General features: G+C 38.7%; 1 protein-coding gene and 1 long non-coding RNA gene across 2 annotated transcripts; both read left to right on the top strand.

Moving 5' to 3' along the window:
• The first annotated feature begins 28,526 nt into the window (after positions 1-28,526).
• Positions 28,527-34,325, top strand: LOC129719686 (uncharacterized). The gene is made up of 3 exons (XM_055671076.1): positions 28,527-28,724; positions 30,775-31,363; positions 32,447-34,325. The coding sequence occupies exons 1-3, from the start codon at positions 28,527-28,529 to the stop codon at positions 32,791-32,793; spliced, it is 1,134 nt and encodes a 377-aa protein (XP_055527051.1). The 3' UTR covers positions 32,794-34,325.
• Positions 34,326-54,739: 20,414 nt separating this feature from the next.
• LOC129725747 (uncharacterized) lies at positions 54,740-55,241 on the top strand. The gene is made up of 2 exons (XR_008728164.1): positions 54,740-54,865; positions 54,922-55,241. It is a non-coding gene; the product is annotated as an uncharacterized LOC129725747 (long non-coding RNA).
• The last annotated feature ends 16,848 nt before the right edge of the window (positions 55,242-72,089 follow it).

Below are 72,089 nucleotides of genomic sequence, written 5' to 3'. Positions count from 1 at the left end.
AGATTTGAAAATATGAAACTTTGCTGAACAAATAAAATTTTCATTTTATTGTTATAAAGTATATTCTATGGAAATTACTTAAAAATTAGTATTTAGTTACAATAATAATACTATTTTTTAAGTAATTTAACCTAAATACTAATTTTTAAGTTAAAAGAGCAAGTGGAATCATAATTTCAATACTTTTTCTTAAAGTTTAACTCATATACTACGAACTGCTGTAGGTTTCATCTGTCCCAATCCACCCATATTAGAAGACGGTGAGCACATGTTACAGTAGGTTTTAATATATAACATTGGTTGACAAAAACGAAGAAAAAAATGCTGTTCTTAAGCTCTAAGTAGCTGCTCAAGATTAGGTCCTTTTGACCATTCCTGTGAAATTTAGTGCCTCTAACCAGGGTAGAAAAGCTTCAACTTACGTGGAAGTGTCGCACAGTAATTGCTTGTAGGGCGTAAAATTCGTAGGCAACCCAACGAATTTACTTCAGTGTCGTCCAATCGACGATTTTTTGGGATGCCAGTTTTTCTTTGAGTACCTACATCTAAATTTTTTGGACAGCAGTAGAAAAAAAAAATCTAAAATTCTAGTTGTCACCCGTTTCATTTCAACAAAGTGGAAGTCGCTGAGATTAAGTAAAATATCAACGAGCATCGAATTTGAATAAAACAAGTTAATGGGTTCGTTTTTTTTGCCTCCAATTTTTTACTAGAATCATATTATTATTTAATCTATGAATAAGAAAAAATAATTATAAAGTAGTATGGTGTAAAAACATGTATATTACTCTAGAAGCTATTAGGTATCTTCCAGAAGATATTACATTATGCTCAACATAGTGTGTCAGTTTGAATTTAAGCTTCCATTAGTACTCAAGTAGGTACCTTAGTCAAACAGTTTTCAATGGTCTTTCAGCTGTAAAGTAGCACTTTAATAAATAAATTAAAATACATTCAATCTAATGGTTATCGAGTAGCTATACTAAGAAGACTCTGTTTTAGTGGCAAGCTTCACGCTTACAAAAAAATGTTTTGTTCGGTGTCCATCGCACACCAACTTGACCGCCGAGGCCGTCGAGAAAAAGAGACGTTGTTCACCTGAATGATCTCGAATCAACGAGCCATCAACCAAAAGTATTTAGGTTATTAAAAACGCACTAGAGCGTTCACATCTTTTCCTCTTTGATGGGTTGGAAAACAAAAGATGGCACACCCTGAACTGCAACGACGACGAACGGTGAGCGGCCGTGCGGGTCCCTACTGCTGTTATGCTTGTGTCCGCTGCCACTGTGTCGAATGGAATGCTCGTGGAAAACAATAAACTGCTACCTCTATTGACTGGTTTGTTGAACAGAAGATCTCGTGCGTTTGAAAAGGTGAGATGTTTAGTACTGGCTGTGTATACCGCACCAAAACGCGTAGGACCGGGCCAAACACCCATAAGAAGTTCGCTTTAACGACTCTCTCCCTCCGAAAGTAGCTTTAAATGTGCACTCAGAAAATTGGTACTCTTTCATGTGCTGCGATCTCAACAGTTTCTTATGTTTTTCGTTACGATTTCGTTTTGTGCTTAGGGGAACTTTTTGATTTCCAAGAATTGATTGCCAGTTTAGATGGAAAAATTCGTTGCCTAGTCTCCCCTACTGTCAATGTATGAATTCTGTTTCAATATTGCAGTCCTTTGGGTGATGCTCATGGAGTTATTTGCTTTGATCGATTCACAAATCTGTATACCGTGCAAGCAAGAATAGTTCCACTTTAGACAGTTAACCAAATGTTTTTTGTGTCGATCTGCGCCAAGAAGCAAAACACAAAATGAGGAGGGGGTGGGGGGGGGTCTACGAGGAGCCAATTAAACCAAAAACTCATAAAACCACACTCACGCGGGACTCTTCATTGGTCCGGCACACGAAGTAAGTGCCGGCAGTGAAATCGTGCTAAATAGCAGGAATGATGGACGAATAAAACCTTCAGTTATGACCCGTTTCTTTTCGCTTTTATCGGGTTTTGGTACTAAATTGTTGGTTTCATTTCATTCGACAAATTATTTCGCATCGGCATTGATGCAATCGTCCGGCAGGTCAGCGCTGTAAAAGTGTTAAACCGACGGAGGTCAGGCCGCAATTAGTTTATTGTTCGACTACATTATGAGTGGACTCGTGCTCGCTTTGAAACAGTCCCTTCGGTTGGTTTGAATGATTTATTCTGAATTTTTGCGCAACTCTTCAACCTTTATTATATTTTCAAATATAAATAATGATTTACATTAGAAATATTTTTTTCTCAGAAACATTTTTATTCTGTGATAAAATCAATATAACAGCAATTCAATTCACTAAATTCAATTTTATAAATCAATATGATCAAAGTGTTTGATCATACTACACCGATACATTGATTAAAAAATCGGACCAACTTGGGTGTAAGTCTCCTCAATTCAATCAGTAGCAGCATCAAAGAGGTAGGTACTTTCCCTCCCAAACGGGTGCCCGTAATCAGCCGGATATTTTTCATTACTCTGAAGCACCTGTCAAGGACGTAACAAATATTGAAACGATCACATTTCAGAATGGTATTGCTTTTCTTCCAACAATGGCATCACGAGAGCGCTCTCACTCGACCGGGTCGTTTGTTCTTCCTCGCTTCCGTGCTTTATCCCTGTGCTCTTATTCTGCTGCATCGGCAATAATATCAAAGCCATCTCACCTCTTTGTGTTACCGTATATCGATGCAAATGTATTGCAGTTCCGTATGCATCTCAACTACCTCTGCGCATTAATCCCTTCCCCCTTGCATCCTCGCATGTGTCCACCAGCCGCACGGTCGGCCATTGTGCATTGTTATGTGGTAAAATTACTTTTGTTTGGTTTTAAACCCTTGCCCCAACATCGACGGCAATAAGAGAACAAGGACTGCAAGCAAGTACAGTACGTACTTCGAAAGCCGGTGTTTTGAAAAAGGACTACCATGTTAGTGGTGATGGGTCCTTTTTGCCGCACTCGAGTCACCACTCAAGCACAAACAGAGACCGCACATACACAGAATAACGCACCCGGGAAACACTCGCAAGGGAAGATTACTCAAATGCATTTCGTCACCAGTAAAGCCGCCTTCGAACGCGAAAGAGTGCACACGAGGTAGCACCCGGCAAGCCCAGGAATAGATGGAACGTTTGCCCCATTTCCGCTGCCAAACCACCACCTTTCACTGTTGCAGGGAACGGCGCCGACATACGGTTGCCAACAAGTGCTTGAGAGACGGAAGAGAGCACGGAGAAACAGGTTGCATTTTCCCGAAGTAGCTCGGAAAAACCATTTTACACGCTTTTCTCTGTTTTGGATGCTTGTTTGCTTATGAAACAGTGTTGAAGTAGCTTCTCAAATCCTGCACTGGGAATGTCCCAGCCGAGGACGATAGTGTTTCCGCATCTAGTAGATAGAAGCTTCAGAATGGCCACTTATTTTTTTCTGTTTTTTATAAGGAATAAGATTTTAAAATCGAACTTTTCCTGAACAATTTGTTATGTGTATTTGAACCGTAAATTAGATGATGACGCAAACAAGAAGAAAAAGTTAACGAGTCAACCTAAGCTAGAGATCTACCTGATGCTTGCAGTTAGTGTGGAACAACTGGAGTGGGAGGAGGATGTGACAAGACAGACAGCAGGTTGGTTAGTCGACTAGTTTGTTACGTAGACGAACGGATGGATGGATGCCCGACTAGCTAGCTGGAGCTAGCTGGATGGATGGATAGATGAGTACAGCAGCATCGTCAACGTGTACAAAGCGCATTCCTACGAAGAGCAAAAAGGGTTTAATGTGTCGTCAACTTGTGTGTGGGAATGTTTCTCGCCGGAACGATGAGACTCTTATCTAATTGTAAACTAGTACAAACCTGGAAAGCACTGGAAGATTAGGAACATTTGAATTACGTGTTTTGCAGCCGGAGCTTGTAAGCAATTTGAAGTAACTGGACATTTTCGGATGATGTTACGAAATGAATTGCCTACAGCAGGCACTCCAGATACTGAACCCATCTTGTTGTGAGGTCTCAGCAGAAAAATAATTTCACAATCATCCATATTAACAGTGAAGTGTTACAGTCTCGCACTTTTGTAAAATGGATTTTTATATTAAATTAATTATTGTTAATCGTAGAAATCCATATTTAAATTGGGATATTCTAGGCAAAAAGGTAATTTTTATAAGTAAACACTCTCATTAAAACGGCTCTCAAGTCGCTTGCGTTTCAACAACGTTGATGTGTCAAAAAAGAGAATGCAGGTTTAACCAGTTGTTCGAATTGTTAAACGAAATGGGAAAAAATTGTCCAAATAAAAATAACTGCGTGTATTGGCAAATGGATGACTTTTTAAACTACATACTTTATTGGTTTCGATGAGCGACTTTTATCTGATGTTTTTCCGTAAAAATACCTCACAACAGCAACTTTTCACTTGTAGCAATGGAAAGTGATTGTGAAACAATTACTGTATACATACATAGTACCAAGCTCATCAACCGAGTATTTAAATTTGAATTCATTTTTTCGTCAATATGACAACTGTTATGAAAAAAAATGTTATTGATGCTCATATCAAATCTTCTGAAAAACACAAATCGATGCATAAACCATAACAAGCCAGCCGATTCTAGCTATGCCAAAGATGTTTAAACTCTTTTAAAAGAAAACAGATGCGACAGAAATTTAAAATGGCAGTCAAAGTTTATCGGATATCAATTTCGCGGGAGCCCATAAAAAAGTGTGAAAAATAATAGTCGAAAAAAAATTTTAAAAATAGTCAAGATTATCGGTCATTATAAGAACTTTTTAATGAATTTCATAACTCATAGGCTTTTGAACATGTCTGGAGGTCGGAAGTTATGTTTTGGTGACTGGAACATGATGTTTGACGTTTTTTTTAAATCCAAGTTGGCGACTTGACAAACTGCTTAAAACTATGAATGTATAAATCTGTTCGCAAACCCTCAGATCCCTTAATGGTATAGGACGACACTAAGAAACCAAGAATCGGTGCTTAAAAAAAACAATAGGGGTCTTTGGGGAATTTGAATACGAGCTCGATATGAATGCTGATATTGTTCTCTTTTGACATCTGACAAGCAAAAGCTAAGTATCTTTTTGCCATGGATTGTTGATTGATTTGATTCTAATGAGTGGTGTAAACATTGTGTATTCCAATATGACAGTATGACAGTTATCTCAAAAGTTTCGTGCAATAATTAACAACAAATTTAAGAATATAATTTGGCTAATAACTTTTGCGGTAAAAAAATAGACAAAAATCGCCGACTGACTAAACTATTCATGCATCATCAATCATAGTAACCCATGAGTTAGCAAAAAAAAAAAAAATTGACAGCTTTATCAGTCAAACTCTAATTGTGATGGCGAAAAAAGTGAAGCTACTCCGTTCAGAAGTGTGCACGTTCAAAGAACGGTACCACGCCGCGTCAAAAGCGGCCATCGTGCAGCACTTTGTGGACGCCGGGTATGCCCGTTCCGGCATCTACAACATCTTGACACTATTGGACAACGATCAGAACGTCGAAAGAAAGCCCGGTTCCAGACGGCCAACGACTCTGAGCTTCAAAGGATGCTGAAGAGGAAGACCGAGGAAAAAGTGGCTAAATCGCTGCGTACACTTGGCCGGGAGGTTGGTGCATGCGGTAAAACAGTAAAAAAGTATCTGGAGAACATGGACATACATGTCAGGAAGCGGCAGTCCCGTTTTCTGGTCTCGGAGCTGCAGGCAATGACGCACGGATGGCAACAATTAGCAGAGCACTAAGTATTTTACCTCCCCCACGAAGGAAGTGAGCACCGAGGTGAAGTTTATTTCACAGACCAAGTTCCTCAAGAAGGTGCGGCTGTGGCTGACATTTAGTGAGAAAGGGATGTCAAAGTTGCTCTTCTTTAGCTCCAGGCTGGCCGTGATCGGGGAAATTTATATTACGAAGTGCCTGCCAGAAGTTGCGTCGTTCATCAAGAAATACCATAAGAACGAAGACACGGTGTTATGGCCAGATTTGGCGTCGGCCCATTATTCGAAGCGATCGTTGGTGAAGGTGGAGCGACTGAATATCGATGTGGTACCGAAGTTGGCGAATCCGCCCAACATCCCCCGGCTGCGTCCCATCGAGAATTTCTGGGCAAACTTGAAGCGCAAGATCTATTCCAACAATTTTGTCGCGAAAACGGAGGTGGAATTAATAGAAAAAAAACTAAGAAAGAGCTTAAAAACATGATGACACGCATGTTTCCGTCCGCTATGGCGAATGTTCCGGTTAACTGCCGAATGGCCACTCGCGAGGGCGTAGATTTTTTTGCAAATTAGACAATATAATTACCATTAATGGAAAATTAATCCAAATCAATTACCTGTCTTAGTTTTTTTTTCATCACCATCTGAAAAAAGTCCATTTTTTACTGCAAACGTTATGTATATCTGCATTTTTGAATTCTTCAGGCTATGAAGGTATGGAGTTTAACCAATTTTTCTATTCAATGGACAACACTGGCCTCGACAAGTAAAAGATAATCACCGTGCCCTGCGCGTCAGCGTCGGTTGGAGGGAATAGAGCGGTCGTTCGTAACGCTTTGGTGTAGACGCGTCTTCGATCCAGGTGAGTTTTGCTCATCTAAGGGGTTTCGGAGTGTGGTAACTTCGCGTTTATGCATGACTCACAGTGACCGTTCAACCGGACACTATTTGCGCCTTTTATTTCGTAGATTTCGTTCAATCGATAAAACCCGCGTCTGCCGAAGTGCATTCACTTTCTCAAAGGTATCCGGGCTTGGTAACAGTCAGCGCAACACTGTTGGATTCCGTCACTTACCACGGTGACCAAATAACACGAACTTTACATTCCACCGCCGTCATGGAGATGCAGAGATAAACGCGGTCTCGGTATTTGAGAACCTGGATGCTTCTGGTGGTAGATTGCGCCGCTCACATAGGTTCGGCCTGTTTGACAAGAATGGTACTCATCGTTCGTCTTCGTAATAAGTTTACTACGCACTTACAACATTGTTCGATTCCGTCACTCACCATGGTTACCGAAACCATTCTTTTCCATCGCAGTCGTGGAGATGCAGCGATAAACTTGGTCTTCAACAACAACGATTGTTACACCTCCTTCCTCCACTTTATTCCTCGCTTTAACGACCGTAAGAACGTAGCCGGCCTCGTTATGAATCTATACAAAACGGAAGCTACTGAGTAGTAATACATTGAAAAAACCCAAGTAACCATATACCTGTTTCCTTGTACAACTTCATTGGCACAGACCCACGAAATGAACGGCCGTCGAGTTGAGCTCTGATCAAGTTCGAAAAAAATTGATTGAATTCTCCTAAATATTAATATTTTCAGAACCGATCTGACGTTTTGAAACCTAGAATAAATACTCGATACCATTTTTAAATCCAACATGGCGTCTGCAGTTTCTAAAAATCTACGAACACCAATTAAATACATTTCAAAATTCAGCTTCACTACTTCTGGTTTCAAAAAATCTATGTAAAATCAGTCATATGTTTCTTAATATGGCCTAGTTTGGCGAATTCTAAATTGAGGGGAAATACTTAAATTTATATAACCGGAACTTTCATGACACCAAAAAAAAGTAAATTGAAGCTTAAGAATGTTCAAATAGTCCATAACATTGATATTCATTAAACCGGGATTATGCCAAAAACTGAAAATGGGTGCCCAAGAAAATGTTAAATAGGGTATATGTTCCATTATTCATCTCATTAAGCCGACGTTTACGAAGAATGCACGAATTAAACACCAGATTTAGACGAAATTATTGAACAAATGAACAAATTATGATTACATGCTCTAACGGAATCGACCAGCAATGGAAATTTTGTGAACTAAGCTAGATGTATCCTGAATTTCGTGAAACAAATCATTTCTCACAACGCTCCCATACTCATCTCAAAACTTGAATCACGCTAAATTAATCATCTCACGATGCTCCCATATTCATGACACTGTTAAGCATTTTGGGAACGAACGTAGCCGCAGACCGTCGTAGTAAGTTACCTAGGTATCCGCTGTAGTTGTTAACGCGCAGAACTGGTAACCTGCCAGTTACCACTGGAGTGCTGTAGATTTATGTCACTTTTGTCGGAATAATTCAACATTTTCGGAATGATTTTTTCATATTAACAGGAACTGATTTAGCAACTTTTAACTATATTCAACGCAGTGAAAACAAATGAAAATACATACAGTTGAAATTTAAAATTTTTGAAAATTCATCTCATATATTTCTACCATTTGTTTTTGGAAATTTGAGGTGAACATTTTAAAAGTTAAGCGGTAGTAAGTGATTTTGTTTAGTAATAAATATAAAGTGTAGTCCGCAAATAATGAAAAAAAACTTTGGTTGGCTGCTGAACGTATCCTGTTGTAGCCGTATAGAGCAATGCGTGGATTGTGTTTTCTGATGTATGTGATTGAAACAAATAAGTATTCGTGTGCAGATGCCCGACTGTGATTTCAAATATAGAGCTTTTAAGTAAGTTTTTGAGGATTCTACTTCATGAGAAATCTAAATTAAACAAAGAAAAATCATTCTATGGATTAGTAGATTGTTTTAGTTAAAAGTTTTATTTTCTAGTTTTCAATTGAGTTTTCATGTTGTTCAAGGTGCAGATGTTTAAGGTGATATATAAGCTGAGATGAATAATGGAACAGCTCCCCTACAGTAAGGTCTTTATTTTAAGCGGTTTCATTTAACACGTTTTTTACGATGATTTTTCACACTGAAAATATATTTTAGTTTGTTCCATGAAAACGTTTGTTTTATATACAAAACCTTTTGTTGTTTTCTGCAACGAAACCAATGCGTAATAAATATGAAGATACTCTCTTCAGAACTGTCCGTATTGTTACTAATTTCTATTCGTATACGTGACGTTTGGTTTTCAAAATAAATGCACATAAATCGTACAAAGAACGCTGCATAATGTAAATGGTACGAAAAATTAGTAAGCTTACGCAATAACGTATACATTCTACGAAATCAAAAATAAAAATGAGCTTGAGCGATCACCACCGGTTGGCCACAACACGATTCTAGTTCTATTGATTGCGAGAGAGCGACGACGCGCGCGTCCGTCTATCCAACTCAACCCTAGAGGCGTACAAATGTTCACAAAAGTTATTTTATTACGAAATCTGAGGGGGAACTGTTCGATAATTCATCTCAGTCCATATATTCATCTTATACGACATGGAAACTCAATTATAAACAGGAAAAAACGCATATTTTCTTGTTAAACCAATTTGCTAATCCATGGAATGGATTCTTCTTAGTTCACTTTAGACTCCTCATAAATTATATTCCTCAAAAACTCACTTAAAAGCTCTAAATTTGATATTATAGTCGGGCATCTGCTCTCGAAACCTCATCTAATTCAATCACCTACCTCAGAAAACAAAATCCGCGCATTGTTCTATACGGCTACAACGGGACGCGTTCAGCAGCCAACAAAAGTTTTTTTCATCACTAGCGGACCACTTTTTATTTTAATCACTAAACAAAATCACTCACTACACTAAGAATACTTTACTCTTCAAAATGTTTACCTCAAATTTCCTAAATCAAGCTTTAAATAGCAAAAGTATATGAGATGAATTTTTACAAGTTTTAAACTTCAACTGTATGTATTTTCACCTGTTTTCACTGCGTTGAAGAAATTCAAAAGTTGCCAAATCAGTTTCTGTTAATACGGAAAAATCATACTGAAAATGTTGAATTATTCCGACTTAATTGACATGAATCGACAGCATTGCAATGGTTACCTTGGTTACCAATTTTTCGTGAACAACTACAGCGGATACCTAGGTAACCTACTACGACGGTCTGCGGCTACGTTTATTCATGATGATGTGATTCATTCATGATTAACAGTGTGATGAATATGAGGGCGTCGTGAGATGAATAATTGAGCAGTGATTTAAGTTTTGAGATGGCTATGGAAACGTTGTGATATATGGTATGTTTTACAAACTTCAGGATAAATCTAGCTAAGTTTACTTAATATACAATGCTGGGCGATTCTATAAGAGCACGTAAGCGTATTTTGTTAATTTGGTCAATGATTACGAGAAAATTTAGTGTTTAATCCGTGCATTCTTCGTTATTATCGGCTTGATGAGATGAATAATGGAACAACTACCCTATGTATCGCGCAGTTCCATCGATGCGAGAGCGATGTTGTTCCAGAAGCGTATAAATGTTCTCTACCTCACCGTGGGAGAAGCAAACGGATTCGGACCAAATGAAGGGAGTGGTGGTGGTGATTAGTAGCCTGAGAGAATAAACCCATTTTATATTTGAAAATGGCCTGTTTCTAAAACAAAATTTGAACTCACGACTATCTGCTTATCAAAGCGGACTCTGCAACCATGTGGCTACCAGCTCATTTTATACGAAATCGTACGTTGCTATTCTATTCGATAACTAGCAATACGAATGTTCTATATAATCAATGTTCAATGTGAATGAATGTTCAATTAATCAAACATTATCGAGACGATAAAAGAGAGGATACATTCATTGAGAATTAGAGATCATTTCTTTAACTTCTGCATCATAAACGTGCACTGTCCACACGAGGGTACACCTGATGACGAGAAGGAATCGTTCTATACCCAGTTGGAGGCAACACACAACAGCTGCTCACCACAGGACATCAAGTTCGTTAACAAGGATATGAATGTCTAAGTTGGTAGGGAAGTGATGTATCCTGCTGTTTACGTGCCATAATGGCGGACGCTATAAGGAAAGTTCGTAATATGTTACCTACCCTTTTAACAACTCTGCTTAGGCCAGTTTCCTCTTTACACGAATAAAAAAACAATAAATCCGGCAACATTAGTGTTGCCAAATCTCAAAAATAAAGAAACTGACGTAAGCAGAGAGGTTCACAAATTACGAACACGTATTATAGCACCGGCCATTGTGGTGCGTCAAAAGCTGAATAGATCAGTGATAGTGCCTCACAGCTTACACACTGACCCAAGCGATAATGACCAGCGATGCATCAACTTCTCAGTACCCCGAAGAGCTAGTCGCGATCCCGAAGCATATCCACAAAGCCACCTGGTGACACCTAACCACCGATGAACAAACCAAATTTACAACGTGCTCTACCAAACATCCGGCAGTTACACAACCCGCAGGCTGTCGAGAACTACGCACGTCTACTTGACGAGGCAATAGCTTTCACGGAGAAACGATGTGCTTCGACTCTCGACGTTGGATGGGGCAAGCTACGTTACCGAGCCAACAAAATGACTGGTTTGATGGGGAATGCCGCCAAGCGATGAAGAGTAGAAAAAATGGCCACCAGAGAGAACGCGGTCAAATATCGACGAGCTCGAAATGAGTAGACCTCGATCCTAAGATGAAAAAAGTACTGGAGCAACTGTTTTGGGATAATGACGCGCGCAATTTTTTTGAACCAATCTCGTAAAGGCTATACATCGAATCCAGATATGTGTAGGGACGAGGGAGAAAACCTGATGACAAGCAAGCGTCAGGTGGTCGATAGGTAGAAACAGTTCTTCGATGAGCACGTCAATAGCAAAACAACGGAAGAAGGCGAAATGCAGAGTCTCTGTTTCCGAAATCCTGAAGTTCAAACGGGAAATTGGCAGGGACAGACTACTGGCAGAGCTCTACGCTACTACGGATCAAATCTTCACTCTCCGTAGTTTTCTCAGAAATTCTGGTAGTACAACGTTCCCACACGTTTCGTGGACTTTGAAGCAGCATATGATAAAGTCAATGGAGACCAGCTATTCCATATAATGCTACGGTTTTTTAGATAAACTGACACGTCCTATCACCTCCTACCTTGGACCATGTGATGTGCGCGTGCGTATCAGTAACACTTTCGAATCCCTTAGAAGCGCACATAGGGTTGAGACAAAGAGATGAACCATCGTGAACGCTGTTCAACATTGCTCTTGCAAACGACCTCAACAAATTTAGTGGTGGAGACTATCTACGCCAGAAAAAAGGGTAGGCTAGAATAGTTGAACTAAAAATTAATGCGTCGAAAACCGAGTACATATAGGGAACGTCCTACGGACGGTGATCATAGACGGCGATGTACTCGAAGTGGTAGATGGTTGCGTATACTTGGAGTCGCTGACAATAACACAAGTGAAGAGATTCACAACACCTAGGAAAAAATGTTGTTCTTATTCTGAGATGAGAGGCAAAACTTTAACACCTCGAGATAAACACAGGTAATTCAATTTATTCACTTTTATTGCAAATTTTCACATTATCAATAAATACTATCCTTGACTGTTCGAAACACTGCTTCTTGAAAATATTTCAATAATGTTAATCAACATTTTTCCAACACTCGTCTTTTTATGGTTTACCATTTTTTGCATGGTATAATTACGAAACCCGAGAGTATGCAATTTGATCTTCTGGGTAGCCTATTCAATGCACCCAAAGCTGCATTTTCCTCAACACAGCCATCTCCGGCATCTCTGACCACCTTCTCCGCACAAAATGCAAATAAAAGATGCATTGTGAAACTCGATTTAGAAGTGACAATGTTTTTAATGATACGTACAACTGTGCCTGTGTATTTGTGTGTATAATACTCTCGACCATGAGATACGAATGGGGATGAAAATTCTTTTCAAACTGTAAGTGGTCGTCCCCGTCCCTTCCCCCTTTTTCCGACTGCATCGACAATTGAATCATGGACCGGAGACCCGAAAGGATTTCAGAGTAGAAATCGATACATTCGGAAAATACCACATTTCGGTCTACTGTACAGTAGCAAACTGATGAGCAAAAAACCGGACCAATTTCAATTGCATTCTGATGCATTCAATTGCTGCATGGCCACTATAGCAGTGTACTGTTTGAGACTGGAACTATGCACAAGATATTTTACTGCCTCCGGTCTTGGTTTAGAATTGCATATCTAAGAATTTTGCGGCCCAAATGACGTCGACGATGAATCGATTCTGTTTGGTAACGTTGAAAAAGCCTTTGGTAGTGTACAGTACATGCTCTGGATTCGTTGAGGTCGAGTCCATTTTCACTCGTACCCGCATCAGGACTCACCGCTTGGATGACATTTCCCTTCCCGTATGGATGTAGGCTTTAGCTGAGGAAACACAAACCCGTCTAGGTGACCGAAATTTCATTTCAGAAACGATAAATCCTTTGGGATTACGATTATCCTTCATGATGGATGCTAGCGATGGGAGCGCTATACTTGTGCACATTGTAGAATGGACGTTGTGTCTGTTTTTGTGTACGAGCTCTCTAGTGCTGTTGACTCTGTTTGGCCACACAGCAGCACAAGGAACGTGTGATAGATAGTTCATTTGACGCTGCCACACTGGTATCGACCCCGAACGAAATGCAGAATCAGTGTTGTTTGACCTCAGACACATTTCAGCTTTGCGGTTTCGGTTGAATGCGCTCTGATGGCTGCAAGCGTGGTTGCGGAGTGTAGTGAAATGTTTAGAGCAGCGTTCCAGTCGATGAAAAAAGAATAACTCACTTGATTATGGAGTCTACGGTATTTTGTTAGGGAAACGTTTCCATTGGATTGGTAATATAATTGAATGCTTGTGTGGAAGCGAATGCTCTGCGATTGTATTTTTTTTATGAATGGGTTTATGTTGCAACTCAATCTAAATAATATGTCACGCATTGCCATATTTTTCACTTTTGTTCTGTGAATATTATCGGCGTTCTTACGTTGGCACAAATCACTAAATATTTGTAGTTCACAGCCTTCTGCAGACAAAAACAGAGAATCGTGAAGACCTGCACATTCTTGTCAGATGAAACAAAAACTATTTTTATAAACAAAACTATTTTACGATCACGCGAGGAACTCAGCGGTGCGCGAGTGACCTAGAGGAGTTCAGAGATCGAGAGCCCCAATAAGACACCGCTCTTAGCTCTGCTAGATACCAGAGCTTTGGATTGTGAGAATGAGAAACAAGAAAAATTAGGGCTAGCATAAAGCTTGAGCAAATAATGAATTCGATCTTGTTCCTTCAAGTATTCCGTAAGGTCACTTGAGCTCACGCACAGTGGGGCAAATGGGTCCGTTGGCGCGACAAAACCTCATAACTCCTTAACGGTTGTTTTCACAGTGTTCATGTCTTCGGCAATGTTGTTCACCATAAAAACATCTTCTTTAGAAATGTATTCAGGCAGCTTATTTTTTTTTTAATTTCAGATATATTCGAACTTTCGAGTCATCATGAAATGAATTATTGAAGGTTTGTAGTTGCCTTTGTATAGTTTTTTGTCATCCTATGTGTCATCATATTTAGGAAAGAATATAAAATAAAGTTTTAATGTTATTGTTTGTGATAAAATGTTTCAAATAGAAACATTGTTCAATTAAAGTTTAGTTGGTCATGTTCCCTTTCTAAGAGCTCATCTTGTTTAATTTTCTACCATTTAACATGAATACTAAACGCTTACTTTTGTTTAAAACACTGCTCACCCAATAACAAGCTGTTTCCTAGTACTAATAATTATTTCCGGGGTGTCTTAATACTACTGGACGTCAATTTCGAAAGACCCCCGAACACAATCATGGTCGTGTTGCATACACCGGCATTCAGCAAAGCCTATTGTAGGAAAAACATCGATACGGACACTGCTGATTGACGATTTTTAACATGAGTTGACATGAAAACAATCGTTGGGAAAACTCGAATTACTCAGTAAGTCGCAACTAGTAGCAGCTGAGTTTTGGTTTAGTAGATACTAGTTAATACCTTGTATTTTAGTACAATAATAGAGTCATAGCAGAACAACGTAGAACTTTATGTTTTTCATATTGCCGAAAATGAGGAAAAATTACAAAAAAAAACTGGTTTTACACACTATGCCTCCTACAAACCTATTTTCAACAAAACTGTCTCAAAATCACATAACCTATTAGTTTATACTCTGTTTTATAAGTATCATATGAGTTAGCTTATAAATTTCTAAGTATTTGCATGCCCTACTGGAGAATATCTGTGAAAAATTTTTCTTACATTTTACAAGCCTTTTAAATTCTCACTTTCACAATATTATAGCACATTTTCTAAATTATTTTTCAAAGTGAATTATCATGATTTCCAGTCGATAACATGTCTACTACAAGTATAAAATAAAATGAGGTATGAAAACTGAATTTTATTTTTTTAGTTTTGTCGCGACTTTTCTGGGTTCTACCCCACAGTGCCACGTACGGAACCTCTCCGCGTTTTATTTTGAAAGATTTCAAGTTGAGCATAAATACCGTTAGAGCTAGAGTAATTTAATATCTTTACCTGTTTATGGATATTCAATTCGACGTATGGCTAACTCGCCACCCTCGCCGCCTGTGTAGGGTCCGCAGTTCGTCGTCCACTTTTTTCATATTTTTTTTTTTTAGGGGGGGAATGTTTGTAATGATTTATTTATGTTCTAATATCTATTCAGAATTAGTATTGTGTGTTCTGCCACAAATGGTAACATTTCAACACTATTATATTTGTACGCTTTTTTATATTTTTGAATATTATTAGCTTTCGCAGTTAAGTTAATGTAATTGTAGGAAAATTATCAAACCTACTTATCAAGGAAAAAAAAGGAATAAAGCAAAACTTAAAATAAACTTAAAACTATGTTACTGACTATAAAGTGAGCTAATCGTTGCAATTGAGGATTGCAACGATTTTTGTCGGAATTTGTTGATAATTTGGCTTGACATATTTTCTAATGTTTCTACATTAGTGAGCCTATGTAGCTCGTTCGTGCTAAACCAGGGAGGACAAAATCATTTTCAAAAGTTTATTCTGAATCCTTTGAAGTGTCTTCTTCCTGGTTGCACAACAACTTGTCCAGATGGGAACTGCATATAACATTGCTGGCCTAAAAATTTGTTTGTAAATTAACAGTTTATTCTTGAGACAAAGTCTAGAATTCCTGTTGATAAGAGGATATAAACATTTGATATACTTATTGCACTTTGACTGGATATTTTCAATGTGCTCCTTGAAAGTAAGATTCTTATCATAAATTAGCCCTAAGTATTTAACTTGATCATACCAATTTAAGACCACACCGTTCATCTTAATAACGTTGTTATGGGTGGGTTTGAGAAATGAAACTCTTGGCTTATGAGGAAAAATAATTAACTGTGTTTTAGAAGCATTAGGGGAAATCTTCCATTTCTGCAAGTATGAAGAAAATATATCTAAACTTTGTTGTAGCCGACTGCATATAACACGAAGGCTTTTTCCTTTTGCGGAAATGCTTGTATCGTCACAAAACAGAGATTTCTCACAACCTGGTGGTAAATCAGGAAGATCAGAAGTAAAAATGTTATATAAGATTGGGCCCAAGATACTCCTCTGAAACACACCAGCTCTAACAGGCAATCTATTAAATTTACCATTTAGATAGTTAACCTGAAGAGTGCGGTCAGTTAAATAACTTTGTATCATTTTTGTAAGGTAAAGCGGAAAACTGAAATTTGACATTTTAGCTATTAAACCTTTATGCCAAACACTGTCGAATGCCTTTTCTATATCTAGTAGAGCTGCTCAAGTCGAATAGCCTTCAGATTTATTAGTTCGAATCATATTTGTTACTCTAAGTAACTGATGAGTAGTGGAATGCCCATGGCGAAAACCAAACTGCTCATTTGCAAAAATTGAGTTCTCATTAATATGTGTTATCATTCTATTGAGAATTATTCTTTCAAAAAGTTTGCTAATAGAGGAAAGTAAACTAATTGGTCGATAACTTGATGCCTCAGCTGGATTCTTCTCGGGTTTTAAAATTGGAGTGACTTTGGCATTTTTCCATTTCCTAGGAGAATGTGCTAGTGCAAAGCATCTGTTAAAAATCCCATCATCTCCTGGTGCTTTCATGTTTTTGAATTTTTTGAGAATAGTTCGCACCTCATTCAAGTTTGTTTCCAATACCTCTTCAGAAAGAAATTCTTGGGTGGTGATCTGATCATACTTTTGGTTTACTTCATTTTCAATAGGACTTACTACGTTCAAACTGGAGTTATGAACACTCTCAAACTGCTGAGCAAGTTTTTGAGATTTTTGTTCATTCGTTAGAAAAACGCAATCACCATCTTTAAGGACTGGAATGGGCTTCGAAGATTTCTTAAGAACCTTCGAAAGCTTCCAGAAAGGTTTTGAATAAGGTTTTAGTTGTTCAACTTCTCTCATGAAATTCTCATTTCGCAAGAGAGTGAATCTATGTTTAATTTCCTTTTGTAATTCTTGAAAAATAATTTTTAAAGCAGGATCACGAGATCTTTGGTATTGACGTCTCCGTATATTCTTCAAACGTATAAGAAGTTGAAGTTCATTGTCAATAATTGGTGCATTAAATTTCACTTGAGCCTTAGAAACTGATAAATTCCGGGCATTGAGTATTAAGCTGCTAAAATTATCTAATGCTCTGTCAATGTCAGCACTATTTTGTAAAAAAATATCATCATTCAAATTTTCTTCGATCGTAGAACGATATCTATCCCAATTAGTCTTGTGATAATTTAACACAGATCTAGTGGGATTTAAAATAGTTTCATGGGAAATAGAAAATGTTATGGGAAGATGATCAGAATCAAAGTCAGCATGAGTTAATAAGTCACTGCATGAATGACTTTGATTTGTTAGTACCAAATCAATTGTAGATGGATTCCTAATAGAAGAATAACATGTAGGACCATTTGGAAATAAAACTGAATAAAATCCAGCCGTGCAATCATTAAACAATATTTTTCCATTGGAATTGCTTTGAGCATTATTCCAAGATCGATGTTTCGCATTAAAATCACCGATGATTAAAAATTTGGGTTTATTTCTTGTGAGTTTTTGCAAATCTCCCTTGAAATAATTTTGAAAAGGCAAATACACTGCGGCTATGAATAAAATGCCAATACTTGTTTCAATTTCAATTCCCAAACTCTCGATAACTTTGGTTTCAAGATGGGGTAAAACACGATGTTTTATTCGACGGTGGATAACTATTGCAACTCCACCTCCGGCAACATCAATTCTACCAAACCTATGAACCATGTAATTTGGGTTCTTTTTTAGTTTAATGTTTGGCTTTAAAAGTGTTTCAGTCACAACTGCAATATGTACATCGTGGACTGTTAAAAAATTGAAAAATTCATCTTCTTTCGCTTTTAAAGAGCGAGCATTCCAATTTAGAAAATTCACAGCATTATTTAAAATCATTGCTGAATTTCAATTTCATAACAATATTAGTTGTAAATTTTATACCTTCTTGAACAGCCTCGTACATCGAGTTACAGTTCAACAAAACGGACATTAGCTGCAGCATGGACTGTTGTAGGTATTCAATCTTTTCTGGAGTTGGACTACCTAAATCAATACTGGCTGACTTCTCAGCACCAAACACGAATGGTTTGTTACTGTTTGAATTTAAAATATTACCTGTAAGGACACTGGCATATGAACAGTCTGGTGTTGCCTGAACAGGATTTTTTGTCTGAAATTTGTTATCTGAATTTAAATTATTACCTACAGACACACCTGCTAATGGAAGTGCTGGTGATGCCTGAACAGTACTGAAAGTCGTTTGATTACCCACTTTGACAACAGGTTGTTTAGTATTCCTACGTGCAATAATTTTTGACCTTACAGGACAATTAAGGAAATTAGATTTGTGATTTCCCCCACAATTTACACATTTGAAACTATTAGTGATCTCTTTCACGGGGCAGATATCTTTCGTGTGACTAGTGTCACCACAAATCATACATTTTGTAGCCATATGGCAGTTTCGAGTTCCATGACCATAGGCTTGACAATTCCGACATTGCGTAAGATTATGGATTCCTCCATGTCTCTTGAAATTTTCCCACTTTATTCGCACGTTGAATAAAACACGTGCTTCTTCTAAACATTTTAAATTATGTACTTTGGTACGATCAAAATGTACTAAGTAATTTTCCTGGTGTATTCCAGTTTGAAAAACTTTGGCATTTGCCTTTCGTTTCATCAAAATTACTTGGTTGGGGGCAAAACCAAGTGATTCTGACAAACAATCTTTGATTTCATCAATAGTTTGATCATTTGAGAGACCTTTCAACACAGCCTTAAACGGTCTCTCGTTTTTGGCATCGAAAGAATAAAATTTATACATCTTTTAGTCAAAAACTGTAAAAGATGTTTATGGCCATCAAGAGATTCGGCCAAAATACGAATTTCGCCTTGTCGGCCAATTTGAAAACTAACTTTCACATCCGACAGAAACGATGAAAGCTCTGATCGAAATGCTTTAAAATTTGCTACAAGTACCACAATAGGTGGAACTTTAACCTTCTTCATAACGGCTTTATGCTCAGTATGAGAAGTTTGAATTTCTTGATCCCCAACGGAAGAAAGAATATCATACCTGTTAGTCGAAATTTCGGTGTCACTTGGAGGAGATGCCTCACGTTTCCTTGAAGCCGCATCAAAGCGAGCTTTTTTATTTTTTCCAGGCATAACTGGAAAACTTCACTACACTTTCACTTCACTATAGAATTTAAGTAGAAATATCTCAAACCAAATTTACTCACTAAACACTCGTTAACGTTAAAAACAAATTTATTACTTTGCGTTTCAACAGGTAGTCTTTCAAGAAGATTGCCTGTTGAAAGCGAAAAACAAAATTTCAATATCTCTCGGTAGTCTGAGACTTAGCCTCGAGCTGTTGGTAAAATGCGACCGTACTGTAGGACAGTTCAAGTCGATCTGACGTCGTCCACTTGATCGACCCATCTTAGTCGTTGAGAACTTCGCCATCTCAACCCTGATGGATTGGTTTCAAGGGCCATATTTACGGACTGTCGTCCTTCATTCCTAATTTACTAGGCCTAACTGTAGTTTATAGGAGGATTTTGTATTGTCGAAAAGGAATCAAACCAGTAGGAAAACTCATTGTGAGGCTAAAGCACGCAGGCAGAAACCGGGGGGTGAAAGTACATACTAAATCTCTGCAGCCGTGTTTTTCGAATTACCAGACTATTGATATTAAGTAAGATAAAAAAATTCTTTAAAGGGTTCTTGCGTTACAGCAGAACATATTCCATGAAAGAAATCTCTCAATAAACACTACCTTGTCTTTGAGATCCACAGCTGTCGATCATTAGATGCTTATCCAATAAGAATATCAATTCTAATTACATGTTTCTTCTCTAAGAATCTGATCCCATATATATAAGGAAGGAGGGAGAGAGGGTTTTAAATTGTGATATTTAGCAACTATAATGAATTGATGCAAAATTAGTAAAATTATGATTCACTTTGGTTGGTAAATGGCTGGGCATGTGTCACTTGAGACCCCAATGTGGTCATTCACCTCTGTCCAGCAACTCCTATCCCAACCTCCACGAGGTGGCGACCGAAATACGGGTAACCAACCCCCAGTGGAAACTATGGTCGTATGCTTACTGGGAAGGGAGATCGTACGCGGCTGTATCCCCATGTTGAGGGCGGCGTACAACAGCGTCTGACTCAAAGCGGGCGGCTGAATTACGAAACGCGGTGCCTCGCCAACTATATCTGAGACGGCAGTCCCGTCGCGAGACTATGTATCGTAGCCCGAGTAAGGCAGCATACCAAAGGTAAAATACTACGAACAATGCAGATATGAATACGGAACGGAATAATCGGCATGAACCTAGGCGAACGAAGAAGGACAACGATTGTTGGAAACTCGGTACTTGAAATGTAGGGACTCTACTCAAACCGGCACGTGCAGGTATCCTGACTAGAGGACTGCATAAGGTGAATGTGGAAGTTGCTGCCAGACAGGAGGTGAGGTGGCCTAAAACGGGAGAAGGCGAATTCCGAGCAGTAGATCCTATTGCGGGCACTCCTTTTAAGTACCACTTCTACTACAGTAGCGGCGTGAAAACAGAAAGGGGAGTCGGTTTCGTGCTCTTGAGGAAACAGATGAAGCGTGTCATTAGATGGAGGCTGATCAGTGACCGTATATGCGTGTTAAGAATCAAAGGCAAATTTTTCAACTACAGCCTGCTAAATGTGTACGCACCGACCAACGATAAGCCCGATGAAGAGAAGTAGGAGTTCTATGAGCTCCTGGATAAGACGTTTAATAAGTGCCCAGGACACAACATCAAGATGGTCATCGGGGATGCAAATGCGCTGGTCAGGCTGGAGAACTTCTATCGCCCTGTGATTGGTAGAGAAAGCTTCCACTCTACTACGAACGACACCGGCCTGAGGCTTGTCAATTTCGCTGCAGCCAGAAGTATGGCAATCTTTAGCACTTATTTAGCACGCCGGAATATACGTAAGCACACCTGGAGGCACCCAAATGGAGAGCCCTTCTCTCAGATCGACCATGTTCTGATTGATGGTCGACACTTTTCAGACGTTACAGACGCGAGGTCGTTTAGAGGACCAAACGTTGACTCGGATCATTATCTCGTGGTATCCAAGATTCGCGCCCGGTTGTCCAACATGTTAAAATCCAGCACAACAAGGAGGATACAGTTGAACAATCAGCACCACGCAGGAGAAATATCGGATACATCTGCGACAGCCACGTCCGATGAGTGGTTTGACAAATGAAAAGAACCGCACCAGAGTTCACATGTTAGCCACGGCTGTGACTCGTCAAAGCGTAGGAAGATACCGGAAAGCTAAAGTTGCTAAAAAAAGACTCCATCACCTAAGGAAACGACAGCATTGGGAAAGGATTCTCTCGGAGGCGGAAGGTTGCTTCTCCAGGCACGATGCGAGAAGCTTCTACAAGGAGATAAATGGAATCAGGAACCGAAACGTGTCAGCCCCTGTCATGTGCATCGATAGAGAGGGGAACCTGATTACCGATAGAACGGAGGTGGCCAGGCGTTGAAAGGAATACTTTAGTGTGCTGTTGAATGGTGAAGAAAACAGCGTGGTCGAACGAAGCAGGCAAAGCTGTTGACCTACCATTTATGTACTAGGTTAAGAAAGCAGTGAAAGAGCTGAAGAACTGCAAGGTAGCTGGTAAAGACGGCATTCCAGCTGAACTTTTTAAAATCGGGAGCGAACAGCTGTATCTTGCTTTATACCGGATCATGCTGAGAGTGTGGTCCGATGAACTATTGCCCTCGGATTGGTTGGAAGGTCTCATATGTCCGATCTACAAGAAATCCACCGCCTGGACTGTAGTAATTATCGGGGTATAACCCTTCTCAACACCGTTTACAAGACTCACTCAGATGTTGAAAATCATGTTTTCTGCCAACACTATCAGTGTACCGCCGTTAGTCAGATTTCTATCCTAATTAACCTCTGCAACATGTTGTAGATCCTACATGCGCCTAGAATATTAACCTGAGTTTGTTTGTTTAGTCCAGATAAGTGTATAAACTTGATACGATAGGTTACTTTTGATAGAAGTCCTACTGACGCCGGTAGACTAGTAGTGTTGGCAGAAAAAAGATTTTCAGCATTTAATTCGACTTACACTAAGGTCACTTTTTACGCGTTTTTTTACGCGGTTTTTTTTTACGCGGATTCCGGAATTTACGCGGTTTTTTTACGCGGAATTCGGAATTTACGCGGTTTTTTACGCGGATTCCGGAATTTACGCGGTGTTTTTTTTGCCCGGATTTCGGTTTCCCTTCACTCGGAATGCAAAATTAACGATGTTTTTTTTACGCGGATTCCGGAATTTACGCGGTACGTATCCCCCGCGTAAAAAGCGATTTTAGTGTTCTTAACTTTGAGCAGCTTTAGTTTTTTTTGAGATATCCTAGGTCTCTAGTGTCTTCAGCAAAGTTGTTAAGCATTCAAAATACTATTACATAAAAGCTCTCTAGAGAGGGAAATGCAAAAAAGTACCTAGGTTTTCCCACTAAAATTTTCATTCAAATATGAATTGAAATGCGCCAAGCGGAGACAAAACCAATCGACTTCCGATAAGTTTGGGGTTGTTTCGGGCCCCGAAAGGAACCAAAAAAACTTGGTTCTATTGCCCCGTACATTGCGTACTTTTGCCCTGCATGCGAAACAAAAGCTCGCATTTGAGTGAATATTTGTGTTTGTATTTTTCATGGTTACAGGTAGAGACAGTGGTAATTCGCGGCAAAAAAGTTGAAATTTCGCGGGTGGCAAAATAGAAAAATATTCAAAATTCGCGGTAATTTCGCGGCAACTATTTTTACACTATTTTTTACTATTTTTTTTTTTCGAAACAATAAGAAACAACTGTTTTGTATAATTTAACATACGGTAATTTAACCGTACGATTCATAATTTGTTTGCATCACTGACTGTAAGTACATACTGTGTCAAACTGTGTTCAGTTATATTTTGGTGTCGATAGGCACGTAGTTGTGGCTTACGCTGCGTTTCGTATTTTCCGAGTTTCCAGGAATTGATAAATATTTTTTGCCAACCGGAAAAAGCTCAGGAAAACGTCCGCGATCCGAATACCTACAAAAATTATAATACCGTACCGATCTCACTGTCAGATATTTTCAAATTGCTTACTATTAGGTACTTAGGTCATTTAGCAACTTCGATTTTGGCTGCACACTCTGGAATTATATCAATCGCCAAAATATTCGCTCGAAGAGGATCTAGCAACCGAAGACAGTTCCAGGTTGACAAAATCGCGTTGTAAGAGAGCAGAAGTACTGTTTCATTTTATTGGTTGCGTAAGAAAAGTTGCCCTCGAGGTGCCCATAATTCTTCAGCTTTGTCCGTGTCGCTGGTTTTAAGAAAACTCGCAGGTTTCGAAAAATGTTTCAAGATTGACATAGAATGCTGCTATCATTACTTTCGCGGCATTTCGCGGGTTTTTGTAAATTACGCGGCCGACGCAGGATTTCGCGGAATTTGCGGCTTCCGCGAAATCGCGATTTACCACTGTCCCTAGTTACAGGTCATTAACGACCAATTATCGAAACCAGAACACGTCTTCACATCACTCGATCTTGAGCTAGACTTCTCAAATCGCTCCTAACACCCGCCCCACACCCGATCGAATGTACTCTTCCACACCATACATCCAACGAGTATGGTGTCTACCACGGAGTAGTCGACCTCTGTCGGGCTCTCTACTGAATACTATCTTCGCTAGTCGCTCTCTCGACATTTCGACATTTATGCCGCTTGACCAGCCCACAATTGCCATATTTTATCAGCTTGATGATATCCATATGTTGGTATTCTTGGTACACCTCTTGGTCCATGCGCCTGCGCCATACTCCATTTTCAAGTTTTCCGCCAAGTATTGAGCACGAGAATCTACGCTCGAAGACTCCAAGTGCTCACCGGTCGGCGTGCTTCATCGATCAACACTCATGGCCGTACTACCGGGAGAATCAGCGTTCTGTAGAGGGGCAACTTGGTGAAACGACGCATTCTACTCAGTTTGAGCGCCTTTCAGTGTCTTAAGAAAGTGCGATTTCCTGCCATCTGAATCTTTTGCTGGTATCTTTATCGGCACCCGGCGGTTATCAGTGAGTCGAGAAACACGAACTCATAACCCTCTCGTTTTTTACCATCAACCTGAACTCGAGGTAGAAGGATATCGCTGTCTTTTCTTAAACTGCTTCCTCCTTACCTTCGCCTGGTAATACTCTCTGAAGAGCTCCGCAAATAATGATAGTCGACGGCAAAATGTTCGGGAGGTTACCTTGAAGGTGGCGTTTTGCAGAGTGATTGGTAGTTGCAGAACTCCAAATTATCGCCTGTGGGATGGGCCACACGAAACCTCCCATCCACTCCTCCGGTACATGCTTTTCCTTCTAAATCTTGGTGAAGATCCAATACACCACTTTAGCCAATATTTCTTCAGCCTATTTCAAAAGCTCGTTCGAAAATTGATCCGATGTCGAACACTAGCCACATCTTAGAAATGAGCTTCTTAGTGCATACCTAATGTTCGCTCTGCTTGTGCGACCATACATAAATGCCCGTCTCATATTGCAATGGGTGGTTGCCAACTTATTTAAAAAAGCGTTTTACTGAAGATGGCTACCAAAATTTTGAACACTTTAAATGAAAGCCCTAGATGTTTTGGAACAATTTTATTTTATTATAACTAGACGAAAATATTTAACTTTCACTTTTCTAAATATTTCTTCACCCCTTGGCGAACGAAGGGTCCTCCTACTGGAACAATTTTAAGCCCAATTATTATTTGTTTACTTCGTTCCATCGACCCAACACAGTACACCCATACTAGTTGGCATTAAATAGAACCCAATGTGGTTTAAAGCAGAATTCCCAGCAACACCCATCCCTCCCTCTACGTGGTACCGACTAGGATACCAGCAACCAAGGAAAGATCGATGAACTGGTGGGAGCTTGATCGTATGCTGATAGGGAAGGGGGCAGAAATTTTACGATAGTTGCTCAAGAAGAGACATCAAGATCGTCATCGGGGACATGAACGCTCAGATCGGTAGGGAAGACATAAACATCGGCCCGCCTGCAGTCCGAAGTAACTTCTTTCCCCGAAAGGACATCCACGAAACCACCTGGAGATAACCTGACCAACGTACAGCAAATCAAATGGACCATATTCTCATAATCGGCTGGTTCTTCACAAACATTACCAACCTAGCACCTATCACGGTGCGGATATTGACTCGGGCCACTACCTAGTTGCGGTATCTTCATGATCGAAACTGTTGACCGTATACCCCGCGCGACATCGCCGAGCCCCGCGGTTTAACATCAAGCAGCTCTGTCTCTCTATTTCTCTCGAACACCTCCTCCAAGGTTATCCAAGGTTCTCAGGGTCGGCCGATAGGACGAAAATAGCAGTTCGGTTTTACATGCATTGTATACTTACGAAAAAGGGGGGGTTTAACCTGACTTCCCTATACCACGTGGCACTCTTAACTAAACTAAGTACATGCATTTTTATCTTAGGTCTAATCACATGCTTATTACATACAATCTCTCGGAAGAACTCTGCCACCGATACTGTCTGCTCTGTAGCCCGGCAACCTATACCGTCTCGCCGACGATACCGCTGTCTGCTGGCTGTTTCCGCAACTCTCCTCCTCCCAGGCCGCAACCATTGGGGAATTCAGCGAACCTTCGCCGTCCCACGGCTCGTTCGCCCGTCTCGCTTACCGGTCTGGATCCAAATGCCTTTGCTGACTGACGTACTGTCAACACATGGTGTTGATGGTAAAGATGGAGTAGCTTGTAGGTCGATTGCTTGGAAGGCATGCACGTTGCCAAGGTACTACCCCTGCGACGAAGCGATAGTCAAAATGCTGGGTTCTGAGTTGAACATGAAGGGCCCAATTATTCGCTTATAGTTGCTCATCAGCTCAACCTTCTGCCCAAGGTTATGCGGAGCTAGATAGGCTTACCTGATTCACTATCCTCATTTGGTCTTTGAGGTTCACGTGCTCACACACTAGCCTTTTCTAGGCTTATCTGGTTTTTAACTTCACTGGACTTGACTGGTTATATCGAGCGATCAATTTGCAACGGCTGACGATAGCTCGCCAATATCGGATGTGCCTGATGATCCGCTGACCTTCGCGACTGCTTCGGGTTTCATCGGTTATGGTTATAGCATCGTTGTTCTAAATCGAGGTGTTACGGCAGTGCGATTTTCTTATGCCCCCTGTGGTAACTTTAGCAGTTATCTCCGATGGCTTCTAACCGAAATGGTTACAATGAGAAGACAAACCAGTCTCGAAGAGGTTATGTGCCGCAAGCCGACATGTGCAATGACGTGGATGGGACCTTCTCACGGATGCCAGCGAGATGGTCGACCGGTGGAAGGAGTACTTTGATGGACACCTGAATGGCGATACAGTAAACCGAAGCGGAACTAGAACTAACCTAGGAGTACCAGCAGAAGATCTCTCGATCAGGAAGCTGAAGAACAAGAAACCCACAGGCATAGACGAGCTGCCGAGCGAGTTCATTACACATGAGAGAGAGGCACTGGCTAGAGCGCTGCAATGTGTCATTTCCACGATTTAGAATGAGGAAAAACTGTCCGATTTCCGGATAAACTCGACTGATCAAGGTCTCCATGGCGCAAGTGATGTGCTACGTGTGTGTTTCGGGGATACTCTCGAGCTTCTTTGAATCGGGTTAAGACAAAGTGATGGACCCTCCTGTTTGCTGTTTAACATTGCTCTTGAGGGTGTGATCCGGAGGACGGGAATCGGCACTGGGCTTCGCGGATGACTTTGACATCATAACTTGTAACTTTACGACGGCCGGCGGAGGAAACTTACTCCCGACTGAAGGCCGAAGTCGGACGAAGCGGACTGCGAATGAATGCGTCGAAAACGAAATACATGTGAGCGAGAGGCTCCGAAGAGAGCAACATACGACGCATGAAGTTTACGCTGTACAAAACCCTTATAAGTCTGGCAGTCCTCTACGGAATCGAGACAACAATGCTTTTCGCCAAGGACCTTAACGCTCTTGGAGTTTGGCGAAAAAAAACCCTTATACAACTGGCAGTCCTCTACGGAATCGATACAACAACGCTGGTGGAAGGTGCTGGTAGAATACAGACGGACGACGGAGAAAGGAGACGGCGCATGAACCATGAGCTACAGGCGCTGCTTGGAGAGAACTCCATTGCACACCTGGCGAAAGTCAATAAGTTGCGGTGGGGCGATCACGTCGTAAGGTGCAGCGATGGAAGAAAATCGTTTCTAGCGATTTTTGAATACATATAAATCTCCTTTGTGATGCATTAACATCTCTGTCAGTGTGCGATATACATTTACTCTTCTCACATTTGCAAGCAGATCTATGTGTAAGACGAGTTACGAGGATTGCAAAGGAGCACCATGTATATAGTATCCCTGCTGGCGTACTCTCTTTCTCTTCCTTCGCACTATTCGCCTCTTGTCGTGACAGCTAACAACAACATCTGTATCTAAATGTGCACAGCTGAGTATATGGGGTTAGTCGCAATATGTACATATGATGAACAAAAATCATTCATGTTCATTCAGCCAATGATTGTGATTTTTGTCGAAAAGAGAGTGAAAAAAATGTGTTGTCTCCTACTCCCATAATGAGATTGTTTTGGTGGCAGGTTCAAGTTCCCAGTTGGTTTAGAGATCTTGCTTGTATAAAACGTGTGTCAGGACTCAGGATGGACAAAAAAGTAGAAAAGATTAATATATCCGAAAAAGTTCGGCAAGTTTTCGCAATAGAGGATGGCGGTTTCAGGTGCATCGCGGCGGAGAATTGCACTTACCGGCCAAAAACTATTATTATTTCGAATTGCCATCGGCATCTCCGGGAGCAGCATCCCGTTGAATTCAATATTTTGAATTTTGGAAAACGGCTTCCAGATGACGAAGTAGAAAACCTTTTGCGCCGCAAACGAATTAAACACGCTGGGCAACCGGATGAGTCCACGATAGTGCGAGTGCACCAGCGAAAAATTATTGGTGGGCTGGTTAAACTGTGTACACTCCACGATTGCCCCTTTGCAAGTATGGAGTGGGAGGGACTTCGGGATATCGTAGATCCCATCCTTGAAGCCCTGAACTTAAAAGTTAATCGGCACAGCATTGTTAAAACCATTCAACAAACAAGTGAGGCGATTGTTGAATTGATTACGGCTGAGGTGGAAGGCCAACTCCTCAGTATGAAATTCGACTGTACTTCAAAGATGAACAGAAGTGTGATGGGAGTGAGCATTCAGTTTTATAAGGATTTGAATCTCGTCAGCCGGTCTCTAGGTGAGCAGTTATCTTGTATGCTTAATAATTTCGTACCACAAATGTGATGCCGTGAAAAAGACCCAATTTCAAAATTATTATTAGTTGTTATTTTTGATTTGGCTAAAACTTTCCTTAGATGTGCCTATGGGCTTAGTATGCATTATGTAATATTAGTATTTTTTTAATTGCTACTAAGTTTTGTGAAGGGTTCATGAATGATGATCATTACTAATATTTTGAGAGCCAGAGCGGTTTGTTAGACAGGTGTGCTGTCTTCGACAAAGTTGCAGAAAATATGTTTGGAAACAAACATTTTAAAATATATTTCTCTAAGAAACAACCCAATTGTTTTTTTAAATCTAACACGATGAGCATTTTTATAAAATATGTACCAGTTAATTTTTTTTCAAAATGTTATTTTGGCTTGGCTGAAACCATGTAATGTTATTTTTTTATCTAAAGATATGGGCCTTCGAAGTTGGTGCCGCAACGACTAATGACTATAACAACTTGAGAACTTACTCAAATTCAATAAAAATTGTAAAATCAACTTCCCGAGTGAAACTCGAAGTTTTTAATACTTATTTGAAAAATTAAATATCGTGATTTTTAGTGATCCGTTTCACGAATTCTGACCCATAATCAAATCAGAGAAAAAAAAATATTTTTTTTTTTACTTTATATAAATGATTTGTTGTTTTCGAATAGATAAGAAGAATTTTATTTTTGACTCATCCCCCTAAAAGTCAAAATTACATTTCTTACAAAAATATATATCTCGTGATTGTTCCTGGTGTAATTGCAGTCAAATCTAAAGAAAAAATTTGATCAGGGTTTATTATTGATTTGCCAACTCGTTTTTATTTAATTCCTCAAACTTTTAAAAATTTAAATTATTCTTTTATTTTTAAATTTTTTTAAATTTGTTTTAATTTTTTTTTTGTATTTTTAGTATGTATTATTTTATTTGGGTATTTTTTTATTATAATTTTTTTAAATATTTTCAAAATTTTCGACTTATTTTAATTTTATTTTAATTTTTTTTCGTTTCCATCAAGCATAACGTATTTTATAGATGCCCTCTTACAACATATTGGCTCTAGATAAGTCAAATTTGAAATTAAAAAAAATATTTGTTTCTATTTATAATGTCCATGATCGGATAGTTCTCAATGTTTAGGTAATCTTTCGTAGTTTTTATAAAATAAAATGGATTTTGAAAAAATGAGCTTATTTAGATAAGTTTTAATTTCACTTTTGAATCTCTTAAAATAAATGGTTTTAGAGTGTATTTTTTTAAAGACAAAATTATTATCTACATCATTGTCGAAGACCTCACACCGTCCAAACGAACCGTTTTGGCTATAAAAATATTTGCAATGGTCGACTAAACTCTGATATGTAACATAATGGTACAACATCGACGTGTTATATTTTTAGTTCTATGTATATACAGTAAAGTCTTTTTTACACGGTATTTTTACACGGATTTATTTTACACGGTTCTTTTTTACGACGATTTTCCAAATGACGCGATTTTTTTACTTCGTTTTCTCAAATAACGCGGTTTTTTTGCACGATTTTTCGTCTTCGCGTAAAATTGTTACAGTTAGTAACAGTAACGGTAACAGACTATAGTAGGCTGTTTTTTACACAGTTTCATTTTTACACGGTTTTATTTTACATGGTTCTTTTTACGACGTTTTTCCAAATAACGCGGTTTTTTTACACGGTTTTTTTTTGCACGGTACGTAGAATCGTGTAAAAAAGAACTTTACTGTAGACTATTCTGTTTGGCGTCGTACACAAATTACGTAACGCTAAAAATCTAGATTTCAGACCCCCTCCCCCTTCTATGTAAAAAAATGTAAAAGAAACACTAAAAATCTCAATTATTTACCATTAATTCATTTCCTGGAATGAAAACTTTGTTTGACAACGTTGACCGTTTAAAATGAAAAAAAAAATAATTTTACGAATTTCTATGGGATACTGTAAGCCATTTTCACTTGGCCTCAGTATTATTTCAGTTTTGGTTTATTTTTAGGTGTCGTTGAGTTGACCGAGCGTCACACGGCTGATTACTTGAAAAGAGAATTACTAAAACTCGGCCAAACATTCCGTATCCAATCATGGCAGTGGTACTCGGCGACAATCGACAACGCCACAAATGGCATAAAAGCAGTCGATCTCATACAGGAAAAGCAAATAGACGACGTTTGTGAACAATTTTTCTGTAATAGCGACGAAGGTACAGAAGGCGAAGATGGCGGTGAAGATGGCACTGAAGACAACCTGGACGAAATCGTTGCGATGTGTATGAAGAATTTAGAAATCAACCAGATCGAGTGTGTGCGGTGTGGAGCCCATACACTCAATCTGGTTGTTGCAGATGCAACAAAAATAGCGGAAGCTGAATTGAAGGCTGTCACTAAAATAGTTAAAGCGTATCGAAAAGCGGAATACCAAACGAGCTTTAAATACTCTGGGGTTGCCATGCCCCCGATTCCAAACCAGATAAGATGGAACCACTATTTTTTGATGCTCAGGGAACTCATCAAAAATCGTGAATTTTTCGCCGGGTTGGGTGTAAAGCACCCCATGCTAGGTAAAATATATGTTTCCAATGTATTTGAGGGAGTCTCCTTATCAGTTTTCCAAACAGTGGGTTTCTCCATTATTGGTTGTTAAAAAGCGGCAGAGTATTTTTAATCATTGATATGACGATAAGTTGGAACATAAGAAAAAAAATTGTTGATTGTAAAACCACAATAAAATGGCGGATTTACACGATCTTGCATTTTACTAACAATCTTGCACAAACTCGTTCAGAAAAATTCTTTAAAAATTAATTTTGAAGAAATTTTGTAGTTTTGAACTTTTTTTGCAATAAAAGCGTTAGAAACATTAAAACAAATAACGAGATAATTTGCAAAATTTTGTTTTAAATGAAACTTTGCACATGTATTTGGCTTAGCAAACTGAGTATTTTCCACAGATAAAGAGATTTTCTTGACCCATGAGTTATTTTTCCTTAAAAAGCGTATGCATTTTGGCATAGGCTTTCCTTTCGAAGCATTCAAGGTATTGTTTTCAATCAAGATTCAGTGCTAATTATCTTTTTTTTGCGTACTCGTACTTTTTTTTTAATTCTTTTATAACACCAACGGATTCTGAGCTACAATACTTTGAACGTTTCTAAATGAATACGCCCTATCACAAAATAACTCATGGGTCTGAAAAATCTCAAAATCCTCAACACTCAGTTTGCAAAGCCAAATACGTGTGTACAGTTTCATTCAAATCTAAAATCGTCGGTTTTCGACCTTGATCATTTGGCGCGATTTTGTTTTGAACATTTTTTTAGTACTTTGGAGATTTAGTTACGTGTACTTATTGTTTGTTTTATGAATGTAATTTTGTATAAATAGCTTGAGCACTTTTAGTGTAATCATGCCGCCCATGCAGCTCGCGAAATTGCTCATAAATCCGTCATTCTGTTTCGGTTTTGCTCAAACAACTACTTTTCTCATGTTCATAATGTCATTTCTCTGTAACACTTTTTCTACCATGTACAAAAAAAGAGAAAAACCATCTCCAACTAATGAGGAAACCCCCTGAGCCACTATGCAGTTACGGATTCATAGATAACTGATTGTTAATTGATTTTCATCCTTTGATCAATTCTCAGATCTCTCTGGTAGTTGGAAGGTTGTCGACGATTATCACGAAGCCTTTGCACCGTTGTACGATGCCACAATAGCCGCACAAAAAAACGACTGCGTAATAAGCCAGTTCCACCTAGAATGGCTCAAAGCTTATGGTCGAGTAATGAAACTTGGAGACAACCGCTTCAGGACTCCCATTTTGCAATCCATGCAGAAACGACAAAAGACTCTAATGAGCAGCATGCCTTATAAAGCTGCACTCTTCATGGACCCGCGTTTGAACTTCAATGGTTCCGAGCTGTTTTTAAACCCTGAAAAGCAGAAAATTGTGGTAAATACATATCTTTTTAAAACTTCTGCTATTCGCTGAAATCATAAATAGTCGGTGTGTAGATCAACCGAAACGAGCACCAAAACAATTTTACCAAAAACAATAGTATTCTAAGTTTAACCACACCATATGCTTTATGCAAGCTGCTACATGGTTTTTTTATTATGTCATTAGGGACTATTCCAATCATTTCGATTTTGCACGAAAGATAATTTCCACACGCCCTGGTTTAAAAAATGTATTAAAAATGGTGCTTGGTTCGGTTTGGTCGCATCTCAACCAATTGTGCATTGGGCTTATAACTTTATACTGCCGGTAATCACAACTCAGTTTATTTTATTTGGGTCTTCTGTTTATATAGGACTGATTCTCGGTGACCAGTATACATAGGACAATAATGCGACTACCATGGGTAAAGGCTGACATTGTTATGATGCAGTTAACCTCCGCCAACTCAGTATTCTCAATTTTTCCGTGCTCCCTTTAGTATTGAATCAATAGGTTACATACTTTTATTTATTTTTTAGTACGTTGCAGTACGTTCTATTGTATTAGAGTTTTAATTTTTCAATAGTACAGTTGCAAACAACAAAAAAGTGCGTTTAGAAAAAATGACAATTTTTAGTTCTCTGAAATAATTTTTTGGAGGTAAGTTTTCAAGTATAGCCCTTAAGGCCGTGAACTTTCTCCCTATCGCTCAAATCTCTATTAAAGTTTGGGTAAAAGTTTTCAAGAAGTTGTACTATAGAATAGACCAACTATTTTTATTTCGATGTTTTGAATATGAAAAAATACGTAGCTCTTCAAAGAATATTAAACAAAAAATTAATTTCCAAAATCTGAGGCTAGATTAAGTTTGGTTAACCTACATATTATTTTAAGATTTCTCGTACTTAATGACCAATATTCATTAATTCATTGCGACTGTTTTTAGGAATTTCTGGAGAACTTATTCAAACGACTCGAGCAACATGAGCAACCTACAATACCGGTTGTTGCAGGAACCTCGCAAACAAATACGGACGAGTTCGACATGGACGAGTTTATTACAACGATATTTGGAGAAGAATCGAGCTCTGCCGTTGGCGTTGAGCAGACTGCTGTCTCGCAGTTAATCAGGAATATACAGTACCAAAAAAGAGTTCAAGCAACTGATCCGAATTTTAATGTCATTCACTACTGGTTTGCTAAAAAAATAGAAGAAGAGCGTATATGGCAAATCGCTCGAGTTGTGTATTCTGCAGCTTCAACACAAGCGGATATCGAGCGCGATTTTTCGCGGTATAATAACGTGTATACCCCGATGAGAAACAGACTTTCTGGAGGTAACATTGAGAACGTGCTGCGAGTCAAGCTTAACCGTGACCTTTTGCCAACTGCACTTACCAGTATACTACCAAAGGACAGTGCAACTGAATGTTCGGCCAATGCTTCTAATGCTCAACTTTCTGCTATCAACTGTACCCAGTAGCGCTATTGCCGTATTTTGGCCTAATATGTTTCATTTAAAGTGTATCGTTATCTCACAGAAATACTCCCAAGCTCGCTCACATACATACACACACACACATACACACACACATACACACACAGACATCGATATGCACACATACACACACCTCGATACACACACATACACACGTACGCACACACATACACATGTACGCACACACACACACACACGAACGCACACACACACACACACACACACACACACACACACACACACACACGCACACACACGTACAGGCACACATACACGCACAGCCACACATACACGCACAGGCACACACACACGCACAGGCACACACACACGCACAGGCACAAACACACACATTTTTTTAATAAAATTGTTATTTGTTCATTGAATTCAAAACAAACAAAATTAACTTTCGTTTTTTACGATGAGGAATCCATTCATTTAATCGGTGTAAAGTCAAATCGAAGTGATATAATTAGCATTTGGAGGAAAACGAATTTTTGAGCTGGTTAGCGAAACTGTTAGCGTCGCTTGGCCTACGAAACGCTAATCGCTAATTCGCTAATTTTGTAGAGAAGCGACAATAGAAATATTCAGAAAAACTGTGAATTGCTGATGGCGTATGTAAAATTTTCAGATTAGCGGCTTAGCGATTAGCGTCGCTAAATTTTCAGTTAGCGGTACCCACCACTGGTAATCATACTTGACTTATCATGAACGAACAACATTTATCGTTACAATCCAACCAATTTATCCGAAACAAGGTCATTAGAAAAGCAGCACATCTTTTTCATTCAAAAATGGTATATGTGAAAGTAAATGCAGTATGGGTTCGATTTTAAAATTACAGCAAATCTAGATGAGTAAAACAGTTAAACAATCGGACCTATACTGTACTTACTTGTACCAAGTACTCACTACTCATTCAGATATTGAGAATTATTCTCTATTCTTGATTACAATTTGAATATTTCCAAAAGAAAAACAGAGGTGTATTTTAAACTACACTAAGGTCGTTTTTTAAGCGTTTTTTTTTACGCGGATTCTGGAATTCACGCGGTTTTTTTACGCGGATTTCGGTTTTCCTTCACTTGGAATGCAGAATTAACGCAAGTTTTTTTTACGCGGATTCCGGAATTTACGCGTTTTTTTACGCGGCACGTATCCACCGCGTAAAAAGCGACTTTAGTGTATATAGTACTGGAACTTATTGAATAATCATTGTGGTAGTGCTTTTCAACAGGGGAATTGTGCCATTCAATGCCATTCGTGACCGATTCAACGTCGGATACCGTGCTGGATCGAAATCCGTACACCTAAGCATATGTTGACTTATAGGTCTACTTATATTTTATTGCTATTTTTAAGCAAAATGATTAAAATCACTCTGAAACTCGAAAAAATCATGTTTAAATAGAGCATGTTTTGAATCGAAATCCGTACACAGTTTTTTGTCTGAATCAAAACCCGTACACTTTTGAATCGAAATCCGCACACACGCGATATAGACTGGATCAAAGTCCTTACAGTAATGAATAGAAGTACAAAAATGAACATCTTTCATTTATAATTTATCTTGAAATTTACGAATAAATATATTTTGGGGATCAGTTGGTTTCTAAAGTTTCACACGGTTTTTTAATTTTTTATGTTAGCTGAAATAGTGCAATTTTCGTAGCGTTTCGTTGCGGCACCCCTTATTGTAGTAACCGGAACGCCGGAACCTCTCGAAGCTTCCCGGTACGACTTTCTTTTGCGCACCTCAGTCACAGCTCCTTGAAATTGTTTGCCGTATATTTCTACTCGTTTTCTTCCATAATATGCTGAAAACAAGAAGAAAGTTCAACAATATATGCATGATACACACGCTGTGCGGATTTCGTTTCAAGCAATTAACAAGGATCAAAATCCGCACGGCACAGTTTTTGTTGAATAAATACAGTTTTCACTATTTACCAGACAATATACAGCTCGAAAATGACAAAGACTTACCTTTTCCATCATTTCCATCCCATCAATCGAAAAGATTCACAGAGTAAAACACTTATATCCCACTTGAAAAACGTTTTTATCTGAAGAACGTTTCCTTAGTAAATTCTCTAACGATACAACGAAATGACAACTGAAACCGATTCACGATTGATTTTTCATTTTTAATATTTTTATTTCATGACCTACTAGAGCATAGTTTAATTTAACAGAAGGCCGGCAGCTCAATGGACATGTACATGTAACTATCATATGAATTTTCATTTTTATAATGCTTGAAACTGAAGAAAAACATCAAGGTGTACGAATTTCGATACTGTACGGGTTTCGATCCAGCATGGTATCACGGAAATCAGAAAAGTCTTCGAAGTGTTTTCGCAGCGTGTGGTTGCGTGATTAGGTGGAACAATGAAACGAACGAATTTTTCGAGAGCTAGAAGATGAATTGCCGCTATTATATCAAAACTTCTAGCGCGTGAATATAGTTAATTTAGTACACCCTTTTGGCAAACAGGATTCATATAAAAATTTTGATTTATAAGAGGGAATGTCCTTTCGCCATTCGGTGATTCTTTGTAAAAAATGGTCAATCCGAAAGGAAACGATAAAAAAATAAAATATTACACGTACCCTGGAACTTACTATTGCTAGAAAAGCATTATTGTTATGTTTACTAAAAATCTTAGTTCAATACGACTAAAAAGAAATTTGTTTCAGGAGATAGGTTCAAGCATTTGAATGTCTACTCATTAGCACGCGAAGATGACTATTGCGTTTATTTCGCGTCCACGACCCACGATCAACCATGCAAATTATGCCAACCTTGCGTTTTTTTTTTAATTTTTTTATATCAGGTAGCCATCTCCTCTCTCTCCCCTCTTAGCACTACCTCTCAAATTAATATGAGGAAAATGTTCCATTCACCAAACCATAACAAAACAAGAGGCAGATAAATTCTTCGACATAACCGCAAGCTTATCGTAATTCGATCAATTGAATAATAGCAAAGTTTGGTACCTATTCGTATTTGTATTACCTGCTGGAGCAGCCTTCTTTTTAGATGAATAAAAAAAAATATCCTATTACGTTTAAGACTACTCCAGCAGTTTTTCATTAATTGGTGTAGCAAACCTGCTGAAAACAATCGTTGCCCAAGTAGTCCGATAGCCTGAAATAACTCTCCCTCCCGCCGCAACCGCACGGTCCGCACCACATCATTGCTACTGCATCACTGTGATGCGAAGGGGACAAGTCAAGTTTATTATTCTTTCTCTTTCGCTATCGTTTTTCCTCGTGCTACGAGCCACGTACGGAAAAAAAACACAACGAGTTGCGCGGATCATTCTCTTCTAAGAGCTGTATATAGTCTTGTTATGTATTTATTATTTCGGAGTGGGCAATGCATCAACATTTTGTTACGTACTGAGAGGATTCAAGTTTATTCATTACTTGAACAGATCGCAATCTGTACAGTTTGGGACAAAACGACAATCGGATCATAATCGTTTCGTTTCCATCGCTGGTAAGGTGCCGGACGACAACCCTCTGAAATCACTTCTCCTCAGCAACCCTGTCGACACCAGAAATAGATAGCCGCAGTGTGCACGATGGCTCGACCAGATCGTAGGATACTTGAGGGTGATGAGACGCACAGCCTAAAACCAAGCAACATGGCGACAACTTCGTAACACAGCACGAGCCACCACGACGTCTGATTGGTTTGTTGGTTGGTACCTTCCGAGAAGTATATGCATTTCCGCCAATCGTCGTCTGACTATAATATTGGCCACATTCAAGTGCAGTTTATCTTTTTTTTTCATCCTCGCTTATTCTCCGTCGGTATAGTTCACACATTTCAGAGAGAAAACCGCAGATTAATTCCCAAAAAACATTTGATTTCACATTTGTTCCTTTCTAATTGATTATTAATTTTTGTCAGCTTTCCAAAGAAACCAACAAAATTGAGCTAGCTACCACACAGTTATGCTGGAGCTCGTTCAAGGCAAACATAACCGAAAACTGAAAAAAGTGAATAACTTTGCAGTAGTTAAATTTTGGCCATATGTGTAAAAGGATTTTTATCATCAAATAAGGTCCTCTATCACCCCTTGAAGGATCAGCTCCCTTACACCCTGTATTTAACGCTTCTTCCAGGTTCTGTCACTTTCTGATAAAGGGATCTGTAAAAATATTTAATATGAGCAAGTATTGATTTATACTTAAGAGGTTATATACCCTTTTGGTCGAGAAAAATGAGGGAAGTTTGAATATATTTTTAAGTGCATAGCACCATTTTTATTGCATTGAAGTGGTTTTTTCTGAAAGTACAGTTTATCAACAATAAAAAAATACGTTTGATTTTGAGATATACCAATTATTACTTGAGTAATGGCCGTTTCCCCGAAACGCTATTTTTTGCAGAGGCTTACGGTGATCCTGATAGACTCAGCGGGTCAACCGAAATCAAAAAACTCATATTATTTCATTAGTTTAGAAGTGTGCCGTGTCCTTGAACGATCGCTTTTTTAAGTATTTTGTTTTCAGTGCAAACGGGAACCTTTTTCCCAAAAAATGCACGTTTTGAGCGCTAAAAATTGCATTAAAATTTTTTTTGCGGCAAAATGTAACTGTATGTTTCAAAAAGCGATCGTTCAAGGACCGGCGAATTTAATAACGAAAATTTAAAAAAAATTAAGGAAATCGGTTCACTATTTCTCCCGCAATCAGGATCACGCAAAGTCATTTTTCGGAAAACACTATTCCGAGATAATCGCGTGTAAAGTTTCAAGTTTAGCTTATGCGGCCGGGGCGAGGCGCGCGGCAAATCGCTCTAACTTTTTTCCTATTGCTCAAATCTTTATGAAAATTTGTGAAAATGTTCTCAAGATGTTGTATTTGAAGATAATGCAATAAAATTTTTTTCGATTTTTTTAAAACTAAAATGGTATATAACCCCTTAATAGTACAACGACAAGCGGAGCCAAAGCCTAACAGAGTGAATTGAGCCAAAAAATGGAGTGAAATAAGCCATATAATGGAGTGAAATCTAGTGACTAAAAGACGTACCCGGAACTTGTACCATGAGGTTCTTACAAACTACGAAGGATGCATTCCGATGAACGACGAAACGTACGGGAAGATGGATTATGGGTAGTCTCCGTGAATGACACTATTGGTCGTAGTGATGAGTGAAGTGATAACTGCCTCCAGTTCCGCCTTCAGTTGAGAGACATTAGGTTATTTTCAAACGAAAGTTGAAGATTAAATAAAATGACTCGGGAGGCGCCAGAGATGAGAAGATAGTGGAACAAAATGGCAGCTCTGGTTAACGAATGCTGTACTCCAGTGATATTCGAAGAAGCATTCGAGATTTCATCAAAACTAAATCCGAATAACTTTCACTGATTTGTTTCAAAAGAGCAATGAATAACTTTTATTTTCATTACTCAACATTATTATTTTATCAACCTGGTTCCGAAATTTTTTTATATCTGGATAAGAATGGATAAAATCTGGATAAAAAACTCCTGTGGAGTGGAAATGCAAATTGTTAATAATCTTGCCACTTTAGTGGCTCCAATTAACAACGCATTGGGTGCTATGGGAAACACGTGTGAAAATCGACCTATGAATAAATAACAAGCCCATTAGGTTGGTTCGAGCGTGATCTCCCGAGAGAGAGGTGGCAATGTTTCTGCACCGTGCCTTGCTTCAGGAGCCAAGTAAGCGTAAAAAGATGCGCACGAAGATGCGTGCCAGCTCCAAATTATTTAATCGGTTTCTCGGCACATTTGCTCCACGTGCGAAGAAGAAACGCGTGTCGGAACAAAACTTTGCCAGATAAGAAACGATGGATAAAATGATAATTTTTCAATTAGCAGTTTGGTGTCACCGACGTGCAAGCAGCTGCCACCTTCAGCAGAGACAATCGCTAGATGTGTCCCCGCGGTGTGTGCGATGAAGGTAACGTGCTCCCTGTTGCCAGATTTACATAAATTATGGAGGATAGTTTTCATACTAATGAGCTGGCTTATTAAGCAACAGAGCCCATGCAACAAAAATAGGTCAACCGTATAAAAAGCCTCAGCCATTTGCGTATTTTAACGAAGTTGTGAAACCAAACTGCAAATGAATTGAAAATGTCTGTTCGTAACTATTGAAAATTCTATTCCGGAGCGACGATTCAAAGGGAAACCATGAACATTACAGACACGATGGAAGAATAGAATCAGCATTATTTTAGGACCCAATGCAGTGCAGCATTTTGCTGTTCTTATTTCAAAGCTTAGGCGCGGTAGACCGCGCTGCAGTCCGTTAGGTTGATGTGAGAAATATGAAACCTGTCTAGATGGAAATGCCACTACATCATAAACGCTTTTCATTTCGACAGCAGATCCAATGTGTGCCGTGCAGTTCCTGTGTTCGACGAAAATTGCTACCAAGTAAGTGAGACACATTTCAGAATTTTGGGTTTCGTTTCCTGCTTCCTGGAATTGTTGCACTTGCACGGAACAAAAGAAACCCACTACCACCAACCTGTCGGGTAGCAACCTGATGTTGTGTTCTGTTGCGAGTGAAAACGCTAAAGAGTGAATCATGGTCCACGATTTTCTATTTTGGTTAGGCTTCATTACCGAAGAACGAACCATCGGATTGAAGCACGCACTACTTTCCTTGTTGCGAATTTTCAAATCCAGTGATTCCTGTTTGTGTGCAGGACTTGATTCAGGCTCGTTCCTGCAACCAATATCGCACCATAATAACAGCTCCCTGACAAGAACTCTTACCAGTTACTCTGGCCAGTTTCATTGTAACTGAGACCTATTTTTGGGTGGGGAGCCTGAAAATAAACTCATGTGAGAGCCCGTTTGACTACCAACTGGTCTGACTCTACTAAGATTCAAAATCACGACCACCCGCTGTCAAAGCGAAATCTGCAACCTTGCGACTGCTAGATTATACCTTTATCTAGTATATGTAGTATGCTATTTTTATATGAAGCACAGATATAAAATATTCAGGTACAGCTAACACTTAATGTACCGAAATCAACTATGAAGCATGGACAGGGTGATCGGGAACCAATTATCGCTATCCAAGTGAAAGGATTAGATTTCCAGTTGGTTCCTCAGGCAGGATGCCAATAATGACGACGCTGACAATAATCTTAAAAAGGTCGGCCACCATAATCAGCCAATCGTACTATCGGAGCAGCTGAGTGTGCACTAAAGGAAATGATCCGATAAAAGATTGGAAATTTTCCAATCCAGTACACCGATTTAATCATCCGGTCCAGGATTTGTGACCGATGCACGTGGACGTTTGTTTGCTGTAATATATGGGGGTATGTATGTTCGAACATGCACTGCTGTCCTGCAGAACCAAAAAGTTCACTTCCACCGTATAACCCGCTATCACCGGAGAGCACGTGGAAAGGAGTTATTGCTTTCGGTGAAGAGTCTAAATGTGTCTGCATTCTATAGCAACGTTTCGAGAAAACGATCCGTAATCATTTTTCACATAGTTGAAAAATGATAAATGGTTATTCGATGTAGGATGGGTAAACTGTCCATAGGGAGTAAAAATCCACTACAATTATAACTACTTTTTCACAAGCAGTGGTGAATATCACCCTGCTTTCAACAACGCGTAATGACGTTATGTCCACTTGCATGAAATGCAAATTAATTTTACCGACAGGTAATCACTAGTTCCAAACGCAGATATTTCACTCGTCACATTTCGGTAGCCATTACAGCCGGCTCACAGGCCATATCTCTTTCCCCAAATGTTCTCTACATTTTGGTTCCAGGCACTGCATCTAGGGTGGTTCTAACCCATCCTGGATGTGTACATTTTTGTTATAATATGTTAATTATGAGAATTCCGCCACCAAACATAAGCCCCTTTTCCCAAACAAATTTAAGTGTACGATCTACCGGAAGTCCCAAATAAACTCACCCTAATAGACACAAGCTGCCACAGATGCGCTGCTACGTCAAGCTCGGACGAGTTTCGGAACGCTTATTTCCGCCACAATTTCATCCGCATTAACCTGCAACGCTTTTCGCAGCGCATCCGTATCTCGTGTCCGATTCAGAATCCTGTCCGTATCGACATTCAAGTGATTCAAAAATCTCCATCACAAGCCGCAAGCCCGAAATTACTCACTCGTCCCGTTCCGGTTCGGACAGGCGGACAGACGCTGTGGAAAATTTCGGAATGTGGCCGCTTAATTTTCAATCTCTACGCCCGAGTGGGACGATAATTGCATGTTTCGCAAATGACAATAATTTAATTAACTCCTCACCACGACCCAGCTGCTGTCCGATACCGCTACCAGGTTTTCGGCGCGAGTGGTTGAACGTTAGTAATTAATTTGATTTTTTCTATTCTTTTTAACAGTGAACTATATTGAATAATTTGTATTGTAACTCATTCTTTTTGCTCAAGTTTGTCAGCCAGCAAATAAACTGCTTCGTTATTTACCGAAACAAGTCAGTAACCTTTTGTCAAAACCGCATCAGCCGTCCAAAAAGTTGACCACTTGAATTCAATTTTCTCTAGAGGTTATATTTTGACTGCTGGAATTTATATTTTCACAGTATGAAGCAAATGCACCGCAAAATCGTACCCGTGGGTCTCGGTGTGCAATTATGATTCAAAATAAATAAACAATCTGCCAGACAGCGGGTGAGCCTTAGCTAGGTTGGCATGCTCGCTGGTCGGGATGGCCACTTCGTTACTGTCCAACACTGGAATCGGAGGAGCTTCCTGAGTGTAAATTCTTTGCGAACGATTTGAGGAGAGAAAAATCCCATTATCTGCACAGCAGGACAGGAGAGTATTTCCGACCGGTATAATGAGCTTCTGTTTCGGATATGCGATCATCTATTAACTGAACCATGATGAAATTGACCTTTTTATTCTGGCTGGATACGGTTGCAACAGGACACCACTCTAACCTTGTCATATATTATTTTCACTGTACAATGCACATGCACATGATGAGGTGGTAACGGGTTTCCCGTCTTTTAATGAAACGCGAATATTTGAATGGGTTTAATTCATTAATATTAACATTGCACAATATATTCCACTAGTCTACATAAGCAAAAAAATGCCCCTTAAGCTCGAAATAGTTTCTCTAAAAAAATTAAAGCTTTTCAACCATTCTTGCGAACTTTGGAGCCTCTAGCCAGAGCAAAAGTGCGTTAAAGTACCACTGAGTAATTGCTCGTCGGGTTCGTCACTTCTACGTGTGCTTACGAAAAAAATCACAGGAGGGTTGTGTTCAAAGCCACGACCGCGAGGTTGAAGTAAAATACTTTTACAAGAAAGATAATCCGGCTGCAGGCGTTGCAGTCATTTTTTTTTAGTAAATAAACGTTGACTAATCAGATCAATCGAATTTTGCGCTTCAACAAGCATTGACTGTTTCCAATAATATAGTAAGTTGCTTGTCATGATTGGGGCTTGACAATTTTTAAATTTTGGTTATGCAAAAAATTAATTTTTATGCAGATAATGAAAATTTTTCGGATGTCGTGCTCAATACTGAAGGAAAAGATAATTCAGTGCGTTCTGAGACACGGAAATAAAGTAAAATTTATAACTTTTACAAATTTAAAAATGCAAATTAACTTGAGAGAAAATAGTAACTCTTCAATCAGGCTTTTATTTCATCTTGAAAAGGACAATTTGTTGTTCAATTTAATATCGGATAAGATGCCGATCACATCTCTGCGTTATCACTGACAGTGCGAATAAAGTATTTCTTGTGATAAAATAAACAGTGAAAAGCTGACTCAAAACTAGACGGCTCACGTGTTGTCAAAATGAGTCAACTTTTTACTGAATGCATTTACTTGTGCCCGCTTTCACACAGAGACTGCATTTCACTAAACTTCCTCACTGCATCAGCTGCTATCGATGCTGATACCCGCTGCGACTGCTACGCTATCCGTAACCATGCCACAGTTGTGACCGCTATACGCTGCCTTTGGTATCCGCTGCCCCTGCATCAGCTGGCCCAGCTCTGCCGTAATCTCGCAGACTGACGTAAACGCCATTTTTTTTCAAATATGGGGTTCTTATGCCAATTTGTTCGTTATTCGAAGACCCATCTTTTGGTATCTTTCTTTTAGTTGTAACTTATTCGTAGGTTGCATAAAATCAAGAAAACGAAAAGACGTATGCACCATCTCAATACAAAAGTGACAAGTAACCCGTTCGTTTTTGGGCCGTAATGAAAAACTGATCAAATGGATGTACGTCATAATGTTATATCACGGCAGAGCTGCTATCAATGCTGAGATCCGCTGCAACTAGTGTGCTATCCATTGTTATGCCACAGCTGTGGTCGCTATCCGCTATCGGTGGTATCCACTGCACTGCTACTGCTGCTGCTAAGGGAGGACTGCTGTTGTCGCTGTCTAGAACTATTATGAGCGGCTTCGGCTGAAACAGGCTCTTATGTAGGCCAACTGGCATATTTTAAATTGCAAGGTATATGATTCTGTCGACCGTGCTTGGGAAGCAATCATATAACGACCAATCAGAGGTCGAATTTTTCGTTTTGACAAGGCTTGACTATTTTCAAAAGTACAATAGTTTGAATAATAAAATTACAATTATCTTCATGTGAGGAGAATCTTAGAAGATTTTACAATCTATTGCTGCAAGAGCGAAGGAAATCCATCGAATACTAACCGTTTTATTGGCATTTGAAATTGGACATATTTTTCACTTTGTCGGTTTTAGATTTTCTTTTCACATCCCCATGTAGCCGAACTTCCTGAGAGAAGTATTCTACTTCATAACTCAGTCTCTGAAAAAGTGATCATGGCTAGGGCACCATATTTACAGGAAAGGTTAAAATGCTATAATCATTTTTTTCCAGTCTCAGCTCTAGGGCAAAATCTGTGTTGACCAGTGTTATAGAAGGGCAAAATCTAGCCAGAACGGTTTGTATGATCGGTATATTATCTTCGGCAAAGTTGCGACAGTTTTTTTCTAAATAAATAAATAAATAATGAAAAAAGTATGGAAAAATTGTTTTTCTTTGATTTTTTTTAAATTTTCGTTTTATCAAGTTCAATCAACTATCATTATTCAGTGTATGTAGTGTGTAGGAAATTATTCAGATCCATAAAAAGTGAATTTTTTGAGATATTTAATATACAGTTATGAAAGTTTTTTTTCCTTTCTTCTGGAAAGACAATATAATATCTACAGTTTCACTTAAGTCACTGTAGCATTGAAAACAACAAAACCATTCTAACTTTTCTATTTTTTAAGGAAAACTCCACCTTTTCACTCATTTCTTCATGATCATAAAACCAACAATGTTTAGCTAACCATTTGTAGTTTTTTAGAAATAATATTAAAAATATGAGCCGTCTAGAGACAGTTAACGTCAACTTTTTTGGTAAAAAGAATTTTTTTCACGGTGCATATAGTTTTCGGAAATACATAACTATTATTTAAAACTTTACCAAAGACGTTAAACAATCGGTTTCGGCTCTCAAAATAATTTTATTGTTAATAAGCACTCGGTTAATACATTTGATTTTTGGTAAAAAAAATATTTTTACACGATGCTTTGCCGATAACGTCACACCGATCAAAAAAAACCATTCTCTAAACCCTTTTCACAAATTAGTCGTGATTCAAAAAATATAGAAGCGCAAAATGAAATCTGTGCCAAGTTTTAGCCAAATAAAAAATGAGCCAGTGGTTAAAATTATCAAATGAGTTTCAAAACTTTGTAACTCGAAATTTTTTTCGTGTAGTCGATATATATTACCATGACAATCGGTTTCACTATCGGATATACGATGTAATCAAAATTGTTTATCATTGCTTGATGACTCGAAATGAAAATAATACTCAACCAATCCAAATCCAATCGAAATCCAATCTAAATCCAATCCTAATCCAATCCAAATCCAATCCAAATCCAATCCAAACACAAGCCAAATACAATCCAATCCAATCCAAATCCCATCCAAATCCAATCCAAATCCAGTCCCAATCAAATCCCAATCAAGTCCAAATTCAATCTAAACGCAGATAAGTTTCGATAATGTAATGATCATGAACCGTAGCCTTCTTTTAATCATTCTGATGATACCAACTCATCATTTCATTTAATTCATCATAACCTACACAGTCCTGTGCACTGTCGCGCCACCACGCCGCCGACACTTTTACGCACGCCTCCGATGCCGATGATTTTGAGTCGGCGCGCTGCACAGTGCAACGTTCCATAGACAAAAATCAAAAAAGTTGATTTCTTATTGAACCAATTATATATGCTTATATGTTTTATACATGTTTGGGACATACTGTAATGATATTATTAACCTCGTAAGTTCACCCAAACGATTATGAAATGCATCTACTGTGAAGTGGTATTCAAAAGATACGTTAGTTTTGAAAAATTCTCATAATTTCCAAATTAATTTTTTAATATACTCTATATCTTTTCAAGTTAAAACCAATATGGCAACGGTAGAGGCATGTAAGTACTACGTTTTACATGTTACTATTGAGACACAACATAGCGCATTTGGAAGTTAAAGGCTTCTTGGTCATGCTCCTTTATGCTTGAAGAAAAATGACACTTTCGATTTAAAATCGATCGTCAAAAAAAGTACCCCAAAGGGGGACGGGACACGAGGCATATGGACGCTAGGCATATGGATGTTAGGCATAGTATGCTAGGCATACAGACGCGAGGCATAATGGATGTGAGGCATAATGGATACGAGGCATATTGCCACAAGGCATAACGGACGCGAGGCCGAATGGACACAAGGCCGAATGGACGCGAGGCCGAATGGACGCGAGGCCGAATGGACGCGAGGCCGAATGGACGCGAGGCCGAATGGACGCGAGGCCGAATGGACGAAAGGCCGAATGAACGCGAGGCGGAATGCGATGTTGTACGATCGCATGAGATCCAATTATGTAGTTCAGGTGTAAATATATTCCTAAAGAGTTTAAGTTGGGTATAATACTTTTCTTGAAATCATGCGGCGAAGACGCATAATCGAGGGCAAGGAAACAAGGCGGCACTAAGCCGCCGTGGTTTCCGCAGTCCGAGCCGGCCGCCGACCCGCCGTCGGAAAGCGGCCTCTCGCACCCAAACGACTGATCTACTGGTTTGCTAGATCTACTCAAACAGAGTTTTCTTCCCTTAGTTAAGTCCGAACGAGCGGTAGCGAGTAAGGACAGCATTCGCTCGAACAGCGAGTCGGCCGAAGGCCGCGAGTGTATTGCTTTCCAAATGTCACTTTAAAACGAAATACATGTTATTGAAAGAGGTCTGTGATGATGATGACGATAATAAAATATTTCGCATGTCTTCCCCTTAGCCTTGTGTCCATTCGGCCTTGTATCTATTCGGCCATGTATCCATTCGGCCTCGCATCCATTCGGCCTCGCGTCCATTCGGCCTCGCGTCCATTCGGCCTCGTGTCCATTCGGCCTCGTGTCCATTCGGCCTCGCGTCCATTCGGCCTCGCGTCCATTCGGCCTCGCGTCCATTCGGCCTCGCGTCCATTCGGCCTCGCGACCATTCGGCCTCGCATCCATTCGGCCTCGCGTCCATATGCCTCGTGTCCGTATGCCTGCCGTCCATTATGCCTAGGGTACTATGCCTCGCGTCCGTATGCCTCGCGTCTGTATGCTTAACGGGGTGTCATCACCCCAAAGTACCTCTCTGAATTTCACTTTTTCCCCTTATTTGGAATATCCTTCAAACTTTGGAAGTGATTCCCATTGCTCAAGTTTGCTCTTCCAACAGAAATTCGCATTTTCGAATGATACCTCTGGAATCAAGAATGAGTAGTTTATCGTACATATGTCCCTTATTTTTATGTATAACACGTAATGTATGTGTAAAACGCATAAAAGATTCCTGGATTAATGATGTCCAAAGGTCTGTTGCAAAACCTTGTATAAACCTAATCAAAAGGGTATAAAAAAAATATTGAATAAAAATAAAAATAAACTGATTGTGATGGCGCTTAGGTCACTTTTTCATCGCCTATAAATTATTTGAATATGCTTTTCAAGCCTTTTATCTCATAATGGATAATATTCTTGGAAAATTATCATTTTATGCCTATGTACAAAAAATGGCGTTTGAGGCATTTTTGCCATTACGTATTTGACATTCGCCAATTATACAAATAATAGCTCTCATCAGTACTAAACATTTTTCGTGTCACACCAATTAAAAAAAAACCTAGAATGGCTGTTTTGATTTTTGTCCCGCGTACCCATACATTCAACGCACTGTGCGCCGCCGAGGAAATTTTTATCGCGCCGATAATCAGTTTTTGCAGGTTGTTAAATTGTTTGTCTACTAGATTCTTGACCATTCTTATTTTTTGTTTTTTTGACATCCTGTCAACCCGAATGAACATATTATACACATTATACACAATATTTTAGAAGGGGTAATTAGTGTCACGCAGGTACACGCCGCCGCCGACAAATACCAACGGCGTCACACCGGCGCGCCGTTCGCCGCCGAGTTAAAAAAAATTTCTACGCCGCCGCCGGCGATGATATGGTCAGCGCACAGGTCTAGTACAAACCTCTTCCTGTTGTATTCCGGATATGCTTCGATTATTGGGCCAAAACCCACCATAACGACTTGAAATCCTGAAGCTAAACTATTGGTGCACATATCTACTGCTAAAACATTGAAAGTTTTCTGATCATGGAGAAATAAGAGTTAACAATTAAAATTATCTTCAAAAAAATAAAACTCAAAAAAATAAAACTCAAAACTGTTGGTATGTATTACAAAGTGCAACAAAAAATGACTTTTTTTCTGCCTTGGTTTCTATATATAATTTTTGTGTGTATTTTGATGCAAAACCAAATTTCCCCGAGTTTGAACAAATTTCAACTTAAGGTGCAACAATGGCGCCATTTTGAGTTTTTGAGAAATCGGCAAATTTTCGATGTTTTTTCGACGCCATTTTGTTGACCAAATATTAAAATTCTAAGAGTTTTTCCACATATTAGCATCTTCTTACCCATCTTTAAAAAAAAAAGCATCTGACATCGGACAAAAATTGAGCTCAAAACGGTGATCCTACGAAACCGGTTTTGACAGGGTTTTAGTATATTCCGCAAAGCGAAATAATATCGAGTATGTCTGAGCATTAATGGTAATGCGCTAATATCTAAAAGTGGTAGTCAAATTATGTTCTATATCGAGTAAAAAGTCTCAGGAATCGATTGGTTGGTGTCTGATCGACGTAAAATGTCAACAACATATCAACTTTGCCCCAATTCCCCTACAATACTAAAATAGGTTCTCTCGACGTTAGATTAACTTATTCTAAATCTGTTCAATGTAATATCAAGAGTGTAAGCGATACTCAAAGATACACTAACAATTTGTCTTCACATCATCCTCCCCCTTTTGCGGGAAAGGGGTTGCCCATTTCCTGTGCCCTACCCAGAATGAAACCATCACCAATCGATTTGTTGACCAATTTCTATACTGTTATATTTCAGGTTGCCAATCTAGCGGCGATTATTTAGTGGGAAAACTGGAGCCCACATTTCCACTAAATAATCGCCGCTGGGCTAACAACCTGAAATATAGCATTTTTAGGTAAAATTGGTCAACAAATCGATTGGTGATGGTTTCATTTTGGGCAGGGTACGGGAAATGGTCTATTTTGCCGATTTTCACCCTATTTTGGCATATTTTTGGCAATATAGACCCTTTCCCGTGCCCTGCACAGAACGAAAATATCACCAATCGATTTATTGACCATTTTTACAGAAGAAATGCTATATTTCAGGTCGCCAGCCCAGCGGCTTTTAACTAGTGGGAATTTGGGTTCATTTTTTCCCAGCGTGCAATGGATGAGGAACACAAAAACACGTTTCTCAACCAAACCACGAAGGTTGATTCAAGTTTCAATTTCTTTGATATCAAAACACGTTTGACACTCTCGGTATATATCATCAAATAAATTAGTCAATATTAAGTCGGTATGTCCTTCATAATTGATTAATTTTCCAAGAAAACGCTGACGCGAAAATAAAGACGTCTACTCGTGTTGCTTCGATTTCCGTGAATTCTTCCGGTAACCCTGGATACGATAAACTATCCTATCAGGCCCGCCGATAATAAGTTCAATTACGATTGATAGGCTGATTATTCGAATCGCACCTGTATCGAATATTTTGCTGCGGGATAACGCAGAAGCATAATAATGAGAAATTACAGCATTCTTCGGGTAATTGCCGCTGAAATGGCGCTCCATGTTTGGCGCTCGAGAGTTCGAGTTCGAAAGTGTAATTCAGTAAAGGTTACATTGGAAGCGACATTTACAGATTGCTGGAAATTGGATTACACGCGGCGTCGACTTTCTCCGCTCACGACGGGCTCACGAGTGCAGGAAGGCCTCCGCCGGGGTGCTACGAGACACACAGCACGCTTCCATATCTCATTTTTCGCAAAATCACGTACCGCTCAGGAAGGTGTGATTAAGAGATGGCAATTACTATGCCCGAAGCATTTGAAGCGCTGATATTTCCAATGGCAAAACGAGATAACGAGACAGCATACTCATGCTTTGTGCGAGTGCGAGTACGTGTACCGTACATATGCACATAAATGAGGATAAAGAATATTTTATTGATTTATTGAAAAGTGTTTCGTGCTGAATAGCGAAAGGTGGCAACCCGGGCGGGGCGGGAAAGGCACATGATTTGTATGCAAATGCCCGTGGCTCGCGAAGAAACTGTGTGCTATTTGTCTCATTGTGGCAATTTGTTTGGTTCACTCCACAACACAGTCTTTGCACAGCACTACAAACGAGCGTAGCTTTAGGTGCTAATCTTGCTCCCCGGTTCCGAGCTTTTGACTATGGGTGGAAAGAGCTCAGATTCTCCACGTGTTTCCTCCGTATCGCCGGCCATCCTGATGCATGTGCTGTATCTGTGAATGGCATAGTGCCGGATCGTGATCTCATTTACCCAGCGCTCCCCGTTCAACGATTATTATTTCGTTTCGGATCTCGGATGCCTTGCTGCTGCCGCGCCATGCCATGCAATAGCTATACCAGGCCAGCTCGTCAACGATGCTCTGCTATCTTGTTGTCATTTTTACCCCCGGGTGTTACCTTCTTCTTTAACGATTATCTGATGATTGTTTTTAAAATGACATTAAATGCAGGCGCATTGCTCTGTGTGTTGCTGCTTTTGCGCTGCTGCCATGATATGGCGATTGCAGAGCGAACGCTGAAGCGATCAACGAGAGGTTCGTGTCCCACTTTGCCGTGCAGAGCTATTAGTTGTTAAAATGTCAGAGGGAAACGAGTAGAGACGTGTTGCAAAAACTAGAAAAGAAATGATCCCTTCAGCGGTGGCTCATGCGAGATTTTGTCCTCTATTTTACGTCGAAATGTATGTTTGCTGATTTGGTAACATTTTACTGACATACCTACTGGTATTTACACACCAAATTTTTATTGCTGGAAACCAGCAAAATTTTGCTGATTTTTGGTGTGCTGTGTTTCCAGCAATCTGTTCAGCAAAATGAAATTTGCTGATTATTCAGTAATGCTCAATTGCATAAAAATGACAGATCATTTGCTGCATGTTCAGTAAAACAAAATACAACTTGCTGGTTGTCAGCTAAGACAATTTGCTGTACATTCAGCAAAGCATAAATCAATTTGCTGGTTAACCAGTTAGTTCAAGGGAACCATGTTTCCCTTGGGCACCAGCTTCCATCCGCCCATCGGATCATAGCCAAAATACTGTTGAACTAGAGATGTATGATTATCATTCCAACTTTTAAGTTCATCTAGCCCAACAGTGACTTAGCTATGGTCCCATATCCACTATCAGGAGCTTAGCGATGATCCCGTACCAGCTTCACAGCGATTTGGCGCGTTTTACTAATGACAGCTTGACGTTTAATTTTTTGACATATCAATTCTTTCGCTGGATTCCAGCAAACATTCATTTACTGTTTTCTGTTCAGCAAATAGTTTTGCTGTATTTTCGCGAATCACTGAATCGATTACTGTTTTTCAGTAAATTTATCAATAAAATACTGGTTTACAGCACAAATAAAATTACTGAACGAAATTCAGTAAATTGTAGAACTGAATAACAGCAAACTTTTGAAAAGAATGCTGTGATTCAGTAAACAAGTGGTTTACTGATACACTTTCAGCAATGTACTTTGCTGAACCATAAAAAAAAATTTTGGTGTGTATGATCTACTTCAAACATGATTTGAATGTTTTGAAGATGAATTTAGGATTTTGGGCAATTGAATAAGACGTCAGTCGAAGGTCAAGGAAGCACGGTTAATCTCAGAAAAAAAATCAGCGTTTAATTTAAGTTTCATGTACTGGTTGAACACACAGTGAAGAAATTGTTAATAATAGCTCTCCTTCGCGGTTTTAAATATGAGTTTAAATTTTACTTGAAATCAACTATAAAAACAAACTGTAACCATTTAACAGTTGACAAGAGGTAACTGTCTGATAACTTCGTATTATATAAGTTACGACCCCAAATTGTTCGATACGTTTATTAATTAAGAAGCTACATGTTGGTGAGCTGAAGGCCCAAACTGAATTGATTAATTATGTGGTTCGAAATGATCAACAGCAAAGGTCGTTAACGCGTATTCTGTCAACTCGGCAGTTTCGGTGCTATTGCATCAGTAAGCAAAGTGAACAGAATGCTATACTTCGATATAATTTTATTTATTTGCGTTCTTAACTTATATAATACAGTAAAAAACGTTCATCCAAATTACAGCGATCATTACAGAGAAAACTTGAAACTTTGATTACGCTGGTTAATTTTTTTTTCCAGAAATATTTGACTTTGAATCTCATTGATATTTACAATCAAAAAATTATTGCTTGTGCAACTTTGGTATACGTTCTAAATACTAGAAACTGCTGTACCGGCTAAAAACAAGTCATAGTTTAGAAATATCCCATGAAATCATATTTCTTTGACTACGAAGGTGAGCAGTATATTTGACTTCAAGTTTGTTTGTTGCATTACAGCATTTTTCGGATTTTCAATGCACAGTACTTCCCGATTATATAATTAAACTGTACTGGTCATGATTATTTTCCAGTAATATACCACTATCTTTCAAACAGTTCAAGTTTTTATTTAAAAAAAATATTTTTTCTCTTTCCTCCTCAATAAATGTGTAATTAAAACAAAAAAGAGTCTATGAGTCAGCGAATACCTTCCCGTGCGCTGTTCGTTTCCAAGAAAAATAACGATGGCACATAACTCCACCAAAAATCTGTCTGTGCTTTTTGCACCATATGATTAGTTATTCTACCTGAAAGGCGAAACCGCGCGCGCTGCATCCAATAAGGAATTGAGTTGTTGCTTCCAAATTTCCCACCTCCCAGCCATGCTATGCGTCCTGCTGGGGACTCCTACCTGGGCTTGTTCGAATCTGTCAGCAGTCTACTGGCGGCTGAAATGGAGTTTCTTTTTCTGAAATTTTTTACCGACTGTTAATAATATAGCCCACACACGCAGCGGTGGGAATTCGGCTCGGACTGAGTAAGACCACTGCCATGCGGCTTCTTTTGAGGATTTGCAATCGTTTATATGCTTACTTTATACTTTATAACAAATATTAAACGCGAATACCGGATCCCCGTCACCAGCAAAGGGGGAGCAAGGTATAGGATTCTGATCATAACGATGGAACAAGGGCATACACACACATAAACCAACGGTTGTATGGCAACTGAGAGTTCTACGCGAAATGTTTTGTTAGTTCCCCCATTAGTCTCACCCTAATGACGGGTAATGATGATGCTGAGCAGCGAATATTCACATCAGTGAATGAACTCCGAATGATACATTGCAGCAGGCGCAAGTTATTTGCTGATGAATTTATACATTCGTTCGTCTGTCATTTCCATAGAATGGTGTAAAAATCATCCATTAATGGCACTTTGGTGAGTCTTAGTCATTCAATAGTCGTGGTCAACTAAAATCTCTATTGCTCTGCTGACTGTCCTCGTTCGTGTATTTTTCAAACTCTAAATATATTTTTCTCTAACAGTTTTTTTAACTACTCATACCCATTCACTTTGATAACACAAAATTACTTCAATATTCAATGTTTAACAATCAAATTATTTGCATTCGGAATAACCATTCTCGATTGTCCACTTAGCAACAAAACTCGTTGGAATAGCACCTTCGCAACAGTATGGTCTACATAGGGTGTGGCAATGGTATCATAGTTGTACTGGTATATGTGTAAAACTGCTATGATTTTATTTACAGCACCGTTGCTAGGAAAGGTACTACGTCATATCAATGTTTTAGTTTTATTTTTTCGCATCGCTGTAGTGTAGTGATAATAAAATTCGGATATTTAGCTGTGACAATTAAGATATTTTGGAATACCCAGATGTGCAGTCTCTTGCTGTGGCATTTCTGCATATCGTGCTGCAAAAAAAAGTTTGCGTTGTTTCCCGAAGGAACTATACCAGACATTCTGCGCCATTAAAATAGATATGAAATGTATTTTAAGTACATTCCCAGTAGCATGATTTTAAAAATGCGCGAATATGCTAGAAAAAACAGGTATGTGCTAACAAAATATGCCAGAATACCGCTCCTTTAAAACAGAATAATTCTAGCTCGCCCATCTACTCGAATACATTCGTAGGAAAAACCATCTGACCGACCAACGTGAAACGCGAAACGTTAAAAAAGATAGTACGAGAAATACCAAAGAACCTGAGAAGTTTTGGTTCAAATTGAATGCCCCATGTTTCTACGATATTAAGTGGATCGGTAAACAGTGGATCGTTGCAGTCCTTTGGACAGGTAACGTCTTTGACGGTAATCGATTCAGCTGATACTGCTGTGGCATGAAAAAATTATACCAAAGGTAGAAGCAAAACGAATAAAAGAGATTTGCCATTTCATTAATCAATAAACTATTATAATGCCATCATCTTTTTAGATTTTTTAACCTTAAAGATATCCGAAAATAATATGTAACATGAAAAAAATAAAAACGATATTGCATTTAGAGTACAGTATTCATCGCAAAAAGCAGCTAATTTGTATCAAAATTCAAATAAAATTAGGAAAGCGTGAACAGTGCTTTTCCCTAGTCCATTCAGAAAATGAATTTATGAAAATTATTTGTAAAATAAGCATAAACATTATAACATGTGAATTATCTCCATAAGAGAGAGTAAAACCATTTGCGGTATGACGTCACAGCTGTTCTTTCAGCCGTTGCTTCGATTGTTCGACATGCCAACACAATCTAACATACACTTCCTCCACACCCTATATAAACCATACTGCCTTCGCAATGCTGAAGTCGCTATTGACGCAGAAACCATTTTTCGGTTTGATCAAAAAAACTTATCCAGAAATTGGTAAGAGATATGAAGTTCGATTAGGCTGCGTTTTGATATCAACATACCAAAGTTTAATATGTTTTGTTTTTGTTACACATTTAATTTCAGATTTCACTACGCACTGGAAGTTTATAGAGAAATTTTGTGAAGCATTTGATGCACCATTTGTGCTCACACTCCAATTGCAAAAATATCACGTAGCTCTGAGTGAATTTTATGCTTGTTGGCTCTTATGCCAGGCTTAACTAACAAAATTGGTTAATAACTCACTGGCCCAAAAACTTTTAAAAGCATTTCGACGACGTTTGGAAAAGATAACCGCTAGCATGCAGTTTAAAGCGTGTTTATATTTGGATCCTCGTTTCAATTTTCTAGGATCAAAAAGAATTTCTTCATTGGATAAAGAACTCATTCTAGTGAGTATGATATATATATAGAGCCACATTTGATGAAAAACTATTCTACGCATATGTTCCAATTATATACTCACAGTTATTCAACTTTCGAATTTCTTGAATACTCTTCTTTGAAGCGGCTTTACCTAGAAACGTAATACACTTAGAACAATTCTGTTGGTTTTATTGGAAAACTGAGAAAATTTCGTATTGGGTACAGCAATTACATGTCTAAATAAATGTAAATAGTATCATTTCGAGAGCGAACATGTTCAAGAGTTGTACTGCTTTAAATGTATGTAAATGTTATCTCACAAAATAAAGTGTGTTACTGTTTTTTTCACTCAAATTGAACGTGTTTTATGCTGCTCTACGCTTTGTTCTTTGACACCAACAGTTTCCGAGTGAATACAATTTTAATGTAGAATGACTGATGGTTTGATTGCCAGTTTTATATTGGTGCCGCCTCCCCAAAAAATACTTATTTTTTCTTTATATATAACATACTATATTGAAATTGTTATATTAACAACGCTATGTTGTGAGAAAACATTAAAATGCGTTCAAAATAGTGCTTCTTTCGAACATTTTTCCTTCAAAATTTGGTTTCTCACATTTATTTGGACTTGGATAGGATGGTTATAGTAGAGTTTATTTCAGTTTTCAAATAGAGTCAATAGAGTTGTTCTAAGTGGTAAACATATGATGTGTGAGAGCCACTTGAGGGAAAAGTATTCAAGAAACTTGTGAGTCGAATAACTCTGAGTACATTCACATAAGAACATATGCGTAGACAAGTATTTTCATGAAATAAAGCCCTCTAACAGTCTCTGAAATATTCCAAATGATGAATCAAACACGCTTTAAATATATACTTTTTATATATTTACTTTGTTTCTTTTCAGGAATTTCTTATAAAAATACATCGATGTGTTGATGGAGTGGTCGATGAGTTCACCACACTTGACACTGAAGATGAACTAGAAAAAATTCTATCGGATTTTTTCAACGAAGATCCGACACGAACGTGACAAACAATTTTTTTTTTTATTCTTGCTTATTTTCCGTCGGTCTAGTTCCGCCACTGTTGTGGCCAATCACCAACGCCCAGGGAGGCGACTCCACACCCAGGACCCTAACTCACTACCCGTTTATTAACGGACCGGCGCCAACGGCTTTACTTCCTCATGCGATGGAAGACGTGATCCCAGAGATTTTTCGCCTCAGAAAATCTCCCTGTGTCGGCTAGGATTGAATCTAGACCAGTTGGGTTGGTTGTGAGTGGATCACGCCACCAAACAATTTGTCCTTTATTCAAAAACTTATAAAATTAGAAATGAGAAATAAGATATCAATTATCGATACTATAAATTCAGGACCATCTGAAAGTAAGGACAAACAAAACCACTTCGATCTACTTAAATACTGGGAAGTTCAAAAATATACCAACCCAGATCTCTACAAAATTGCGATGATCGTTTTATCAAGCTCAGCTACACAAGTTTCCGTAGAACGCAGTTTCAGTGCTCTGAAACTGATGCTTTCGGATAGAAGGATGAATTTGTCAGCCGAATCAGTGGCCAATTCGCTTTTGCTGAAGCTTAACCCGGACCTTCTGCCTCAAATAACACAAGCATTTATACTAGTATGAAGTATTAAACACCATTCTTAACTTTCAAACCTATTTATCCAAAATTTTACTTTTATTAAAATAACAAAAATCCTACATCAAATTTGATTACAGTTAGACCAACACAATCTAATATGTGATTTATTCACTCAAAGGTACTTAAATATGTTGCACAATGGTTTTTCATACAATAGCCCTTAACATATTTACAACTATGAGCCATTATCAGTGGCTTAAAAAAACGGTGGTTTTCCTCATTTTGTTTAAGGTTAAAAAAGCCGCACAAAGAAATATTTTGTTGCGTTCATATGAAGTTTTGTTCAAATATGAAAAAAATCTGTTTGAAGAAATAAAACACTGTCAACTCGAGCAGCGGATACAATCTTGGCTTTTTTTTTTAATCTGTAACACATATATAAAATTTTTTCATGCTCGTAAGAGTCTTCCAGAAATATTTATTATACCAAATGTTATAGAATAATTGAAATTTCTTTTGATCACTGTGATTTAATTCTTCCTTCGAGTCATTTTTTCATTCGAGTTTTGAGTTACGCTGGACGAAGATTCAAACACAGCTTCGCTGTCTTTAACACCTTTAGCTGAAAATGTTTCCTCACAGACCGCTTTCAATTGGGAGTTATTTAAAAAAAAATTAACTCTATGTCACTGTGTGTTTCAGCGAAATTTGTTACTAATGCAGAGTTTGGAACCTTTGGAGACGCGTTGACAAATTATGAATAGTACTATCTGACCATAAGCCCCACCACGAATCAATACTGTATCTCACACAGTTCGCAGCTGAAAGCAATCTAGCAAATCATGTTGATACAAAATTTGACTCGCGAATGATTCTTTCGAAAACAATAGCTTGATCCAAACGATCCGAAATGAACTTGGATACGAGAAGTTGTTAATTAGTTTCCATCGTTCCAAACTCTTGTTGATGATATGCGGAGAATGAATGAAAAACAATCTTTTTGGTTCATTGGAAAAACTTGTAGGTACCTAGATTTATTTTAGTGAGTGATATTTTCCATGCTTGATCACAACTATGAATTTGTATTACTCCAGATGATCTTGTATGTAGTTTTTCGACGATATGGTATTATGTCTTCAGAATGGCAACTCTCGGCTCGGATAGAACAAGTTATTTTTGCCTGGCTGAGAAAGGTCGGTAGAGCATCTTCTAGATCCCGAAACTAAGATAGTTGCAGAAATGAAAGATAATTGCAACTATCTTTTTTTCATTATATCACTGCCAAACAGTGGAATCTAGGAAAAGGTTTCCACACACACATCATCTTGTTCTGAGTTTTAAAGGTGAGCCGGTGATTGCTTCAATGCTGCAAAATAAAAATGATAGATTGGTGTCAACTAGAGGGTGTCCCACATAAAATTGCAAAACGCCGTAGAAAATTTCCTAGTTGACCGATCCTTCTCAAACTTTCAGACAATCAAATATAACCTATCAATGAGCTTTTGGCATAATTATTCCCTTCAACTTCAATGTCATAACCGTACGCTCGCACCTTACGCCTAACTCCACTCATTAAGTTTTGAACAACATCTGACTGCAGCTTTGTCTGTACGAAAATCCGCTTTTTCTTCATGTCATCCTCAGATTTGACCTCTATGGATTACTTTGGTAGTACCTGCTTCATAATAGCCCAGTAATTTTCGAAAGCCCTTAGTTTAGGTGTGTAGGGGAGGGGGGGTTATGTCCTTGGGTACCGAAGTGACTTCGTTGGCTTCGTACTCTGGAGTGGTACGATTTGATTGGTATGATTTGAATAGTTACACAAAGCTAGATCTGGCCAGAAGATCGTAGGTACGAGGGACCTACGATGGATGTTACTTCAACAGAGGAAGCAATTACTTCTGTAGACAGTTCTCAAGGACTAGATCTCCTCAAAGTAGATCTCCTAGTTTACAGTCCCGGTAGTCACGAACGGCGCACACCTTTTGCCATATGAGCAGATCGCTTGCCAAATCAGGTATTCCTTGATAAACTTTGCCAGTCACTGCTTCCCTGTTTCCTCCGTAACATCAAACTTGTACTGGGTAGTGAAGAACAGTAGCTCCGGAAACTGCTTGAAGTCCGCCTTGACGTAGGTTTCATCATCCATGATGAGACAATTAGACTTCGTAAGGGACAGGAAGTGCAGTTTCCGGTCCCGTCCGTATTTTGCCGTTTGTCACCGTCTAATCACTAATTGAACATCCATTCTGAACGCGTTTCTTCTCCCATTTGATGCTCAGAGTTTCATAGTAACTTTTAATCACACGACTCATCGTTGACTGCACGATTCCGAGTTGTTTTTCGATGTCTCGATGAGAGCGTTGATGATCCCAATTCGGTTACGCAAAATCAATTTGCGACGTTGCTTTTCGGGTATTTTCCAAGTTTTCAAATAATTTTTTTTTTCAAATAACTGACAGCGATAAAAATACAGTGTTAACATTACACTCCAAACTACGTCTATCCATATTTTCAAGACAAAATATCCAATGGAAAATTTTCTACTGTGTTCTTCCCGCGATGCGATTTAAAGTTTACATAAAAAAAAACAAGAATTGCCGTTACTTGATGGGATTACATGGGTTTCACGAACTGACGAAACTACCCATTCAACATCATTCGTAGTAACCTTTGAGTCAGCAGAAAAAAATTTACAGCTCTATCAGTCGAACTCTTACCGTGATGGCGAAAATAGTGAAGTTACTCCGTTCGAAAATGTTCGAAAAAACCCCGGTTCCGGACGGCCGACGACCCTGAACAACAATAACTTTCAAAGAAAGCTTTCAAAGAACGCTGCGCTTGGCCGGCAGGTAGGTGCAACCGATTAAACAGTGAACAAGTACCTAGCGAACGTGGACATACATGTCAGAAAGTGACAGTCCCGTCCACCGATCTCGAAGCTGCAGGCAATAACACAGTGGCAGCGACTGAATAAGATAGTCAATTCGATTTTCCCGGCTAATCGTGCGGTGGAACTGGTAGAATTGGTCGACCTGTCTCACTTTGGATGGCAGCGACTGACAGGGCACTTCGTATTTTGTTCTCCCCACGAAGGAAGTGAGCTCCGAAGTGAAGTTCAATTCCCACACCAAGAAGGTGCTGCTGTGGTTGACAGTCAGAGAGAAAGGCCGCTCTGCTTTCGCTCCGGACTGGCAGTTAACGAGGAAATTCATAGTTCGAAGTGCCTGTCGGAAGTTGCATTGTTCATCAGGAAATACCATAAGGCAAAGACGCGGTGTTCTGGCCAGATTTGGTGTCGTCCTACTACTCGAAGCGATCGTTGGAGAAGATGGAGCGGCTCAATATCGATGTGGTACCCAAGTTAGGGAGCCCGCGCAACATCCCCAAACTACACCCCATCGAGGATTTTTGGGCAAACCTGAAGCGTTAGATCTACTCCAATAACTTTGTCGCAAAAATTGAGGAGCAATTGATAAATAGACGGAGAAAGAACTCAAAAACATGCCTACACGCATGTTTTCGTCCGCCTTGGCGAATGTTCCGGTGAACTGCTCGTAAGTAATTTAATATTATTACTTTCCATGGAAAATTTATCAAACTCAATTATCTGTCGCAGTTTTTTTAATTACCATCCGAAAAAAGTCCATTTTTTAAGAAAACGTTACTTTATAGTCAATTTGAATAGTGCACAATTGCTGATAACTTTTTCGAACTGAACTAATTAATTAATAGAAAACATAAACCTTCAAATCTTAGCCAATCCAGAAAAAAGTGGAAGAGGTTGTTTATACGAAACGACCGCAAGGTTAACGTAGAATAACGACAGCCTGTCTTATGTCAATAATTGTTTGCAATAGCTTTGGAAATACACTCGATTAGGGTTAATCATTTTAATGGTATGAAGCGATATATTTTTCCGTATTTGTTTCGTATATTATTTTTGCTTTAAAAATAAACGGAATCCGTTGGAAACTTGCTGAGTTCAGAACTTTTGAAAGTGGGCAATATTCGTGACGCTCTCGATGCTTTCGGTTTTACAGTTTGTACCCCTATATATGTTGCCGTAAGACATAGTTCTACGTCGAAAACGCACTAATCGATGTGCTCAAGTCGACTCTGTTGAAAGAAACATAAAAAAAATTCGTATAATCAATTCATAAATGTTTGATATTAGTTGTATTTACCAGACAATTAAACTGTGCAGTAACAGTTAATAATTTCAGCCTTGTTAAATGTTTAAAATAAACAAAGCAGAAAGAATTTTAATTTTCCGAAGTTATCGTTCCGAAGCTCTTCCAAATATGAATATGAAGATTGTTTGTATTTCATGATACTGTAAGAAGACAGAGTTTAACCGGAGAAAGGCCGGAATCCTCAATCGGCAAAGATGCCCCTTCTGTAAATTGTTACGAACCATGAGTATGATCGAGATGCTGTAAGAAGTGACTGGTTTGTAATGATGAAAACTTAGTAAATTGACATTTACGGATTTGTTTCGCATATACCGCTTGTGATGCACAGTGTTAATGAATCGTAATATACATCACACTGCTGCGCAATTGCAGCAGCATCAAACTGCAATCAAAGTTGCAATTTAGTAATAACCATTCATTATGCTCTTCCAAATATATTTAGCAGCCTTGAAAAAGACTGGTTGCTGCAGTTGCAAATTTCATTCAATTATCGCATAAACGCTTCATGGTCCAGATAGCACGCGATATCCGCTCTGACAAAGATTTTTTACGCACGTAGTGGAATGAGATAACTGGAAAAATTATTTCCAGTTATATCATTCTACTACGTTCGTAAAAAAGAGGACGGGCTACGCTGCTCACCGTTTGTCGGTATATAAGCGAAATTTGAGCGCGAAAGCGCATTATTTTACCGTCAACTGTGTACCTGGCAACAAATGTATCACCATTGAGATGGCACCAGAGGCAAGCGACAAAGGAGCCAGGAAATTCGTCACAACAGGTCGTACCTCGTTGTAAGGAGAAACATTTTCGGTTGCTTCCTGGTTGGCGGATTACAACAAACGTTCCTCTTTTACCGCAAGGTTCAGACCGCCGTACGTTTGCTGCTCCAAGTAAATTGTTACATTCCTCTTGTCAACCTGTTGTTGCCTTATGAAGGCAACAATATAACATGTATCGTGTGTTGCACGGCTTGAAGGAAGAAGATGTTTCCGTTCTCGTAACAACCGTCTTCTTTAAGACGTTACATATTTGTTAATGAAGTGTTATGAATTTTCTAAAACGGACTCAGCGCCGTGAGCAGAACTGGCTGAACTTTTCTGTTTGGAATCGGATTTGTTTCGCATATACCGCTTGTGATGCACAGTGCTAGTGAATCGTAATATACTTCACACTGCTGGGCAATTGCAGCAGCATCAAACTGTAATCAAAGTTGTAATTTAGTAATAACCATTCATTATGCTCTTCCAAATATATTTAGCAGCCTTGAAAAAGACTAGTTGCTGTAGTTGCAAATTTCGTTCAATTATCGCATAAATGCTTCATGGTCCAGATAGCGCGCAATATCCGCTCTGACATAGATTTTTAGCACGTTGTGGATTGGGATAACTGAAAAAATAGATATGACTAAAGTCGCATGGAAGCAGATCGTGCATGTTTTATGCTGCCGACGGTAGACATGAGTATGAAGGTGGAAATTGTGATGTCGAAATATAACCGTTTTGTTTTAAGACGCAATAGCGTAAGTGCTGCATTTCTGTTATCTGCTGCCATCCAGCAGTCCGTGTGGTATCGGCACAATCATGGAATGAATTATACATAAAACACAAAGCGCGCATTATTAGTCAACTAGGTATATTCTGTCGACCTTGTTAGGGAAAGAAGCATTGTGCGACCAATCAGAGGTCGACATTTGCGTTTCGACAAGGCTTGACAATTTTCAATAGTACAACAGTTCGAACAATCTGATTACAGCTTTCTCCATTTGGACGGGTGCTTGGTTGATTTTCCAATCGCTTACTGCAAAAATGACGAAAATCGGTTGGAAACAGACTGAGCTTAAAACTTTTGAAAATGGACAATTTTTGTGACGCTCTCGATGTTTTTGGTTTTTGAAATTGGATCCCTGTAATGAAACTGGCCCCCTGTGTATGTTGCCGTAGTACGTAATTCTACGTCAAAATAACGATTGGCGTAATTACGAAACTTCTCGCTGAACAAAGAATGCTTAAAACAGTAATGAACTTATGGTTTGATGCTGGCGAGCAGTCGAGTTTATTCCATTACACACACCATCAGTGTCTTGCACCAATACTGACACTGTTAATGACTGTGTGTGAATGATGTCTCTTAACGTTAACCTTGTGGTCGTGTCTTATAGACAACCTCTTCAACTATTTGCGAAAAAAATATGAAAAAGCGAATGGTGAGAGAATGAATAATGCATAAAAGTGACATATTTCCTCGTCATAGTAACACTAGAGTGCTTGTATATTACTAAAGTATCGCCAAGTCTTCCAAGGTAACGCTGGTTCACTTTTAACACTGAATATTCTTTCTCACCGAGTTTATTAGGTTGTTTGCTCGGTTGAAATTACACTGACAGATGATTTTATTTCAATATTGACAGTTGTCAACACTTTAGTAACATACAGCCACTCTAGGTAACACCTAAGCCAAGATGCGCTGTTATTCTTCTTTTCGTTAACATTTTTTGAAACGTTCCGCAAGGTTGTTGCCAGGTAAATTATTTTTGAAAACTTTCACTATAAAGTGACAATGTATGTGATTTTTTCGAGGATGTTAATAATGAACACGGGCTGAGGATGTGATATAGACATAGAAAAAAATTTCCTAGTCCAGACGGGATCCCGCAATCTCCGATGTCTCCGGCATGGTGTTTTGGCCAATAAAACTACTGGGAGAGGTAGTTTCCCCTAAGGCCAATATCGATCACACTGCTCTTGTTTGTACTGGCTAGAAAGCCTTAAAATATTTTGCAAGCGGGAGGTAGGGTAAGGAACGGCTTAAGCAGTGGTGCCTATTTCAGTCGAAGAAAACAAGCCTCAAACTCCTGAATTTTGATCGATATCGACAATTTCAATGATGGAAATGAAAACTTTGATTGTCTAGCAGAGAAATCAGGAATACCGTTAATCACAAAGAAATCTGTCCACAAACAATAATCGAAACAAATCGACCTATATTGCAGCCATTCAGGAGCCACTTCGGGTACTTAAAAAAACGTCTGCAAAACAGATGGAAACTGCTTGAAATAGGTTCAAAGTGATTGGAATAGTATCCCTCGATAGGTACAGTGAGGGGCAAAATAGAGTGCCCACTTTATTTTTTTTTCATTTCTTTTATTTTTCTGGTTCAAATTAAACGAAAACACATCGTAATCATTCCTAAAATCTCTCTCATAATGTTCTTTTTTAATATTTTTAATTTTGTTCTGATAAAAAAAAAGTTTTTCTTATAGAACAAAAACAGTTTTTATTCCCAAAAAAAAAACAGTGACAAAATAAAGTGCCCACTCTTAACATCGATAAAATTTCGATAAGTTTCCATCGTGAGACCCCTTGATTTTGTTTGTTATGAGTATTTTGACGTTTCACAAACAACTGGCTTGGCTCTAAAGCATTTGTAATCGTGTCTGCCTTCGAAAAAGTTGTAAAATATGGAGAACGTAGTAATTTCCCGTACGATCCCGTTGTGCATCCGGAAACTGGTTGTTGGCGATGTCAATAACGGCCAATCGCACCGGGAGGTGGCCAAGCACTACAAAATCAGCAAGGCAGCGGTCGGAAAAATCTTGAAGAAGATGAAAACGTTCGGATCGGTGGTGGATCGCCCAGGAAGGGGACGAAAACGCAAGACAGATGCCAGAACGGACAAGAAAATCATTCGTGAGGTAAAGAAAAACTCAAATGTTACGATCCGGCAGATACAGGAAAAGCTCCAACTTTCGGTTTCGCGTCGTACTGTCCGTCGCCGCATCCAAGCGCAGGGGTTCCAAAGCAAGATGGCAGTGAGAAGGCCTTTCATCAGCAAGGCGAATAAGGCTAAGCGTCTCAAGTTCGCCAAGGAGCACGCCGATAAGCCGCTGCAATACTGGAAAACTGTGTTGTGGACCGACGAATCCAAATTCGAGCTGTTCAATCGGAAGCAGCGAGATCGTGTGTGACGCAAGTCGGCTGAGGAGTTCCAAGACCGCCATATTCAAGGAACAGTCAAGCACGGAGGAGGCAACGTGATGGTGTGGGGTGGGGTGGGCAGTTTGGAGAAAATATACGGAATCATGACAGCTGAGTCGTATTGCAATATCCTGCGGGAAAATCTCGATGTATATCTCATCAAGACGGGCCTCGAGGAGCGTTTCGTTTTCCAGCAGGATAACGATCCGAAGCATACGGCCAAACTGACGAAGTCATTTTTTCGTTCCTGTCGCATCAAACCCCTTGAATGGCCCCCACAAAGTCTTGATCTGAACCCCATCGAAAATCTGTGGGCCATCCTTGATGCTCGGATCGATAAAACTGGTGTAACTAATAAAAAAAACAATTTTGAAACCCTGGAACGCGCGTGGGAAGAACTCGACCCACAACACTTGAAAAACCTTGTAGAAAGTATGCCGAAGCGCTTACAGGAGGTGTTGAAGGCTAAAGGAGGCCATACACACTATTAAATTGTTGTTGTTTGCCTTCAGTTTGGCTTATTTGAAACTATATTTATCTGGGCACTTTATTTTGTCCCTGTTTATTTAAGTATCCCAAACTGTTTTTTTTTTTTTCTATTAGAAAAACTATTTTTGTTACCAGAGCAATATTAACTAAACTTGAAAAGAACATAATAAATAAGATTTTAAAAATGATTACGATGTGGTTTCGTTTAATTTTAACCAGAAAAATGAACGAAAAGAAAAAAATAATCAAGTGGGCACTTTATTTTGCCCCTCACTGTAACTTTAATTGATTATTGTTAAAGTTTGCTAACTTAGTGTCACAATCTGAAAACAAGTTCTGACAGAGAAAAAGATAGAGAACAGATTGATATACTTTTGTTTGAGCTTCACCCAACACATTTCGAATATTTCGTCTCAATACACCTCCCAGCTGGTCTCGAAGTACGATGCTGGCCTAACAAGTCAGTCGTCGTAGGTTCGAGTCTCGGCTCGGGAGAGAGTGAGTGTCAGTAGGATCGTAGCGCTAGCCCCGCAATTGTCCTGTACACTAAACAGTCTGTGTATAACAAACAGAAAGTCAAGTTACGAATTTGGAATGTAGCACCAAGGCTTTGCTTTACACAGGCGGTTCCTAAAGCTGCTTAGAATATGTTCCCTACCCTATTTCTAATCCGAAAACTTATGCAACACATCAAAAACAAATTCAATCGATGGAGATTAAAAGCAAGGATTTTAATTGTCGAATTAATTCTCAATTTACACAAAATAATCATCACAATTAAAAATAAATAATATTTTTAAGCTTAAATTTCGTTTGTTCTTCTTGTAATTCACCACAAAAATTTCATTGCAGGTTTTCGTTGAATACTCATAGAATACACTAAGGTCGCTTTTTACGCGTTTTTTTTACGCGGATGCCGGAATTTACGCGGTTTTTTTACGCGGTTTATTTTTACGCGGCACGTATCCCCCGCGTAAAAAGCGACTTTAGTGTACTAGTTTTTGGTTAGGTATTCTACCAAAGGTATTCTACGTAGAAAACTCGTCGAAAACTACATGAGGTTTTCTACATGACATCCCGGTCATAGTACAAAAAATGTATTTAGTTCATGAAGTAACTTTCACTAGTCAAAGTAAAAATTACTAATATAAAACCAAAATTAATCCACCTAGCGGTCATACCCAGCCTTTCTCATTCAAACTTATTGTTTGTAAAAATAGATTTACATGAACGCTTCAATCCAATGAATGTATATTCACTCTTAAGGTTCTAAAAAATTGATGTTGTAATCTATACATATAAAAATGCAGTCCAATCTGTCTGTCTGTCTGGCTGTCTGATTCATATAGGCTCGAAAACTACCAAACCGATCGACGTGAAAATTTGTATGTAGGGGCCGATAAAGATTCCTATGATAGTTTGAGACCCCTCCTTCTTCAGGAAGGGAGGGGTCCATACAAATGAAACACAAATTTCTGCACATCTCGAGAACTAATCAACTAAATGGAACCAAATTTGTCAGGTAAATGTTTTTAGTGGTAAAAAATATGTCCATAATGTTTTGACACCCCTCCGTTTTTGGAAGGGAGGGGTGCCATACAAATGAAACACAGATTTCTGCACATCCTGAGAACTGAATGGAACCAAATTTGGCAGGTGAATATTTTTAGAGGTAACAAATATGTGCATAATGGTTTGACACCCCTCTTTTTTCTATGAGGGAGGGGTCCCATGCAAATGAAACACAATTTTTGCACAGCTCAAGAGCCAATCAAGAAAATACAGCCAAATTTGGTATGAGAATGTTTTTAGAGGTAACAGATATGTCCATAATGGTTCGACACCCCTCTCTCTTCTGGAAGCACATGTTTCTGTACAAATTTCTGCACATCTCGCGAACTAAATACCTCCCAAAATGGGTATTTTCGGTGTCATATTGATGCCAAATCTGCTGAAAATGACCGAATACCACCCAATATGAATACATTCAGAATTAAGGCGATGTACAGAAGCCAACAGCCGAGGATGTTGTCATTTCGATAAAACCAATCATTTCAAACGATTTGTTATTTGACTTTGATCATATCCTATGGCCGATTCGTCGTGCATTTGCAGACTTTAAACACATCGCAAGGAATCAATGCATTTGGAACTTTCAAATAGTACAACGCCACATATAAATTATGTTGTGGCCACATATATCGATCAAAGCGAGTATAGTTTCAAATAGTCTTTGAATTTCTTTTCTTTCCATAACATTTGAGCCACATATCAAATTGTTATGAAGTTTGTTATTTGTAAGTTTGAGAGATGACTGGTTCGTATGACACTAGTTATGTTCAAATAAGACATGTAATCTTTGAAATAATAGACTTTCGTTGTTTTATTAACAATTTAATACATAACGGTGGCTTAAGTTCAATTATAATCAAATGAAATGGGAACGTATAGGGCAGCCAAACTTTGAAACCACGTGTTCATTCTTAACTCAGCAGTTAACCCTTAACTAGCCCGCTCATCTGATAATAACATTGATCAAATCGGTTGTGTAGTTTCTGAGATAATGAAGTTTCGCGATTTTCACATTTCGGCACTTTACAGATGAAGTTACAGTCCGATTACAGTAAAATTCAATACGGTGTTACGAGGCAGCTAGACTTATTAGTTGACACTAATTTTGTAGAAATCGGGTCAGTTATCACTGAGAAAAGTGAGTTAGTTCAAGTAGTCGTCGGAATATGTTCCTTTTCATAGCTGGTTTTCACATTTTTAAACATAACAGGCAAAGTAATAGTCTGATTGCAAAACAAATCAATAGGGTCTTATGGGGCAACTAGACCTTCCATTTGAAACTTATTTTATGAAAATCAGTTCAGCCATCTTTGAGATTAAGTAGTGAGATTAAGTAGTCTTCAAAACACGTTTCTTGTTATAACTTTTGAACCACAAGTTCATCTTTATGAAATTCAAAAGTTAAGGGTATTTCAGGTAGCCCGTTCATTTGAAATCAATTTTGTTCAAATCAGTTGTGTAGTTTTCGAGATAATGATGTTTCATGATTTTTACCTTTTGATACATAACCTCTAAACTAAACATCCGATTACAATGAAATTTAATAGCGTCTTATGGGGCAACAAGACCTTTCATTTGCAATCAATTTCATGAAAATCGGTCCAGCCATCTCTGAGAAAAGTGAGTGAGAATAAAAATCTGATCATACACACACACATACACACACACACATACACACACACACACATACACACACGCACACATATACAGAAAATGCTCAGCTCGTCGAGCTGAGTCGAGTGATATATGCCATATATGCACTTTTATACTTTCGGTTTTGCAAGTGATTGCTATACCTTTCTAGGAGAAAGGCAAAACGCATGTATTGTTGAGAGAAAAATATTAATACACAGAACTCTTTTTCGAGCGGAGGATACGTAATGCGTAGAAAAACCGCAGAAACTCCGAAATCTGCGTAAAAATACTTCATTTGCTAAAGGTTTTCAATCATTTCTGCTAAATATTTTCGCAAAAGAATCAACGGCAGTATTACTTCCAGCTGCGAATCGAGTTGAATATCTAGAAAATATATAAAAAGGTTGGGCCAAATCAGTGAATATACAGTAACTGGATTGAGTAAACTTATCGGACACTCTAAATAAACGATTCGAAAATGAAAAACCATTGAAAACACGCCGCGTAAAACTATTTTCCTGGGAAATCTGCGTAAAAACCCGTATAGATTCCGAAATCCTTCTGCAAACCCCCACAGGTACATAGTTACGACAAAAATATCGCCGACCGCACGGAACCAAGCTTAGGTGCCTTAAAATATTTTGTATAATCGTTGATAAACATATAAATAGCTAAATTTTGGGTCTTTAAAAAAAAGATTAGTATGATTAATATGATAGTCTCGCGCCCAAGTGCCTCATGTTCGTATGCAACGTGACGTTTGTACCGTGTCCGTATTTAAGCAAAAAAAAATGTAGCTTTGTTACATAATTCTTTTTTATTCTTCCTTTTTTTAAGTACAGGTAAGTTCCGTTTTTGGCAGCACGCTCCTCGATTTTCAGTTGCCAAAAATGGAACAGTGTCAAAAACAGAACATTTTTTTCTGCGAATTTTTTGCTTTTTATCATTTTGAATATTGGTAAACCAAATTTAACAAGGGATTAGTCCCATATATTCTTCTTCTTCTTGTCCTATTGCCATTGGGTATTATTGAGTGAAGTGCTTAATTACGTTTGAGAGAGGTAGCTTTGCGAAAAAAATATTATTATTTAATAAATACTTGTAAATATTCTCTTCAAGTAATTTAGAAACGTTGGAACAGAAGGTCGAGTTCGAGGTCGAGGTCGAGTTCCGAGTCGGAATGTAGCACCAAGGCATTGCTTTGCTTTGCATTGCATTTATCCTAATTTTCCACGAAACAGCGCACTGTGGTCCGGAAATGAAAAAAGGTGGTCAAAAGTCATTTTCTTATAAACGTTACATTTTAGAGCAATAGTGTCTTCGGGAAAGTTTTAGAGTAAAAAAAGACCCTTCTTTTGATATTAACAGATCCGTGTTGAATCCCCCTACAAGTGAGATAAAATAAATATTTTCTCAAAAAATCAATATTTTTTTTCGCCGTCTTTGGCAAAGTTTTCCAAAATAACATAACAAAAAACTTTGCTGAAGACACTAGGTAGCTATTTCTCAATCTTACTGAGTTATCTGATTATGTTCAATCTGAAATGACCTTTTTTCAAATCATTTTTTGGTTCCAAAATAACTTGTTTCAGTGTACGATTTCAAATTAAGTTCATTTAATGCTTTAAATGACGGATCAGATAATTCTTTAGATGTCATCCATTGGCAACTATTCTCAATCTCTCATTATTATCTAGATATATCGATTTATGGAAAAGAGGTTCAAACTTTAGACCTTTTCAAATGATATTCTGGATGAATTTTCAATCAAAAAAAGTATGCAAAGTTTCCTAGTGTATCAATCAATCGTCATTACGTTGCACATTAATCCTCTAGTGCCCTAGTTAATTTCTAGACGGGCTTCGGTAAAATCACTGTGAATCATTATAAACACCTTAAAAGTATTTATTAAAGCTTTTCAGAACTACGACTAAAGCCCGTCAAATGGCGGCATTGGGCACTAGAGGGTTGAAATTTATCGTATGTTTATTTAATACTCTAAGACAAAAAATTAGCAGAAGCCTCTATAAATAAACATCATTTAACACATTTAGTAGAAGATTTATCATTTTCACAACAGTCAAGTTTTGTGATGACAATCTCAATTAAGGCATAACTTTCCGACGACCCAAATGCTATTTGAATTCAGTGATTCAGTGATGTGGTGAACAAAACATATCAATTTGACTGGAAAGTTTGCAAAGTAGCACGAAATATTATTTGTGTCTATAAACTTAAAGATGTAAAGATTACCGTATTTCTTATGTGAAAAGGAGTAAGCGAGTAAAAATCAAAACATTTGTTTTAAACAGCAACTTTCGATACATAAATGAGGTATGTACTCCATTGAACGATGAGAGAAACAACAGTCAGTAACAAAAAATAAATTATTTTGATGGTTGAAAACAATATAGCGGAATTCGTCTATAACTTTCTAACCGTTCTAATAACTTTCTAACAACCGAACTACTCAAGGGAAACAAAATTAGACTAAAATAATTTTACATACGAGTAATCTATCATAGTACGCACCCCATTGCATTGGTGCGTTTTGAATAT

The sequence above is a fragment of the Wyeomyia smithii genome, chromosome 2 (assembly GCF_029784165.1).
Source record: "Wyeomyia smithii strain HCP4-BCI-WySm-NY-G18 chromosome 2, ASM2978416v1, whole genome shotgun sequence".
Classification (NCBI taxonomy): Eukaryota; Metazoa; Arthropoda; class Insecta; order Diptera; family Culicidae; genus Wyeomyia; species Wyeomyia smithii.
This window is presented reverse-complemented; position numbering and strand designations above follow the sequence as displayed.

What these genes read in the sequence shown, in the direction of transcription:
- LOC129719686 (XM_055671076.1), top strand. Translation starts at nt 28,527, where the DNA reads ATGGAGTGGGAGGGACTTCGGGATATCGTAGATCCCATCCTTGAAGCC. An exon ending in TGAACAGAAGTGTGATGGGA is followed by an intron (nt 28,725 to 30,774) that starts GTGAGCATTCAG and finishes ACTTGGCCTCAG; the next exon opens with TATTATTTCAGTTTTGGTTT. An exon ending in TGTAAAGCACCCCATGCTAG is followed by an intron (nt 31,364 to 32,446) that starts GTAAAATATATG and finishes ATCAATTCTCAG; the next exon opens with ATCTCTCTGGTAGTTGGAAG.